Source organism: Ptychodera flava, unplaced genomic scaffold (genome assembly GCF_041260155.1).
Source record: "Ptychodera flava strain L36383 unplaced genomic scaffold, AS_Pfla_20210202 Scaffold_55__1_contigs__length_887147_pilon, whole genome shotgun sequence".
NCBI lineage: Eukaryota > Metazoa > Hemichordata > Enteropneusta > Ptychoderidae > Ptychodera > Ptychodera flava.
Window position 1 is genome coordinate 133,843 of NW_027248377.1, and position 72,089 is coordinate 205,931.

General features: G+C 36.1%; 1 long non-coding RNA gene across 1 annotated transcript; it reads left to right on the forward strand.

Moving 5' to 3' along the window:
- Positions 1-28,696: 28,696 nt before the first annotated feature.
- LOC139128492 (uncharacterized) lies at positions 28,697-43,091 on the forward strand. The gene is made up of 4 exons (XR_011551316.1): positions 28,697-28,756; positions 30,081-30,101; positions 41,770-41,799; positions 42,931-43,091. It is a non-coding gene; the product is annotated as an uncharacterized lncRNA (long non-coding RNA).
- The last annotated feature ends 28,998 nt before the right edge of the window (positions 43,092-72,089 follow it).

Consider the following 72,089-nt stretch of genomic DNA (forward strand, 5'->3'; position numbering starts at 1 on the left):
CGCTGTCAGCGACGCGGAGCTTATCAAATAGGTTGATTTTCCGTCGTCGTCCGTCGTCCGTCAACAATTGCCTTCTCCTCTGAAACCGCAAGTCCGATTGCTTTGAAATTTTATATGCAGTTCACTTGGGGTGACCTCACGTTTGTTCAAATCGTGGTGAAATTTGCATATTTGTATTTTTGGGGCATTTTTGGTGTTTTTGGTAAAAAAATCTTCTTCTCTCAAACCGCTTGTCCGATTGCTTTGAAATTTGATATGCAGTTTACTTAGGATGACTTCAGTCAGATTTGTTCAAATCATGGTGAAATTTGCATATTTGTATTTTTAAGGCAATTTTTGTCATTTTTGGTAAAAAAATCTTTAAAAATCTTCTTCTTCAAAAGTACCGGTCAGATAGCTTTGATATTTGGTACATATGTCCCTAGGGATGATCTATTTCAGATTTGTTCAAATTGTGCAGAAATATGCAAATTTCCATTTTTAAGGCAATTTTTGCCATTTTTGGTCAAAAAATGTTTTTTTCAAAAAGTACTACTCTGATAGTTTTGAAATTTGGTATACAGGTTGCTATAGATGAACTTAGTAATATATATTGAATTTCTGATGAAATCTGTAATTTTGTATTTTTGGGGCAATTTTTGCCATTTTTGGTCAAAAAATGTGTATTTCCAAAACTACTCATCTGATAGCTTTGAAATTTGGTATACAGATTCCTACAGATGAACTAAATGATATTTATTGAAATTATGATGAAATCTGCAATTTTGTAATTTTGGGGCAATTTTTGCCATTTTTGGTCAAAAAATGTGTATTTCCAAAACTACTCATCTGATAGCTTTGCAATTTGGTATACAGGTTGCTACAGATCACCTTACGGATATTTATTGAAATTATGATGATATCTGCAATTTTGTAATTTTGGGGCAATTTTTGCCAATTTTGGTCAAAAAATGTGTTTCTCAAAAAGTATTGGTCTGATAGCTTTGAAATTTGATATACAGGTTTTTACAGATGAGCTTAGTAATATATATTGAATTTCTGATGAAATCTGTAATTTTGTATTTTTGGGGCTATTTTTGCCATTTTTGGTCAAAAAATGTGTATTTCCAAAAGTACTCATCTGATAGCTTTGAAATTTGGTATACAGGTTTCTATAGATGAACGTAATGATATTTATTGAAATAATGATGAAATCTGCAATTTTGAATTTTTGGGGCAATTTTTCCCATTTTTGGTCAAAAAATGTGTTTGTCAAAAAGTACTGGTCTAACAGCTTTGAAATTTGGTATACAGGCTTCTATAGATGAACTAAATTTGATTGTTTGAAATTATGATGAAATCTTCAATTTTTATTTTTGGGGGCAATGTTGCCATTTGTGGTCAGAAAATTTCATTCTCAAACAACTACTCATCGGATAGCTTTTGTTTAAATGTTCTTAGGGATGATCCAATGTGATATAGTCAAAGTATGATGAAATTGTGTATTTTTGCAGCTTATTTAGCCACTTTTTTCTGGCCATTGCATTGAGCTATCAAAGATTTCCACCTTCTTTATCAACATGTGTCAAAAATAGTTATTCTCTACATAAACACAGCGGAGCTATATCGGCCGCTAGGTAGTTTTTTTTGTCATGTGTTTGTTGTAGGACTTAACATTTGAAGTAAGTGGTAATTAATACTGTCACAAGAATTCTGTTGTGGGACAAGAAGTTGAAATAATTAGTGTAAAAAGAATATCTTGCTTAGTAGTAGTAGTATATATATTTTTCTTGCGCATTTATCACTGTTTCATTCTATTCATAGAACATATTATCTCATTCCAGTTGTTATAACCCTGTAGATACTAAAATAAGTGACACTGATGAGTTTGTAATGTATGTGTGTGACCTTCATGTGTCCAATCAGATCATTGACTTGTTTGATGTGTTAGAATTGTTGTGACTTGCAATGTCCATGTTGAGAAATGCTTTGGTGGTTGTACTTTTGAAAATATTTTTGTCTCTATGACTAGAAATTCATACGTTCTTTGAAGCAACAAGTAGTATTAAATCACAGTTATAAAACCATATACCGGTACATTCAGGACACTTGAGTGGCACATGAAAATTCAGAGGTGGAACTTAGCTAAATCAATAATCTTAGTCAGAAGGATATGATCTTCAGAAATGTAATTTGATGATTACATTAACAAAATTAATGTATTTGTCTGATCATTCACAAGACAACTAAAATAAATTTAGGATATGCATTTAATGCAATGTTGACCAAAATGCTTTCTGTCATTTTAATCTATTTTGGAAATTGCAGTGAGTGAAATCAAGCTGGCATTACTGCCCAGAGCCTTGCCTGTACAAATGTATGGCATGCTGGTGTCTTCATTTTCAACCTTTCCATATAATATTGAAATATACAAATCATTAATATTAAAATAATCTACACTGATACTGTAAAGAGAAATATCATCTACGGTTTATTATCTGTGTTGGTAAATGTATCAACTGCTTGTCCTGGATGAGCCTTCCAGCTTGGGTGGCATGTCGTTTAAATTATTCTCAGTTATATTGTTGTGAAAGTTATTGTTTACACGACGTACCGGGTATATTATAAAGATACCCTCAATGTTTGTTAAAGTGTTCGGTCAATAACCAAAAGGTGCAAACTGTAGCTGTCATTTGTCTACTCATGCCAGTCATAGTCAATGGGTTGAACAGAATTCAAATGGATCAACGGTAGAAACAAAACCATTCTATCTTTTTATATCTGATTTGAGTTCAAATCATTCTGTATCTATTCAGCAAGCAATGAATCTGTAATCAAAACCTCTGGTGACCTCAGCTGAAGTTCAATGAAGCACAGATACCTACTGGTACATACACTCTGGTATAAATTGCAAACAAATTTAGCCAAAGCTATATCAACGCTATTGATAGGTAGACTTTCAGACATGGAAATATATTTGTTCATGTCATTTTTACTGCAGGCCTGTAAAATAGGAGCCATTTTTTTGAAAACTTGATTTCTTGGTTACGATTTAACCATACTTGTATTTCAAAATGCAAATCCATTCATTCAGGCATCATCCTCTATACCCACATTGTGATACTTGTATATCTTTTATGAGTATACGTCTTGAGTGTTCACATAAAAAAATCTTGACAATTCATTCTTATGGAAATATTATTAAATGCTTGATTCCTTTATAATGTGACATCAGGTTTTCAGTAAATCTGTTTGAGCATTCAGTAGCACAATAAATTGTCCCTTGAAAGTGTATTTTATTTTAGTGCCATCATGTGTTGAGGAAGACATTTTGTTTCAGAGCATGAGTTGTAAAGATTGAGGAGATGGTGTATGGAAAAAGAAAAGTCCAAAGTACTTTAGGTAGTTGAGGGCGCTAGATATAGATGATTCAAACTCTAATGTCAACCATGTTGTTTGAAAGTACAGTGTAAGTTGTTCACTTTATTGGTTACTGCAAATGTCAAGTGATCAAAACACCAACATCAATAGTTGTTACAAGATAATGCTTCTCACCAAGTTAGAGTTTCAAACCTTTTCATCATCTCTTGATTGTAATTTGATGAAATATTTTAAAGCTGTTGTACTGGTTATAATGTGATTGTGAATGGTTGATGACTTTAAATTTCAAAAAACCACTCCACTTTCACATGTTTTTCTGCATCAGCAGGATTTTCATGCATGTTGCTTTCAAATGTATGAATGTGAGAAAGCTAATATGGTATGTGGATGTCAGCTTACAAGGCATCTATGAGAACCCTTGGGACTATTTGTTGTGACAATACTTGATCAGTGGATAAAAAGTTGGAAATAAAGATTTAAGAAAAATGTTATACTTCTTTTTATCTCAAGAAATAAATGTAACTGTACACATACTGGACTGCCATGATCCTGCTGAATTGACAATTAAAATGATGTAAAGTACTCTCAGTATTTACAATGTGTCACTTTGTAACATTCTTAAAAATCTCCTCCATCTATTAATTTATGGTTACATTGCTGATGTGTATTTACATTTAATTACACCTATTAAGAACGTTAGGAATATATTGGACTTGTAAAAAAAGTGATTGACATGCTGACCAAGCATATGATTTACACTTATAATCATACTTTATAAATTCAAAAGCTATCAAAACCAGGTTTCAGCAAGTGTGGATGATTGCTGATCTATTGTCAAAAAGGGTGCAGTCTGAGGTCTGAATAAAGCTGTAGGCTTTTATCAAATTAGTTCCTCATCTACTTTCCTTCATAGTCATTAACCAGAGATCTTAAAAGTGTCCTGCCACTAGAGTCACTTAGTTAATTTTCTTATTCATCCAGTGTGGACAAAATTATTTGATATGCAAGTCAACTCTCTGGCCAAAATATTCATGACAGGCTTCACAAAGATTTGAAATCTTCCAAAAGTGCAATAATGCATTTACTCAGCAGATAATTTGACATGATTACTCATCATAGGAGTCTTGCAATGAACAATAACCAAGTACTGTGTCAATAGCTATTGAAGCAGTTTGTCAGATTTATTCAAATGTCGGATGATACCAGTACTGAGAACTTCTTCTGAGTTGTTACTCTACCAATATATGGCAGTTGTAAATATTCTCTATTACCCAAGGGTTGACCTTTTGTTGATGGATATGAGTTTATGGTCTTAATACAGTGTATATAGAATTAAGTCCTAGAAATCTTCATTTATCAAGATTCTATGGCAATAATCATTTGAGGTCGTGTATTTTTACAGTGGTTTTGATTTCACAGAGAGAAAGTTAATAAATGATCATTATATTTATCTACTCTACAATCGTCTTGCCTTGAGAGACTGTCATATTTCTTTTCTGTCAGCAATCTTGCTGTTATGATGATGTGCAAAGTCACCCTGCTAAATAGTTTATATATTTTTCTGGGAAGTAAAGAAACTGTATCTATTTTATATGATGCACTTGATATATCACAACAACACTTTTATTACAGATGGTATGATTGAAATAGGTACCGGGTATACAAGGCTCTTTTTCTGTTGCATTGGTTATCAACACAGACATCTGTTATATATACAGTAAAATTATGATCATGCTTATGCTGAAGCGTTGCTACATAGGCATATTCCAATAGTATGATATCTTACTTGTCTTTCTGTTAGATTTCAAAATTTATGCTGTGCCATAATTATTTGTAATAAATGTAAGCATTGGCATCAAGGAATGTGGTGTGATGTTAATTCATCAATAAAACAATTTTACAGAATCAGAGAGAGTGAAGGAAATTACTGTAATCATGAAAGATAATGGGAATATTTTGTACACAGTTAAAGTTTTTACTACTTTATTCTTTTGGTTAATTATTCAGTTATTCACCAATTAATATATTAAAAAGAATAATCAGTGAGTTTTGATATTATTTTCACAAGTTTTTCTTACAAGACCATGTACATATATTTTCTTGCCTGAAGGATGTTACAATACAAATAATCACACCGTCACCAATTACAGTACATTTTGTACATTGTGTGTCATTGGAGACAACTGTATCTAGTCAGCCTCTAATGCACTTTTCAACAGTATACTAAACATAACATGCAGGCTGCATTGACAAGTTGATCACAAGACATGTCAACATGATTTGTTTTTGAGAAGAAGAAACTGCATTAAAAATACACTGGTAAAATTCTGGGAGAAAAACAGCCAAAGTTAGAGCATGTGCAGCTTTAATGTACACAAATTCAGTCTGACAATTTTAGAAACAAAAGTGAGGATTCATTTAAAGTCAAGAATTGCTGCATGATCTTGATATCAAGAACAGTACAAATTGAAGTGTAATACCATTGCAGCCACTGTACCTAAGGGATGCTAGGATCTTCATTTTTCTTTTGTCATCAAGGGATGAAAAAGTGAGTTCAGTGGTCTGTTGATGCCATTCACTGTATATTTTGTCTCATTGGTTAACTCAACAATTCTTTTAACAATTTATCATTTCATTTGTCTTTCAGAGGCGAACAAGGCGATTGACGGTAAGCCAAAGCTGTTCCAAATACTATGTACATTTTCATCATGTTTATTCCAATCCTGCACTTGTCACATACCGGTAGTGGTGTGGATATAAAGTCAGTCTGACACTATGAAATCAAACCGATCAATGATTATTTTATATAATTATAGTATGAATAGTCATACGATAAATTTGGAAGAAATCACCATTGATTGCTGTGTAAAATAGTGAGGATGTGTAAATTATGACTGAGGAAGTGCGACCTCATCCATGGATGTCTGTTTTTTACGTCCATGCCTCATCCCACGAGTGGTTTGTTTTTCTGTATGTTTTGTTGTAAACAGGGATATTAAAAGCAGTAGTGAAAACGGTCTGTTTTTTTTGTTATTTACTGTTCATTCCGTTCCATTAGTTGACTACACAATGGGACTTCTGTATTGTGAGTGGCAGTGAGTGATAAAACACTGGAAATAGCTTGCCATGGGCTTATCTTAAATTAAACATGGACTAGGAACTTCATTGGTAACAGTTACGTGCCATTGTCATAGTTTGTATCAGAAGAGGCATCGTTGTTGGTATTATAAACTTACCTTTGAATATACAAAAATAATTCTGCAAATGGGCATCTACGCAGTATTCAAATAAAGTATTTTTTAAAATGAAGAATGCCTATATGTAGCAAAGCAATAATATAAAGAAATCTGTTAGATTCCAAACATTCATTGTATTAATTGATGGAACAAAGATGTGTAATTGAACCCATTCAGATCACCACATGCAGACTTGAGGTGAGAATGGAGGGTTATTATATCCTGTAAAGCTCCTATACCAACATGGGAAAACCTGCAATCAACTTTGTTGAGTCAGTGCTTTGGTAAAAAAATAATATCGCAAAGCTAGGTATTTGTTGCGTCGGGATTTTCTCATGGGGAAAGCAGTCTGGGAAAAGTTCTAACGAGTGTGGGATATTTGCAAAATGGAATGTTACCGTAATACACATTTAGTACAGAATTTTTTCCATCAGGTGCAAGGAACAAAATCTACTGTCAACACTTGGCATGGGATGCACACTACAATAATTAGAGGTTATTACCCAATATCGCCTGTTCCTGTGTTGTATCAGCATGAGTGTCATTTGTGCTGAGTCAGACACTCGACTTTGTCTGGCTGATGCAGCACAAATGACACTCATGCTGATACGACACAGGAACAGGTGATATTGGGTAATAACCAATTTACCATATACCCATGCTCATAATTTTACCAATAGCACGAAAAAACCATAAGTTTTGAGGCTTTACTTTATTACGCCTTGCGCATATCAGAACATTTACGTGACAGGCTTCATTCATAAAGTGTAAGCTTAAGCTTACGACGAAGTCAACATCATGCACAACATCTCAATGAACACCAAGAAAAAGACACTGGAATACAAAAATCATCATACAGGAGGAAACTTTAAGGTGCTATATGCTATTACAATAATTGTAATCAATCAAAAACTGTCCTCTGCTTTACATCTATCCTGATTTCGATCACGCTTGATCATTGAACGGCACGGAGCTCGTGCGGAGAGGGTCCGCCATTTTGTTGTTTACCCTGAGACTTGCCATGTCAACAGTCATGCCATGGGCTCACTACCTGTTGGGATGTAGACCATGCACAGTGCCAGCACAGTGCAAATGGCAGAATGTTTGCTAGAGCTCGACCAAAAAATATGAGAACTTTGACAGGAAACAGGTGTGTTTACCAACAAACTGCAGAGTAGTTCAGAAAACTCCAAATCCGATGATGTTTATCGTGCATATTTCGACGTTACAGTGAAATATCACGGCTGATATTTTACGGTGAATGTCACTAGGATGAAGCAATATGGGCATGGGTATATGATTTACTATGCAAAAGTTTTGGTAATAATAATTATTGTAAAATTACTAAACTTTTTTATAAAAACTTAATATAATGTGATTATTGGGATCTAACTATTGTATATTTCAGAAAATTTGAAAGATTATTGACCCACTGAGCTCAATAATTGTAACATTTGATCTATAAGCATTGTATAGAGAGCAAATAATGACTTGAACTTGAAAATTTGTGATTATATAGAGGGAGGACTTGAAATTTTTTGAGGGAATTGAGGGGAGGGATCTAAAAAAAAACAAGATTTCATTCCCGATTCCTCCAGCACCCCCCTTATTTGTGAATGCAGCTTAATTATGTATTAGCAAAGGAACATGTAGAATTTTCTATGACAAAATTGAATGAGGTGTGTTAAAACATATATTCCAGCAATATTCAGGTACAGCATACCTTTGTTTCCTTTGGGCCATAGAGTTGCCCCAAGACAGTCAGTCTGCTTCCCTTGGCTTACGGCCTCCTGAAACAGACTGTTTTTGGATGACTCTCAGGTCCTTGGGCAAAACACGAATGCTGTAGCCCTCCTTGCCAGCCAATATTTTTTACAATATTCTCAGCCATCAGTCGGGTACTCAACTCACTTGTAATGCCAAAACCAGTTAATATATAGTAGTATACACAAACCCAGCTTGGAAATTGTATGAATGTTTGTAGCATACACAGCCAGCTATGAAACATGTGAGATTTAAGCAGTTCCATACATTTTCAACAAGTATTATAAAGTTAAGACCATCTATTTCCAAATACAGTTAATTTCACTGCTTTGTTTAAATATACCATGATAGTAGGCTATCGATTGAGAAAGTGAATTTGCAAAATTCTTTACAGTGAAGTTTTCTTACTTTACAGTTGTATAAAGTGATGACAGCTGCACATGATGAGAGAGTGCAAGAATTCTACACTGGTTGTATTTGCATATAAAGTGTTTTCTTCTGTGTTGTAGCAGCATTCCTTTCATCAAAGGAATGAGGCAGATGGCAGTAATTTTTCTGCAGCAAATTTTAGCGTAACCGTAGTTTTACAACACCTGCACTATACAACCAGATGTCTTTTAGCTTGTGTTCCCTTATTATTACTTTATGTTTAGTATTAATTTCGGAAAGACTTCTTTAAATTCTAAAGCAGAGTAAATTACTAAGAATGAAGATACAGTCCTGGTACAAAATTGTCACTTCAAAGGCCATAATGAATATGACATTACTTCTTTCCCATTGACCTGCTAAGCCACACCTTATTTCTGATTTGTTCCTATTTACTCTCTGGAATATTGGTATTTTAGAATGCGATATGATGGCTATATAAATTGTCCACTGAAAATTTTTTGCATATTTCAGTCTCTGATTTTCTGTTGGGAGTTAAATATATTTGATTTTTTTGTGAACGAAAAATTAGAATGCATTAGATTACTGCTTCAATGAAAAATTGTTGTGGTCAAAAAATGTGGTTAAATCTTTTAAGTGACATTTTTGAAGAATTTTGATCAAAATGTATACAATCCAGAAAGCTGACAACAGGTATTTCAACAACCATTCCAGTAATATTAATAATTTGTTTGATTTTCCTCCCACCTTCTGGTTCCACTATCAGTTCATGTATTTTATTAGATTTTGACTCAAAAATCCTACACATTTCAACAACACGAAAAATACTCTGGCAAGGAGCATGTGGTGCATGTTCAAGGGCGATACATGTCTGAAAGTTCAATGACAGCTAGTTTGCTATTTCAAAAGTCAATTTAGTTGTTTTGATATTCTGGGTTTTTTTTGGGTTTCATGAGGCTTGTGACATTGAAGAGGTTCACACCTTATTCTGTAAATATGTACTTCAGTAAGCAATGCAGCATGTAATTCTGCTGTACTTGGTGAACTCGGTAGGCATCCTTTACGTATTTATAGATTTCATCGGATTATCAAATATTGGCTTAAACTCTTAAATAGTAGTGACCATACATTTGTCAAACAGTGTTATAACTATCAGTTTGAAATGGCAGAAAAGGGGTATGACTGCTGGGCATTGAGAATTAAAAATCTTTCGTACAGCTATGGTTTTGGTGTTGTTTGGGGAACTCAGAATGTAGGAGATGAAAATCAGTTCTTGTCAATTTTAAGCAAAGGACACTCGATATCGGATGTCAGCAGTGGTCAGCTAGTCTTACTGAATTTTCTAAGCTATATACTTACAGTTTGTACAAAAATAGTTTAATGCTTGAGAAATATTTGACAGTTATTGATATACAAAAATTTAGAAGAGCTCTATGTATGTTTAGAATATCTAGCCATAAGCTGTGTGTTGAATATGGTAGACGTGAAAAGCTATGTAGAGAGAGAAGAATATGCCGAATGTGTAACATGGAACAAGTTGAATATGAATTTCATTTCAGTAGTGTATGTCAGGTACATAACGATTTAAGAAAGAAGTTTCTTCCATCTTACTGTCATGAATTCCCCTCAATGATAAAATTTTCATCGCTTTTAAAGTCTCAAAACTCATGTACTTTGTCTAATCTTTCAAAATTTATCTTTTATGGTTTCAAACTAAGAGATCAATTGTTAAAAACGGGTAATTTTCTGTTTTTTTTTCTTATTTGTATTACAAGAATTGCCTGCTATTTGTACAACCCTACCCCCCCCCCCCCCCCATTACTTTATGTTTCTGTTATGTAGCTTTAAATGTATCAGAGGCTGGAGGCCTTGCATACTGAATAAACAATGTTGTTGAAAAACGCATTTATTGATTCGCCATATTCTGGTTTTCTGCCCACTTCTTTGTATTTTGAAAGTAATATTTTTATGCTTCTTAAGCTAAAAAGTTATTTAGGAAACTATTTGAAAGGAATTATGAAACTGGGGAGGGAGTCCAATATGGTATCAGTAAAATTTCTAATGTCTGCTGGTGGCAAGCATTGGTTTGGCACCTTGAATTTTACTCTTTTAACAAATAAAAAACAAAATCAACTGAAACAAGTTCTAGATATTTATCATGTTTTTCTTGGATTAAATTGTATGTGAAATGGTTTATGATTGCTTACATACTTGTGAACAAGAACAGTGGCTTTGTCATATTCTGAATATATGTTCTGATAATTTTTAAATACCCTACTTAAAAATAGGAGCAAATGCTTTTTTTCATGGATTTTTGTGTTTTACTGCCCTGCTTAGGATGCTATCAAGCCCCAAGAATCAAAACTATTGGAAAACACAGAAGACTGACGATTAGCAAAAAATAATCCTAGTGTTAACACTGACAGGAATTGTTAAAAGAACTAATGCTATTTCAATGCAGCAGATAATGAAGTGGAACATTGACAGCCTGCATGTGTCAAACAACCTCCAACATTTTAGAATTGACTCCTGAATTTTATTTCCAGTGGCAGCATTTTGCCACAGGAACTAAAAGATGATTTGTAGCCCTGACACATGTACAATGTTTGAAAATGTTTTTCACATTTTCCTGTAAAAATTTCAGTCTTCTTTGAAGTTGCTTGTCTAGGATGTTTGTAAATTTGTATGAAACAATTTACATATACAGTACTTTTGACTTCACAGGATAAGAGAGGTCTCAATTTTTCACATTACATTGTTTCCGTGAGTGTTCAAACCATGTTCTGGATCATCACTATTACTGTCATTTTAGCCAATTAATGATCTATTTTGGACTGACGCAGAAAGAAAGCTGCAGAAGTCAAATTTGTCCAAAAGAATGCCTTATAGAGTTATTGATCTGTGCCATTTTGTGTGAAATCTTTTCTGTCATCTCAGTATGTGTGATCCCAAGTTAGCTTTTATGGAAACATGCCATGCCACTCATTGAAGAGTTGTATGTCTCTCACTGAAGAAAATTGTAGATATTAAATGTAACAGTATAAGGCTGTATATTCAACGAAATTTAAATAAATTTAGTAACTGTTTCAAACAATTCAGAAGGTGTAAAGTTAGAGGTATAATTTTTTAGCTGATGATAAGATATTCTTTACGTTTAAAATGCTGCTTCAAAATTCTAATATTCAACAGATTGATCTGCCATAATATTTTTGTAAAATAAGTAAGCAGAAGCTGAGGAAATATCAACAACAAGAGTTGAAATATACTGTTACAGGATTACTGTTTTGACACAAGAAATTGAAGTAATTTGTATATGAAATTTATTGCCCTCACTCTGTAGCATAGCAGAATGTAAATTTTCCTATTTCCTGTGCATTCATTACTATTACTCTATTTTTAGGGACAATTAATATATCATGACAGTTTTGTTACCCTTTGGAAGTGTAACATCATAAGTGACACTGATGATTTATCATGTAAGCATTTAATCTATCAAACTGGATGGAGTTGACTGTTGTAGACTCCCAAGAATAAGTATGAGTAGCAGCTTTCACAGTGACTCACACCTACTAGATGGGGTGTACCTTTGAAATTATTACAGTCACTGAGACTTAAAGAATCTGCATAGGACAATCAAATGTCACATCACACATGTGGATGAATTTAGTTAAGTCAAGAATTTTGGTCAGAAAAGAAGGGCACTGCAGGCTGCTATGATAGAAATGATGGAAAATTACAACATCCTTATACATTTAATGGATATGTAAATTCTGCTTTGTAAAATGAATAAGACATGATCCACAGAAATTTAATTTGATGATTACATTAAAGGAAAAATTGTATCTCTATGAATATTTGAAAGATCACCAAGAGAGATTAAGAATGTAATGCAATGATGACCAAAATGTACTGAGTGGCAAAATCTAGGACATTGTAATGAGCTAAAGTGAGCTAGCGCTGGTGACTACCCAAAGTCTAGTGTTTGATAAGCAGAACATGCTGGTGTCTTTTTTGAATCTGTATATTCTGACAATTTCCATCGACAATTTCCTTTGACCATATCAGTGTATGAATTAGGTTATTGATATCTGTTACTGATAAACTGTTGCAATATATGCAACACCTTGAATATAATTATTAAGGCCTTACAATATCAACACCGATCCTATCAAGAGTAATACACATTTATCATTGGTGTCACAGCTTGAGATACATGCAGTTCAAATTATTCTTAGCTGTGTTGTTATAGAAGTCACTGTTCTCATGGAGTTATATCATCATCAAGTGTAAAAGTGTAAGGTCAAGTTCACCATCAGGTGCTAGCTGTAGCCGTCCTGGTCACAGTCACCTTGTCAAAGAGATTTCATACCTTGAATGTATTTGTAAATGTACATTGCTGGTAATCATTGGGAAAATATCTTTCAAATAAATTAATCTCAAAGTGTCAAGAAAATGTTTGTTACATTGAAAAAACATGTAAAACTTTAAGGATTTCAAACTTGGTGGCCACAAAGCCCATACCTGATTACATAATTCTATCTTTTTATGTCTGATTTGAGTTCAAATCATTCTGTATCTATTCAGCAAGCAATGAATCTGTAATCAAAACCTCTGGTGACCTCAGCTGAAGTTCAATGAAGCACAGATACCCGTACCTACTGGTACACACACTCTGGTACAAATTGCAAACAAAGTTAGCCAATAAGCTATATCAATGCTATTGATAGGTAGACTTTCAGACATGGAATTATATTTGTTCATGTCATTTTTACTGCAGGCCTGTAAAATAGGAGCCATTTTTTGAAAACTTGATTTCTTGGTTAAGATTCAACCATATATACTTTTATTACACAAAATGCAAATCCATTCATTCAGGCTTCATCCTTTGTACCCACATTGTGGTACTTGTATATCTTTTATGCCTACATCTTGAGTGTTCACATAAAAATATCTTGACAATTCATTCTTATGGAAATATTATTAAAGGCTTGATTCCTTTATAATGTGACATCAGGTTTTCAGTAAATCTGTTTGAGCATTCAGTAGCACAATAAATTGTCCCTTGAAAGTGTATTTTATTTTAGTGCCGCCATGTGTTGAGGAAGACATTTTGTTTCAGATCATGAGTTGTAAAGATTGAGGAGATGGTGTATGGAAAAAGAAAAGTCCAAAGTTCTTTAGGTAGTTGAGGGCGCTAGATATAGATGATTCAAACTCTAATGTCAACCATGTTGTTTGAAAGTACAGTGTAAGTTGTTCACTTTATTGGTTACTGCAAATGTCAAAGTGATCAAAACACCAACATCAATAGTTGTTACAAGATAATGCTTCTCACCAAATTAGAGTTTCAAACCTTTTCATCATCTCTTGATTGTAATTTGATGAAATATTTTAAAGCTGTTGTACTGGTTATAATGTGATTGAGAATAATTGATGACTTTAAATTTCAAAAAAACCCACTCCACTTTCACATGTTTTTCTGGATCAGCAGGATTTTCATGCATGTTGCTTTCAAATGTATGAATGTGAGAAAGCTAATATGGTATATGTGGATGTCAGCTTACAAGGCATGAATGAGAACCCTTGGGACTATTTGTTGTGACATATACTTGATCAGTGGATAGAAAGTTTGAAATAAAGATTTAAGAAAAAATGGTATACTTCTTTTTATCTCAAGAAATAAATATAAATGTACACATACTGGTCTGCCATGACCCGCTGAATTGACAATTAAAATGATGTAAAGTACTCTCAGTATTTACAATGTGTCACTTTGTAACATTCTTGAAAATCTCCTCCATATATTAATTCATGGTTACATTCCTGATGTGTGTTTACATTGAACTACACCTATTAAAAACATTAGGAATATATTGGACTTAAGAAAAAAGTGATTGACATGCTGACCAATCATATGATTTACACTTATAATCATACTTGTATAAATTCAAAAGCTATCAAAACCAGTTTCAGCAAGTGTGAATGATTGCTGATCTATTGTCAAAAGGGTGCAGTCTGAGGTCTGAAGAAAGCTGTAGACTTTTATCAAAGCTCCTCAACTACTTTCTTCATAGTCATTAACCAGAGATTTTAAAGTGTCCTGCCACTGAGTCACTTAATGTTAATTTTCTTAGTATTCATCCAGTGTGGACAGAATCATTTGATATGCAAGTCAACTCTCTGGCCAAAATATAATGACAGGCTTTACAAAGATTTGAAATTTTCCAAAAGTGCAATAATGCATTTACTCAGCAGATAACTTGACATGATTACTCATCATAGGAGCCTTGCATTTAACAACAAGTCATCGTTGATGACACAGTCCCCACTTGTTAATGGGTAGTACTTTGATTACAGGTCCTCAGAGAGGATAGAGTCCTCTTCATTAGGTCTGTGATAAAAATACTTTAGAATAAATTCGCTTGATACATGTCTGAGCTGTAGTTCAGGACATGAAAAAATCGTAATAAAATGGCCACATGGCGGCCTTATTGGATCGTATCACAGAACAAATCTATGTGCATATGTATGACAGACATCCAGCTCTATGGGTTTGCTCAGAATTAGATATACGCATAATTAATGAGGTACAGTATGAAGCATCATAAGGTCTCCCATCATACCATATATGAAGGGTGTACCACTTGTGGTTACTGAGTTATGGACAAACATGTATATTTGAGGTCAAAGGTCATCGAGGTCATGTGACATTTTGTCAAAATAATTGTATTGCTAAGTTATCCCTATATACCAAAAATCAGACCTCTAGCTCTATTGACTCGCTCAAAATTAGATATGCACATAATTAATGAGGTACAATATGTGGCGTCATAAGGTGTCCCATCATACCATATATGAAGGGTGTAGCACTTGTGGTTACTGAGTTATGGACAAATATGTATATTTGAGGTCAAAGGTCACCAAGGTCACATGACATTTTGTCAAAAAAATTGTATTGCTAAGTTATCCCTATATACCAAAAATCAGACCTCTAGCTCTATTGGCTCGCTCAAAATTAGATATGCACATAATTAATGAGGTACAATATGTAGCGTCATAGAGTGTCCCATCATACCATACATGAAGGATGTAGCACTTGTGTTTACTGAGTTATGGACAAATATGTATATTTGAGGTCAAAGGTCACCGAGGTCACATGACATTTTGTCAAAAAAATTGTCGTGCTAAGTTATCCCTATATACCAAAAATCAGACCTCTAGCTCTATTGGCTTGCTCAAAATTAGATATGCACATAATTAATGAGGTACAATATATGGCATCATAAAGTGTCCCATCATACCATACGTGAAGGTAGTAGCACTTGTGGTTACTGAGTTGTGGACAAATATGTATATTTGAGGTCAAAGGTCACCGAGGTCACGTGACATTTTGTCAAAAAAATTGTATTGCTAAGTTATCCCTATATACCAAAAATCAGACCTCTAGCTCTATTGGCTTGCTCAAAATTAGATATGTGCATAATTAATGAGGTACAATATGTGGCATCAAAAGCTGTGCCATCATACCATATATGAAGGGTGTAGCACTTGTGGTTACTGAGTTATGGACAATTATATATATTTGAGGTCAAAGGTCACCAAGGTCACGTGACATTTTTGAAAAAAAAAAGTATTGCTAAGTTATCCCTATATACCAAAAATCAGACCTCTAGCTCTATTGGCTCGCTCAAAATTAGATATGTGCATAATTAATGAGGTACAATATGTGGCGTCATTAGCTGTCCCATCATACCATATATGAAGGGTGTAGCACTTGTGGTTACTGAGTTATGGACAATTATATATATTTGAGGTCAAAGGTCACCAAGGTCACGTGACATTTTGTCAAAATATCTGAGATATCTGCATGAACGGATGGACTCACAGATGGACTCACGGACGGACATGACCCAATCTATAAGCCCCCTGGACTTCATCTGTGGGGACTAAAAACACTGTCACTGCACCCTTTTTGCAATATGAATACGATGAGAAACTAAATTTTTATTTTTCTTGGCCTTATACATGGGAGTCTATGGACTGCCTTATACATGGGAGTCTATGGAGACTGCCTTATACATGGGAGTCTATGGAGACTGCCTTATACATGGGAGTCTATGGACTGCCTTATACATGGGAGTCTATGGACTGCCTTATACATGGGAGTCTATGGAGACTGCCTTATACATGGGAGTCTATGGAGGTGAAAACTAAAAAGTCCTCTAACACGGCCAAAATTGATCGCATTGTGAAACAAATCGACGTGCATCTGTATGGGGTAGGGAACTATCCTTGTGCAAAGTTTGAAAGAAATTGACCTGGGCATGTCTGAGATATCTGCGTGAACGGACGGACGCACGCACGGACATGACCAAACCTATAAGTCCCCCCGGACGGTGTCCGTGGGGACTAATAACCAAGTACTGTGTCAATAGCGATCGAAGCAGTTTGTCAGATTCATTCAGATGTTGAATGATACCAGTACTGAGAACTTCAGAGTTTACTCTACAATATACCGGTATGGCAGTGGTCATATTCTCTATAACCCCAGGGTAGACCTTTTGTTGATGAATATGATTTATGGTCTTAATACAGTGTAAAAATAAGGTGTAGAAATCTTCATTTATCAAGATTCTATAGCGATGATCATTTGAGGTTGTGTATTTTTACAGTGGTTTTGATTTCACAGAGAGAAAGTTAATAAATGATCATTATATTTATCTACTCTACTCTAGCTCTTCTTGCCTTGAAAGACTGTCATATTTCTTTTCTGTCAGCAATCTTGCAGTTATGATGATGTGAAAATTAAGTCACCCTGCTAAATAGTTTCATATTTTTCTGGGAATAAATAAGTTGTATTTATTGTATACGTTGCACTAGGTATATCACAACAACACTTTTATTGCAGATGGTATGATTGAAATAGGTACTGGGTATACAAGGCTCTTTTTCTGTTGAATTGGTTATCAACACAGACATCTGTTATATATACAGTAAAATTATGATCAATTAGACGGTTCTTGCTGAAGCGTTGCTACATAGGCATATTGCAATAGTATGAGATCATACTTATCATTCTGTTAGATTTCAAAATTTATGCTGTGTCATAATTATTTGTAGTAAATATAACCATTGACATTTAGGAATGTGGTGTGATATTAGTCCATCAATAAAACAATCTGACAGAATCAGAGAGAGTGAAGGAAATTACTGTTATCATGAAAGATAATGGGAATATTTTGTACACAGTTAAAGTTTTTACTACTTTATTCTTTTGGTCAATTATTCAGTTATTCACCAATTAATATATTAAAAAGAATAATCAGTGAGTTTTGATATTATTTTCACAAGTTTTTCTTACAAGACCATGTACATATATTTTCTTGCCTGAAGGATGTTACAATACAAATAATCACACCGTCACCAATTACAGTACATTTTGTACATTGTGTGTCATTGGAGACAACTGTATCTAGTCATCCTCTAATGCAGTTTTCAACAATATACTGGACATAACATTTATGCAGGCTGCATTGACAAGTTGACCACAAGACATGTCAACATGATTTGTTTTTGAGAAAAAGAAACTGCATTAAAAATACACTGGTAAAATTCTGGGAGAAAAACAGCCAAAGTTAGAGCATGTGCAGCTTTAATGTACACAAATTCAGTCTGACAATTTTAGAAACAAAAGTGAGGATTCATTTAAAGTCAAGAATTGCTGCATGATCTTGATATCAAGAACAGTACAAATTGAAGTGTAATACCATTGCAGCCACTGTACCTAAGGGATGCTAGGATCTTCATTTTTCTTTTGTCATCAAAGGAGGATGGAAAAGTGAGTTCAGTGGTCTGTTGATGCCATTCACTGTATGTTTTGTCTCATTGGTTAACTCAATAATTAACAATAATTCTGTTAACAATTTATCATTTCATTTTGTCTTTCAGAGGATTTAAAGGCATTTGAAGGTAAGCCTAAGCTGTTCCTAATACTGTGTACATTTTCATCATGTTTATTTCATTCCTGCACTTGTCACATTGTGGTGTTGATATAAAGTCAGTCTGACATGCTGAAATCAAACCAATCAATGATTATTGTAATAATTATAGTATGAATAGTGAAAAATACGATAAATTTGGAAGAAATCAACATGGATTGCTGTGTAGAATAGTTAGGATGTATAAATTATGACTGAAGAAGTGTGACCTCATCCATGGATGTCTTTATTCTTTATGTCTATGCCTCATCCCATGAGTTGGTCATATCTCTATTTGTTATGTTGTCAACAAGGATTTTAAAAGCTGTAGTTAAAATGGTCTGTTTATGTTTTTCACTGTCATTCTGTCCCATTTAATAGTGGACTTCACAGTCTGACTTCTACATTATGAGTGGCAGTGAGTGATATAACACTGGAAATAGCTTGCAATGGGCTTATCTTAAATTATACATGGATTAGGAACTTCATTGGTAACAGTGTGGATGCAATGTCATAGTTTGTATCAGAAGAGGCATCATTGTTGGAATTATAAACTTAACTTTGAAAATACGAATGGAGAGTCTTTCTGAAAGTCTTTCAAAGCACTTTCAAATTCAGTTTTTTTTTCAAGGATATGGGAATGTAATCATTAAGTTGATGAAATGGCAATGCATTAACTCTGCAAGTGTGTTAATTGTGTCAGTATGGATATATTGTAATTTCTTAGAAGTGTGGACATTGGTCTGAATGACATGTATTCACATGGACGTCTACACTGTACTGTATTCAAATGAGTGTTTGTAAATCAAGAATTCTTGTATCTTGTAAGCAATAATACAAAGAAATCTGTTAGATTCCAAGCATTCACATTCAGCATTCACATTATGAATTGATGAAACTCAAATGGGTAATTGAACTCATTCAGATCACCACATACAGACTTGAGGTGAGAATGGAGGGCTACTATATCCTGTAAAGCTCTTATACCAACATGAGAAAACCTGCAATCAACTTTGTTGAGTCTATGCTTGGGTAAAACTAATATCACAAAGCTAGGTATTTGTTGTGTTGGGATTTTCTCATGGGCAAAATGGTTAGGGAAAGTTCTAGTGTGGGATATTTGCAAACTGGCATACTAATAGACATTTCATTACAGAATTTTTTTCATCAGGTGCAAGGAACAAAATCTACTGTCCACACTTGGCATGGGATGCATAGTACAATAATATGGTTTACAATGCAAAGGTTGTGGAATGTGTAATGATTGTGAAATTACTAAACTTTGTTATAAAAACTTAATGTAATTTGACTAGTGGGGATCTAACTACTGTATATTTCGGAAAAATTGAAAGCCCACTGACCCACTGAGCTCAATATTTGTAACATTAGATCTATAAACATTGTATAGAGAGCAAATAATGTTGGTCTATGTCACAGTATGCCAACAGCATTGGTGCAGTTAGTTATTAGTAATCAATAGGGGAACTTACCTAAAGTTTTCTTATTGTTTTGTGATAATTTCGTAAACATGAAAAAAAATTATAGAATTTCAAAATTACCAGTCAAAATACTTATAGCTACACATATATATTGTTGACATTATGAAATTACATTGCACTGTACTTTCTGATGTGAATTGTTTATGTCTTCTATATTTTCCTAACTGCCGGTTGCATGATTTTCTTTTGCCATTCAAGGAAACTTGTTTTGAAAACTCAATATTCCTGTTGCAATTACACTGTATTCAAAGTGCACAGTGTAACTTTTGAAAAGTGGATTAATTCTGGCATGATCAATTGAATAAAATACTGATTACATCCTACAGACAGTGTTTAAACACCTAACAACTCATGTACCAGCAAGTTGCTGTGTGATACCAGGTTGATGCATTACAACAAATGTGTGTTGATGTACTCAGTAGCAGAGAGAAAATGACTTTGCTCTAAAGCCTAAGTGTCTCAATGTGTTGTCAGAAGGATAAATTTCAGATCAAAAGTTTTTGCTTGCTCACCTTGAACAAATTTAAGAAAAACAGAAGTTGGAAGCAGTTTTATGAGTTGAGGGTGCTACAGATTAGGCTGGAAGAAAATCAGTGACAAGCAAATAGAGTTATTTCAATTGTGACTTTATAGACTGTACAATCAAGACTGAAAAACATACTTTGTTATTATGTTGTGACAAGACTATGGTTTTCTATTTACTAACTAGGTCTCTTATACTTATAAATACTTTCATCATTTTCTCAGAATCAGTACTTGTCAAAATACTCAAAAGAACAAGGGTATCTTCATTGAAATTGTTGTTCAGATACTCATCTGTAACCTAAAACCAGATGTCACCTGGGCCAAAATTTTTCACTATAGCATGAAAGCTGTCCAGCTTAAAGGGTTTCACAGATGTTTCATTACGCTAGGATAATTATCATGTACAGGTTTTATCATTTGACGATAAGTCTCCCATGTCAAACATGTTTTAAATGGTAAATGTTTTCATTGAGTAATCAAGGATGAAAAACAGGTGTTGCTAAAGGTACTCACTTAGTTTAACTGACAGGCACACCTTGATCTATATTGATACTTAAAGAAATATAAAAGTGCAAAACTTTATTGTTGACAGTTGTTCAGTAAAGATTTAGGTGAAATTAAATATCTATAGTAGTTTCATTATGACATATGACAATTGTTGTAGTTTCATTTCTTCATGTTGATGATATGATGTGGAATATTGTATGTATCAGACACAGCAACTCAGTTGGTCTAGCAAAAGAACATTTACAAATTTAGAATCCAGCAGGAGGTGTGCATTTAAAAGTAGGACAGAAATATAGAAAGCAAAATAAATTTATCGGAGGATCCATCCATTTAGCCTAGAGCATGGTGAAATTCCAGAGATTGACAATTTCACGTGTGACACTCTTTGAAAATAAGCGTGTACCTATGTACACTGCAAGGTGCTATAAAAGTATCATGATTGATCCCTGAATTTAAATGCAAGTATCAAAAGTTTGGCACAAGAAATAAATCATTTCTATCCCTGACATACACAAAATTGTCGAAAATCATTTTTTAGCTACTATAGACTATAGTCTGTAGAAGCTATTCGGATGGATATCCGTAAGGTGTCAGTCTGTATGTATGTATGTATGTATGTATGTATATATGTATGTATGTATATGTATGAGGATGTCCATCCACTATATCTTGATAACCGCAGTACTTACAGAGTTGATATTTGTAGTATGGATGCAAAATATGATTATGAGAAACTTTCTTTTTTATTTTTTGATAATGTTGAAAGTATGCAAATTAGTGCAAAAAAAAGTATTTTTTGGTAAAAAAATCTTCTTCACAACCCCTGATCAGACAGCTTTCATATTTGGTATATAGGTCCCTAGGGATAACACAACTTAGATTTGTTCAAATTGTGATCAAATATGCAAATTTGTATTTGTAAGGAATTTTTTTGTCATTTTTGGTCAAAAATTTATTTCATCAAGACCGCTTGTCTGACAGCTTTGATATTTGGTATACAGGTTCATACCAATGATCAAAATATGATATATTGAAATTGTGATGAAATCTTCAATTTTTGTATTTTGGGGGCATTTTTTGCCATTTTTGGTCAAAAAAAAATTATTTCTCAAAAAGTACCTGTCTGATAGTTTTGATATTTGGTATGCAGGTTCCTACAGATGAACTAGATATGATGTATTGAAATTGTGATGAAATCTTCAATTTTTGTATTTTTGGGTCAATTTTTTGCCATTTTTTTTGTCAAAATCTTTGTTTCTTGAAAGTTACTCATCTGATAGCTTTGATATTTGGTATACAGGTTCCTAGGGTTTATCTAAATGTAATATATTGAAATTATGATGAAATCTGTAATTTTGTATTTATTCAACTAATTTTGCCATTTTCGGTCAAACTCTCCTGAAATGAGCTATCAATGATATCCACCTTCGTCATCAACACATGTGTCACAAAAAGTTATACTCTACATAACACAGCAGAGCTCTGTCGACTGTTAGGTTGCTTGGTTTTTCAAAACCGCTGGTCAGACAGCTTTAATATTTTGTATACAGGTCCCTAGGATGACTTTAGTGAGATAATTTCATACATTCAGGAAATACTTAATTTTGTATCCATGTCTATAGCTTCAGGGACATTGGCCCTATGTTTGTTTTCCTTGCAAACCTTCAGAGTCTCCTCTGCAGTTGTATGCCAAGGATGTCTTTAAAATTGTTATGATACACTTGTATATAAATCTGTTTTGTATGCCTATGAGTTATGGATGATCTATCACCGTCAATTTAACCATGGACAGAAGTCTTTTCCTCTACTGTCTATGCTTTAATCAAATCATGTACTTTGAATTGTCAGAGAATAATAATAATAATAATAATAATAATAATGATAATTTATTTTTCAAGAGCAATTTGTTAAAATAAAAAAAGATAAAAATACAATGATTAGTATAAAAGTATTATAGTAAAAATGTTCTGATAAAAAGACACACTTGACAATACCTCATGTTAACAAATTAAAATATGAATATACAAGAACAACAAACTGGCAACTTATTCACAGTGCTTTCTGAAGAGGTATGTTTTAAGAGGTATTTTGATAGAAACAACAGATCCTGACAACCTAATTTCTTTTGGTAAGACATTCCATAGAGTTGGAGCTGCATTCAAGAAAGAATGATAGCCAAAGTATTTCGGTTTCCAGTTCACTGGTTCAAAAATGGATGTGAACGCTGAGCATGTCAACTGTTTAGGGACACAAACTGTCATCCAAGTCAGAAAGATAAGCAGGCGCCCAAATGTGCAAGATTTTATAAACAGGAAGAAGAATTTTGAAGTCAATTCTAGCATGGATAGGGAGCGAGTGTAGCTCCTACCTTACAGGTGTGATGTGTTCATGCAATTTTGTATATGTGAAAGAACCTTAGGAAGTTGTCTCTGTGATGCATCTTATAGGTTATCGTGTTGTTTTGTCATGAGCTGTTTGTTTTGTCTCACCTGTATGTTTCATCCCACATTAAGCTGGTCATTGCACCCGCAATGCAAATTTGACATGCTGTTGACTCAAGAGAGTCCTCTTTGACTCAAGACAATTTTACATGCTATGTGTACATGTATTAGTACTGGCTGCACTAGTACTCAAGAAAAGTTCTAGAAATTCCGGTGTGGCACAAAGAGTTTAGAAATTTAGAAAATTATACTGGCTTCACTAGTATTCAAGAAAAGTTCTAGAAATTCCAACTTGACACAAACAGTTTAGAAATTTAGAAAATTATTGGGAAAACTGAAACTGATACTGGTGTGTTGATCATGTCAGTATGATCATGTTAGTAAGTGACAATGATAAGCTCACCAGGCAGCATGTAACATAAATGATATATAACATAAAATCTGTTCAAAACATCATAAAAGTGTTTAGTCTTTGTATAAATTCAGAGGAAAACAGCGAAAATTCCTTTCTTTAAGGTAGCTTTCCGCCTTTGTTTTTTGGTATTTTGAGTCAAAACACGATTTTTCTTTTATCCCTTAAAAGTATTCCTATAATATTGATCTTCCTTGTGTGTAGAATATCTTGGTTGTGAAGTTCCTGTTTTTGGGTGAAATTTTGGAATAAAAATGTACGAGAGGCACAGGTGTACATTTTGGCGTTTGAGACTACCGTTAAGTCTTGATTGACAAGGGATTACGCTAAGCAAGCAGCGTCACAGTATTCACATGCACTTAGACAAAACCACTGTGAAAATCCCATTAACACCTACCGTTCACTGTGTGGGTCAAGACCATAGTGTGTACCTGGCAATTAGGCGTCGAAAGGTGGGTCTTACCATTTTTCTCATAGGGGTGGCCGCTCCCAAAAGATCACAATTTATCGACACAATCGGACAAGGTCAGATTTATGACATTGTTGACGGTACAATTTCAGATTACACAAATGGCCCACACACTAAATGTTATATCTGGGACATTTTTGTGCTTTTGTAAAAGCACCGAGTGGTGGATAAGTTTCGTAATGTTAAACATCTTTGAAGAGGCTGTCCCGTATACATAAATGGTACGTTCCACTGGCGGCCTTAGTGACAGCGGGAACACTTGAATACCGCAACAGACACCCTTCACATCTTCAACATTCAAGCACATTCGGCCTCTTTCGGCCGAAGTTTCGGCTTCTTTTGGCCCCAAGACATTTCGACACCCCGTTACGATTTATTTTTTTCCCTTCAAACTTATTAGTAACTGTCAGACCAGTCATATTCATAAGCGTGACCTTTGCGTTCTGACCAGTGTGACTTTTACAGTGCCGTTTAGGCGCCGCTTTTCAAACTTTGACAGTGTCGGCGGCTATTGCTATTGAAAATGATATGAAACTCTCACGGTTTTTCACCATGTTCTCACAAACTTTAAAGCATGTGAATGCTGACACTATACTTCTCAGTGTTTTGATTTGTAACATTTGGCACGAGTTCCCCCAACCAGGTAGTGCCGAAACGTCTTTGGTCGCGTTGCCTAAACGTCTTGGGCTCGGAAATTGTGCGGCCGAAACGACTTTGCGCCAAAAGGTCTAGAAACCCGACATTGTCCGTTCGATGAGAATACTAAGTGAGTTGAACAATTTATGAATAAAAATGAAATATCAGAAGCACTGGAACTACTTGTGATTAGAAAATACAAGGTGGAAACAAATTGCATGGGCTTCAAGAGAGCGACAGCAAATTTTCCCAAGGCAAAATACGTAGCGATGCAGAAATCACACGCCACAAAACAATAGCTGCAGTGAACTGATCGAAGTCGTTTCAATCCCGCGGTCCCGTTTTTCCTTGTCCCATTTTGTTTCCGGACCGCGCAATTACCCAATAATCGTACAATGCAACCACCCTACCACTAAATGAGAAACCGACCTTGACAAGGTAAAAACATACGTCGACTAAAAAATGTTCATCGTACACCGGACGAATGTGAATCAAATGATTTTATGGGAATGGACACGACAGCATTGTTATCAGTTATCATGGCAGTAGCCAAAATGCTGCAAGACCGAAGACAAATTTCAATATAATTTGAGCGTCACAACGTAATAACGTAATCGCCCTGAGTTTTCATCAACATGTCATCATTGGAAAACCATTGAATGAGACGCTTACGGGCTAACTACTTGAATACAGTGTAAAACACCATCCTAATCCTGAGATTTACATGTAATGAAGACGGGTCTGATATCATATTCGCCTGGAATCGATGGTACTCATGTTGGATACGAACAACAGCAGAGAGTTATCTATCTGTGACCATGGAGGTAGGAAGACTACTACCTCCATGCTGTGACGTATGACGCTTGACGAGCGGTCTATCGCATGCAACTTGCGCTCGATGAAATGACGTACTTTTCTCTATGTTCATGTTTTCTCAACTTCTTTCCTTTGACTTTTATGCTGCCGACAGGCGATTGGTTCATTTAAGCATAAATGACTCCAGAAACGGTCTTCACCCACAGAAATGCTGTACAGAGTGAGGACGAACTATTGTCTCAGAAATGCTCGTAGTTTGATTAGTGTATATCGGTTTTCAAGGCGCGTGAAGATCTAAAAATTGGCTGTTCACTGAATCCTCGGTTACTCTAACTGTAATGAATCACAGCATGGAGCTGTTCTTTTTTATCTCCATGATCACAGACACCGCAAATGTACATTCACATACAAACGCAGATATTTTTGTTGTCAGCCAATATTGTTTTCCCTATATCACTCATCGGGCTCGCTCTCATTCCGCAGCCGTGAGTCGTTTTTGAGGTCGAATCGAATGCTGCCATACAGTAACACTGTAGTGTACGCTTGTCATGGAGGTAATTAGTCCAAGCGCTCGTGTAGACGGCATCGAGATGCCGTAGCAGTTCCGACAGTTAGGTCGAACAGTTAATACTCTATTTAAACCTTACAACTAATCAGTCAACAGATTATGCATAATCCCTTCCCTGGCACTCCCCAAGTTTATTTACTCATCAGCTACTGTGTAGATTGCGCTCTAAAAGAGTACAACGCTCCCAAAATTCACCCTTTTTAGCCTCATTTCGACCGTTGACACTGATTTCAATGAGTGAATATACTGTTGAAGTTGAACACTTTGATTTCACTATCTGGTTTTAGTGTTTTGTCGGTTGAGTACATTGTTTATTTGCCATTCAAAAGGAAAAAACCGAACCAATTTACTAAATCGCCTTTTTCTCAGTTCAGCATTTTGTCACATTGCAGCACGTTCAAAATAGTTTAACTCGAGAACGCGTGAACGGAAGTTCACCAGATTTTCACAGACGTTTGTCAAGTAGGTTGTCTCCAAAACCGTGTCTCAGTTTCTTTATGAAGATTTTTAAAGTCGAGCTATTGCTGCTTAATTAGGCGGCGTTGTAAGACTAATCGGTGGATAAACTTTGACTCAGCGATGTGAAAAAACTAAGGCCTTTTTCAGAAATCTGAGACACGGTTTTGTAGCCAGTATTCTGAAGACCAATTGCCCATTAACACCTAAACAATAGCCCCTCTCCGCTCAGACTAAAACTTTTTTACGTGAGATCATCCATGTTCTTTACACTTTCACTAAGATCTTCAAAAAAATCATCGCACACTAATTTTCTTGATAACACAAAAAATTCATAGAAATAGCTTTCAGGTGATATATAATACTTGGGTAAAAGTACACATCTGATGGCAAAATTCACGTTTGAAAATAGGTCGTCGCAAAGGTGGAAAGCTACCTTAACTTTTGATTGTGTTCTCTGCTGATCTTGCTATCATGTGATATGGGGATAACTTTTAGATCATCAGAAAAGATATGTCAATTTAAATTTAATTTAAAACAGCCACATTTGATTAACACCCACTTAGCTCAGATGGATGTATTCATAGTGAGCTGCATATTATGGTTGTCACATCATATGAATGTATCATCCTCTGGATAAGTGTTATAAGCAAGTGTATGATGAGTATGTATGACACAAGTATAACTATGTACAAGGTGTCAGTGAATGTTCAGTGAAAGACTGCTCATCTGTAAATTTTCTAAGAGTGTACGCTGGACGTGGTTTGTGAGCAGTCTGAAATGCAGTTTTTGGTCTGAAAATAAACTTGAATTACTAACATAGGCACAGTACCATCATTGCTTTACTCAATTGCAGGCAGGACAGATCTCTAAAAATATCATGGAATCTGTAACCTCTCATAGATTAATTCCTGTAGCACAAGTAATCATCCAGTGGACAGATTCTTATAACAGCCTAGTTAGTCTTCGCCTAAAATAAATCATTACAGACACAGAAAAGAATTGAATCTCTCTGAGATGGCATTAGGGCCATCATTTTGCAAGCACAATTAATTACTTATGTTCTGTATAGTCATAGTGGAAAAGTGTCAGGACCTTGCATCTATTATATTCTACTTCTCCTTTTAGTGTCAGGTCCTTGTGCTATGATATAGTGTTTAGTTCACTCTCTCTCAGGCCTGCTTGTTCTGATTTTGAAAACGTTGTCTAGGTTGCATTAATAATCTGTTGCATTCACTCTACCAAGTTTATTGAGGTTATATAAAAAAAGATATTTGAGAGTCAAAGACTTAACTAGTCGTGATGCTCATTGAGGATTCCTGTCACAGAGAATCATTAAAATTTGATGGAATTTTCTAGTACTGACCACTTGCAATGGTTCTTCAGGAGTCCATGGACATATTGGAGTGGTATGAGGTCATTGTCTGAGTCTTTTAAACTGTTGTAGAATCAACGCTGTGTACATTTTGTGAATAAAACAATCAGAGTAAAGGAAATAATTACTTGATAAACTGTCTTGCCAATTACAAATATGATGGAAACACCATTTGTTATACCAGTATGCAGCTAAGTTTGGTTTATTTCATTCAATATTTGTTACCATTGTTTTTAACAAATAATCATTTCATTCAATATTTGCTACCATTGTTTTTAACAAATTATCATTTCATTTTGTCTTTCAGAGTGGAGAAAGGCATCTCAAGGTAAGGCAGAACTGTCTCAGCCTATCATTTACTAGCATGCTCATTCCATCCACACACTTCTCACACTGATCAACCCAGCTTCTCGGAAGCTGTTATCCAATTGGGTGGCTGAATCTGACTGTTATAATTAAATAATACAAATAGGCTCCCTAAGTTGCTGTGAATAGTGACAATCGACCAATCAGATAGAATCTTCTGAGGACGGTGCACATCAGCAGCACTGCAGTGTTGATACAAATTCAGTCTGACACTTTCAAGATATATAGCAGGATCATTGTAATCTGAATATTGATATATACCATTGACAGAAATGTCATAGGGAAATGGATTTGCTGTGTGGTTTATATTTGATATAAATGAGATATCTTTGAATGACAACAATCTGAACTTTAAAAACAAATTACATGAAAACTTACATTTATATATTATGTTTCATAATTAAATGTTTCCACAGTGCTGGCAGTTTTGTTTGTTGTGATATCAAAGAGGTTAAATTGCTCTTGAAACAGTGGTATATTACTAAGTGTAGCTTAATTGATTTATACAACTCATATGCTTCCATGGATATCTACACACCATTAAAAAACACAATGTATATTAAGTTTTACAACTGTAGCTTCATTTATATGAGTTTATAATGCTTCCATACATGTATATATCTGCTCACCATATTGGAGTGAATGTGTTTTCTCAAATAGGAAATTTGCATGTCCAGCATAGCAATGAATGAAAGAAATCTTGGACATTGAAGTGTTCTCATGATGCATTGTTGACACTCAAATGATTTCATTAGTGAATGCAATAGAGAATCACAGTCCTTTGGTTTGAAAGGTATCCACTGAAGTCCTGTTAATAATGACGCAAAGCTATATAATATGAATATGCCATCTGTATACCATATATTTCTTCTGTAAAAGTAGTGTGTTTGTGTCATTGAAGAACTCATTGAAATGTGGTAGAATTTTCTTCTACTTTGTATATACTAATACTTGCAGTGGTTCTGCAGTGTCCATAGGCATATTAGAGTGATGGCATTTCTCTGTCTTGGTATCTGAGAGTATTTTAGAACTATTGCTGTGTCAAAATGAATAATTGTTGGTGAATGTCAGCATTGGCGTCAAAGAATACATTTTGTTATTGATTAACAAATGAAATTATGTGTAAAAAGAGTAAAGGAAATTTCTTGTAGTCTTGCTCATTACTAAAATGAAATGATTGCTGTGCAAGTGTGTGGCTTAAGTTGTTTGATTTGAAGTTTTTCCATCAATTTATTTAACATTTGTCACAATTTTTTAAACAAAATATCATTTCATTTTGCCTTCAGAGGTACAGAAGTCTGGAAAAGGTAAGCGAAAACTGTCCCAAATACTGTTTTACTCATTTTGTCCCTACACCTGGAAAGTGTATAGAAGTGCTATTTCAATACGGATAGTTTTCAATCGGATTCGAACCCACAACATACGGCATCAGTCGCCTAGCTGAGAGGCCTGAGACAGAACCAGTCGGCTATATCTCCACTCCCAAAAAAGAGTGGTTCAATAGCCGGCTAAGTTGTTACATTTTTCTGACTGACCTTTCAACACGTTGTAGAGTTCGTGAAGCACTCACGCACGCATGCTCACTATCATACATCGCACATATACACTTTATCGAAGCGAAGAAACGAATTTCATCGCTTTAACTGGGCGAACGATAACCTCGGGGACAATAGTATTGATACAGAGCTTTAAAATCAACAAGAACACCATTTAAAAATCTGATCATCAACAGCAACAAATATTTTGTATGAAACTTGAGAAAGTTGCTATTTTACAATTTACTGATATGTTTACTTTTCCGTTTGTAAGAACTTTGGGGTAGAGTACATGCAGATTCTGTAAAAGAGAATCCCATTGCAGCCACTCTACCACAAGGGATGCTGGGATTTCTGTGTTTCTTTGCAGTCAGACAATGAAAAAGTGATAACAGTGGTCTGTATGCACTATTCGCTGTACATTTTGTCTTATCAGTCAACTTTACTCTGAGACTTCAACTTCACAATTTGTTGGGTATGATGGATTTCCTGTATGTATTTTTTCATCTGTAATAAAAGTACATGAAAACTGAAATAAATTTTTATGAAGTTGTTCACAAAGCAGTTTGGTTTGTTGTGATATCAAAGAGATGAAGTTGTACAGTATGAATTACGAAAACTTTGAATAATTGTAAATGGACTTAATATGACTTTTAAAGGCCTATTAATTCATTGTCAAGGAAATAATGTCTCTATGAAAATCTTGAAGATGTGGTTGTAATCCAAATGATGACCATTAAACCTTTAACTTTAATTTCTCAATCAATACAAGTGTAATAAGCTGATTAAAACTAAAAAAAGTGTTGCTGACCAAAGCCAGTCTGTCAACAGGGTTAAATATTCTGGAATATGATTTTCAAATTTTCAACAGAGTCTATTTGATTTGATTTTCATCACTAAAATTTTTAATTTCTCTTATTAATAGTCGCGCCAGTGGCTTACTGACTACGCATGCGCATATTCATAATATACTATGCAAGTAACTGGAAGTGTGTCGTTCTTTCATGGGCGCCGCCATGTTTTTCTTGAGTGCTCGTAAATAAACAAATGTGAAACGTGCTTGCTATTATTTATAACATGCCATTAATATAAGCGAGTAATTTTATGAGCGAGTAATTATTATTATTCACCCTGTCGCTGATACAAAATATCGTTACTATCACGCCTAAAAAATAGAAGAAGTGAGAAAACTGTTGTGCATATGAACGAGAACATTCGCAAAGAATGCTGGGATTGAATCTTAGAAAAGCGCCCTCTGTGTCAATAACTATGTGCAAAATTTGCCCATTTTTTGAAGTAACGCTGGTTTTCAGCTTACAGTATCCTTTATGATATATAACTAATCATGAATCGATACAAATAACATTTTTAATCTCAACGCCTGGCATGACACCAAGGGCTGATATGATAAATGGCACACAAATGACACTCATGCTGATACGACACAGGAACAGGCGATATTGTGACGACCTCTAATTATAAGCCAGTAAGTGTTATTATCCACCCTGTCGCTGATACAAAATATCGTTAATATCATGCATAAAACGGAAAAAGGGAGAAAACTGTCGTGCATATGAAGGGGGGGGGGGGCAAAGGTAAAGAATGCTGGGATTGAATTTTTAGAAAAGCGCCTCCTGTGTCAATATCTAGATTTGAAAATTGCCAGTTTTTTGGGGGAATGCTATAGTTTTCAGCTTGAAAGAGGAAGGTGGGCAGTGCGGTTACCATTGCAATGATAATGATGGCATAATATCGTAGAATGTTAGTAGGCTGTTATCATGGTAAAAATTGCAAATTTTTGTCCAACATTTTTACACAAATCTATACCTGCACTGCTGCAGGGTTTGACGTCTTGTACGTACGTGAACTGCTTTCATCGGACGGAAACTGGGCATAGTTGTCATACAAACGCATATGAAGTAACAATTACACTTCAGTACACGAAATTTAATAAAGCAGAACATGCACAAATATTTCACAATATATATTTGATACATGTAGTGACTTACAGGAGTTGACAGTTTGCAGTCCGATATAATAATCTCTGTATTCAAAAGGAACCAGGGGTAGGCCCTATGTAATTCTATTTTATCACATCAATACAAATAACATTGCCAATCTTAACCTCTGGCGCGACACCAAGGCTGAGCCCTATATTAGACTGAGTATGCTTTACACACATTCACATGTGAAAAAAGCTTATGCACTGGAGAACAATATTAGATTAGAGAAAAAATAATTTTGAACATCCCAGCAATCATTCTGTTTTCCTCTTGCCATTGTAATTTTAGTTGCACATATGATGACATATATTGGGAGATAAATATTCCCACTAAATGCTGATATGTCTTCCAGATTTTATGGAAGTACACAGTGTGATCTGACAGGTGTATGTGTCATCTTTTGTGACTCAAATTTTATGAAGATATTCTAATTACTGAAAAGTTTCTGAAAGTCTAAACATCTGTGTATTGACTCTATACATATGATGACTGGCCATGCAGTCCCATATTTTACTGTTTAAGGTAAATATACTGGATGATAGCCAAAAAAATGGAGTTCAGACTTTGTACCATCCATGTGTCATCTTTGTTGTACTAAATTTCAGTTCCAATTCAAAAATTGTTTTTGATGACCTGACCAACCAAAGATTACATTCCCAAAACTCTTTAATCCATTTTGCTATGCTGATGATCTACGTGATTGATTCATTGTTGCTTCAAGGGTACTCTAAGACAAATCATGTGATATTAAACAAAAACTTAAAAATCATGAAATGATGCCATATGCAATGACACCATTATGGCTACTTCTACAAGGTGATGTACTGCATTCGTATTCCTGGGAACATGTGAATCGTTATCATGCATGTAATAAAAATCTGCCAGTTATCAAAACATTCAAGCATACACTGTGGGGGATGTATTGAAGAGGTAAATTGCAGGTAGTTTTGGCTTTGAGGAATATCAAGCAGTACGTGATACATAGTGCTGTACGTAACATTATAACGACTCAATATTTTGATGTATACCGGTATAAACTTTATTTCCTTGGGAAAGTGAAGTCAACAAGCTTTGGTGTGAAATCAATTTGTGTTAAAAAATACATGTAAACAGAACCAGCATGTTTAAACATTGTCAGATATATCATGCATTGATAAGGTTATGGATGCATTTAGAGTACTGTGGCGGTGAATTTACCCAAAGAAAACATCTGTGTGAGCTTGCACTGACACAACTATTCATTTCTTCCAATGTCTAGTAAAAGCAACGTTCTACCAACCCATCTCAATGCATCTGTGATAATAGTTGTTGACATTATCTATTTGTCTTAATATAAAAATGTGACACAACAGCAAACTAACACATAAGAACTTCTCTCATGCTAACTTGCTTTGTATACCCTAAATAAATACTTAATGTTTTGAGTTTCACTCACAATTTTAGAAGTATGTCCGTCATTTAACCTCTAGAGGGACAGGGATTTTTTCAGGCATGCAAACAGTTCAATAATTGTCAGATCATCAGATGCTTGATCAGGGTTCACTTTCCATATCCGCAATGTGCAGGCATATGTTCACACATAGAGTACATTGCATATCACATGATCTAACTTGTTGTTTCTTAATATACAATCACAGACTAAAATTATTGTATTATTTTTGTACAAGACCTTAGAATAAAAATTCAGATCTGATGAATGAATGTCGAGTAATGAGTCATTCAATTCATAATTGTCTACATTTCTGAGTACAGCATTGATGTACAGACTGGTCATAGGGAGACAGAGCCATGGCAAGATTATAATGTAGATAGCTAATTTTCTTCCTCCAAATTGTTAACGTTGTGTTATGTAGGTCATTTCCCCCACACTCATCATGACCTGAGTTCAATTAGTCTAGAACATTCTCAAGGTCACTGCCCTTGATGACCTAACAACCTTGAATTCAATTAGTCATGTTTGGAATGTTCTGGAAAGTTGATTAGTTGTGTAAGGGAGATAATTTTAGAACAGTAATTAGCATGTCAATAAAAGTTCTAGATTGTTCTTATATGCCTTTATAAAAGGGACGTGCTCGGCTTCCAGTCAGACTTTTGGGATCGTGTCTCTTGTGTGTTACTAAACTCCAGCAGTAGTCATTCTCAAGACTTTTCAAGACCCTTCACTGCCAACGCTGGATTTATACTGTGGACTTTGTGCAACTTCAAGCCTGCAAGCCAAAGACCGTTCATTCATCAGACTGACTGTTACAACTCTGAGACTGGAGCTTTGCCGTCCCAGCTGAGATAAGTAGTCTGTACACTTTTAAAGCTTGTACTCTATCCCTGACTTAGCAATTAGTTTTATTTTCGTAATAAATTTTGTTTAAACGTTAACTGCTGAGTTCACCCTTTTGTTCGTATCCTCTACACGTAACAAATTGGGGGCTCGTCCGGGAGACGAATATTTGAGCCGTTTGACACATTTTGCCTGCCTTTTCAAAACTACTGTATACTGTGAACTCAGCCAAATTCAATCATGGCGGAATTCAAGCCAGACGAATTTATGGATGACCTTGATCAGGACACATTTAATTCCCTAAGAAAAGACAACCTCATAGCACTGGCAAATTTCCTTAAAGTAGATGTCAAAAGATCTATGCGCAAGCGAGAAATACAGTTCAAGATTGCAAAACATTTAGTTAATTCTGGCCATTTTGAGGAGTCTGCCTTAAAAGATTATGAGCCTGAGCCCTCCTTCGAACTCAAAAATTAGAATTAAAATGCAGACAAATTTGGAGATCAAGAAACTAGAATTACAAATGGAAAAAGAGAGACAGGCATTAGAAAAAGAAAAAATACAAATGCAATTAGAATGGAAGAAAGAAAGACAGAGAGAGAAAGATAGGCAGGAAAGATTAGAAATGAACGTTTAGAGCTTGGACAGTCAGGAAAATTCTTCCCTTCACACGGTTTTGACATCACTAAGCATTTCAGGTTAGTTCCCCCTTTCCAAGAAAGGATGTTGATAAATATTTCCTTCATTTTGAGAAAATTGCTCAGAGTCTGGATTGGCCTAAGGAGTCCTGGTCTATGCTTTTGCAGAGTGCTTTGGTGGGTAAAGCCAGAGAAATTTACATTCAATTGTCAGTAGAGCAGGCTTCAAATTATGATTCTGTGAAGGAATTAATTCTCAAGGGCTATGAATTGGTGCCTGAAGCTTACCGTCAGAAATTTAGGGATTGTGAGAAGGTGAAAGATCAAACTTATGTTGAATTTGCTCGAACAAAAGAACAACTGTTTGACCGTTGGTGCTCTTCTGAAAAGGTCAGTCAGAATTATGACAAATTACAACAGCTTGTTTTGATTGAGGAATTTAAAAGGTGCATCCGGAGTGACATCAAGACGTTTATCAATGAACAAAAGGCAGATACATTGGAGGTTGCTGCACGTTTGGCCGATGATTATTCATTGACCCAAATCTTTATTTCTCAGCAAACCATCCCAGTCCTTTTTAGTCCCCACGGACACCGTCCGGGGGGACTTATAGGTTTGGTCATGTCCGTGCGTGCGTGTGTCCGTGCGTGCGTGCGTCCGTCCGTCCGTCCGTCCGTTCACGCAGATATCTCAGAGACGCCTGGAGCGATTTCATTCAAACTTAGTAAATGGATTACTTCATATGTCATACAGATGCACGTCGATTTGTTTTGTGATACGATCCAATATGGCTGCCAGGCGGCCATTTTATTATGATTTTTTCATGTACAGAGCCATTACTCTAGCATGTTTCAACCTATTTTATTCAAAGTTGGTACAAGGACATTGACCTATGTCATACATATGCACCTCAATTTGTTTTGTGATACGATCAAATATGGCTGTCATGCGGCCATTTTGTTACGATTTTTTCATATACAGAGCCATAACTCAGGTATATCTGAACCGATTTTATTCAAACTTGATACAAGGACATTGACCTTTGTCATACATATGCATGTCAATTTTTTTTGTGATACAATCCAATATGGCCACCAGGCGGCCATTTTATTACAATTTTTTCATGTACAGAGCCATTACTCAGGCATGTTTCAACCGATTTTATTCAAAGTTGGTACAAGGATATTGACCAATGTTATAGCTATGCACATCAATTTGTTTTGTGATATGATCCAATATGGCCTCCATGCAGCCATTTTGTTACGATTTTTTCATGTACAGAGCCATAACTCAGGCATATCTCAACCGATTTTATTCAAAGTTGGTACAAGGACTTTGACCTATGTCACACACATGCACATTGAATTGTTTTGTGATAAGATCCAATATGGCCACCGTGTGGCCATTTTATTACGATTTTTTCATGTCCTGAACACAACTCAGACATGTATCAAGCGAATTTATTAAAAAGTATTTTGATCACAGACCTAATGAAGAGGACTCTATCCTCTCTGAGGACCTGTAATCAAAGTACCCATTAACAAGTGGGGACTGTGTCATCAACGATGACTTGTTTTATCATAAACAATGCAGGTAAATTTAACTCCTCCTTTTCATCCAAGAATTTCTCAAAGGAGAGTAGGAAATCAAATGACAACAGTTCACACAGTTCAAGTAACACTCCCACATCATCAGATCCCAAGTCTCAATCTCCTTCTGACAAACAGTTCGGTACACTTTCTTGTAATTATTGTAAGAAAGACGGCCATTTAATGTCAGATTGTTTCAAATTGAAAAGAAAACGTGAAGGTCAAAGTAGTCAAAGTGGATCTAAGCCCACCGGCTTTATTTCTTCATCAACTCGATTAGAGTCTAATAATGTGTGCAACACATTTTCTGAGGTTAAACCCTCTCATCCCCAATTAATGAGCTCAAGGTCAATTCTTCTCAAGATAGCATTATGGGTATTTCGAACCATTTATTCATGATGGTTTTATATCACTTTCTAGTAATTTCTCTTCTGCTACCCCTGTCAAATTTTAAGAGATACCGGGGCTTCCCAGTCTCTTTTGTTGGCAAATATCCTGCCGTTTTCTGAAAAGTCATTTTCAGGTTCTAAAGTTCTTATTAAGGGGGTAGATTGCAATGACTTCATTCCTGTTCCTCTCCATAATGTCTATTTGTCTTCGGACTTTGTTTCTGGACCTGTGACTTTAGGTATTAGGCCTTTTTTGCCTTTTGAAGGGATTCACCTTCTTCTTGGAAACGACCTTGCTGGGGACAAGGTCATTACTAATCCACTTGTGACTGATAATCCTACTTTAGATCAGGATCCAGAGCCAATTGAACAAGAAATACCCGATTTATTTCCATCATGTGCCATTACTCGAGCCATGTCAAAGAAAACTTCTGAGAATCAAAATACTCTCAAAAATAATGTCACAGATGTTGCCTTGAATGACACCTTTCTCAGTCAGGTGTTTGACACGGAGCATTCCGTTATCCCTCGTGGATTTGAAACTTCCAGTAAAACTTCTGCTGACCAAAGTCAGACATTTTCTAGATCAAATCTCATTGCAGAACAACACAAAGACCTAGATATTTTGTCTTTGTTTGACAGGGTAGATGATGAAGATAAAACTTCAGATAGCTCTGTTTCCTATTATACAAAATCTGGTATTCTCATGCGTAAATGGAGACCTTCAGATGTCTTGGTTGATGACGATTGGGCTATAAAACATCAAATGTGGTTCCAAAGCCCTACCGTGCTGAAATATTGCGCCTGGCCCATGAAACCCCTGGGCTGGTCACTTAGGAGTCAGGAAAACTTATCATAAAATTCTCAGTCACTTTTATTGGCCTAATCTCAGGCAGGATGTAGCACATTTCTGTAAAACTTGTCACACATGTCAAATGGTAGGAAAGCCAAATCAGACCATTCCAAAGGCCCCTTTACAGCCAATTCCTGCATTTCAAGAACCATTTAGTAGGATACTAATAGACTGTGTTGGGCCCCTACCAAAAACAAGATCAGGAAATGAGTACATGCTGACAATAATGTGTACATCAACTCGGTTCCCAGAAGCCATACCACTGAGAAATATAAAGACATAGACTATAGTGAAAGCTTCAGTCAAATTTTTCACTTTATTTGGCCTCCCTAAATGTGTCCAGTACGATCAAGGCTCCAACTTTATGTCTGGAAGTTTTCAACAAGTAATGGATCAGCTAGGCATTAAACATTATAGGTCATCCGCCTATCATCCAGAAAGTCAGGGTGCTCTTGAGCGATTTCATCAAACTTTGAAAAACATGATTAGGACGTACTGTTTTGACACAGAGAAGCAGTGGGATAAGAGAACAGTGGGATGAAGGAATTCATTTTTTGCTCTTTGCTGTTAGAGAGTCATTCAGGAGTCTCTTGGTTTTAGCCATTTGAGCTTGTATTTGGACATACAGTCCGTGGCCCACTTAAGCTCGTTAAAGAGAAATTCCTATCAGACGATGATGATTGTCTGAATATTTTGCAATATGTGTCAGATTTCCGTACGAAACTCTCTAAAGCATGTGAATTAGCCAGAGAAAATTATTGAGTCATCTCAGCAGTCAATGAAAATCAAATATGATAAAAGCACCTCAAAACGGAAGTTTGAACCAGGTCAAAAAGTTCTTGTTCTACTTCCAATTCCTGGCAAACCACTCCATGCTCGTTACTTTGGGCCATACCTAATTGATAAGAAATTGAGTGATTTAAATTACATCATAATAACACCTGACAGGCGAAAACAAAAACAGCTATGTCACATAAATATGCTTAAGCCATATTTGGATAGGGATAATCCTACTATAACTCAGCCTGTCAGTACAGTCAGTTCTGGCCATTATGAAGATAGTGATACTGAAACTGACTTGAGTGAAAATACTCTAAATTCAAAGCTGGGCTCGGTCAAGCTTCAGAACTCAGAAATCCTGGAGAAGCTGGGGTCTACAAAGTTGGCACACCTCCAGCCAGAACAACAACAACAGCTGAAAGAACCAATCTATGAACATTTGTTCCAAGATATTCCAACGAGGACAAACATCATCTATCACAACGAAGATGTCTGCGACAGTAATCCAGTGGAACAACATCCAGACAGACTGAATCCTGCGAAAGCGGAATATCTCCAAGAGGAAGCCAAGTATTTGCCGAACAATAACTTTATCGAACTCAATAAAAATAACTGGACTTTGCCATGCATACTTTATGCCAAATTCAGTGCCATTTCAAGTTTTCCAATACCAAATTGCAAGAGGATAGTCATGGGACAGATCATCCTGTTTGCTACCTTTCACGCAAATTTAAGAAATCCCAGAGAAACTACTCTACAATTGAAAAAGAGTGTTTATCTTTGATATTAGCTTTACAGCATTTTGAAGTTTATGTTACTTCTTCAAATCAGCCAATAGTGGTTTATATTGATCACAACCCTCTTGTTTTTCTGCAGAAATTTAAAGGCAAAAATCAGAGATTGCTAAGATGGAGTTTAATGTTGCAGGAGTTTAATCTTGATATTAGACATATCAAAGGCAGGGACAATTTAATTGCAGACTCTCTCTCTCGTATTTAGAGTTTATTGTTGTTCACTTTCAAGAAATTTTACTTTAGAGTAAAACAAAATTTGAGTACTTAAATCCTTTTCAAGATTACATTTGTAAAAGAAAGATTTTTCTTTGAAAAATTTTCTTTTTTTGAAGAGGGGGTGTGTTATGTAGGTCATTTCCCCCACACTCATCATGACCTGAGTTCAATTAGTCTAGAACATTCTCAGGTCACTGCCCTTGATGACCTAACAACCTTGAATTCAATTAGTCATGTTTGGAATGTTCTGGAAAGTGATTAGTTGTGTAAGGGAGATAATTTTAGAACAGTAATTAGCATGTCAATAAAAGTTCTAGATTGTTCTTATATGCCTTTATAAAAGGGACGTGCCGGCTTCCAGTCAGACTTTTGGGATCGTGTCTCTTGTGTGGTTACTAAACTCCAGCAGTAGTCATTCTCAAGACTTTTCAAGACCTTCACTGCCAACGCTGGATTTATACTGTGGACTTTGTGCAACTTCAAGCCTGCAAGCCAAAGGACTGTTCATTCATCAGACTGACTGTTACAACTCTGAGACTGGAGCTTTGCCGTCCCAGCTGAGATAAGTAGTCTGTACACTTTTAAAGCTTGTACTCTATCCCTGACTTAGCAATTAGTTTTATTTTCGTAATAAATTTTGTTTAAACGTTAACTGCTGAGTTCACCCTTTTGTTCGTATCCTCTACACGTAACAGTTGACAAATGCAATGGTCAAGAAATAAGCACATACTAGGAAATAAAGCCTTAATATAATCACAGTAAATCGCATTGCTTCGCTGACAAAGTCCACCACTTAGCTTTCCATTGCCGTCTGGTTATTATACTTGCACATAATTATGACCTCTGTAAATATGTAAAGGATGGATGTGAGTTGTAACACAAAGATTAATGTTTAGTAATTTCAAAATTCATTTTCTCAAATTTATTTGTATGTGTAATTTTCTTTTTCAAAGGTCACTTGTATCAAACAGTGACTTCTTGTAGACAATGGGTTGCCCACTTACTGTGTAGTATAATATAATAACTCATGACTCATAAAGCATTTAGATCCTAAGAAAATTTTCTCAGTATTACTGTACAAATGAAACTGTAACTTGTAAACAAGTAAAGACAATGAAAAATGTAGATCATTGTCACGAAACACGTTTCAAACAAGGTTCAAATTTGTATCTGCCAAAAATGCGTACGAGAACTGGTCAGTTTGCAATAGGCCAAACCCGGAATTCGAATCGACCACGGTACAAACAAAGCCATGTGCGCAAACGCGCACAGACGTACGTGTATTTCCATACGCGTTCAGTACACATGTGGGTTTGTTTGTACCGGCATCACGTGATTATTTAGGCGTACTGAGTATGTAGAACGGCGTACGCATCGCGTCCTTTTTATTCCGGAGTAGAACCATTTCATACACAGGCGCCAAACTCTGGAATAATTTACCACGTAATGTAAAAGCAAGTACTTCAAGAAATGCATTTACACATTCCCTAACAGAGCATCTTTTGAATGTACAATATCACGTAGATATCTGTCTATTTCTTGTATTAACATGTTGTATCTTTACCAGTAACTGTCTCATATAAGCCCTCGTATTATATAATGCAATGTAATGAGAGATGGGGCCAGACTCGATTAGCTGTAAGCTATTACTTCTGGCTTCCAATATTGCCAGTGTTATTTATTTACAAATGCATAATCGGATTTATTACATGTTTTGTAAACAATTTAAATTGGCAATAAAGTAAAGACAATGAAAAATACAGATTGAAATCTCTCAAAACAAATGGATTTCTTTGTACCTATAAATCTAACATATTGGATCATTGACAGATAAAGTTTGGTGATGTGATGACTTCCATTCATATGATACCATAATTAATGTACATTGTATATTTCCTTTCAGAAAGACATGGCTTGGAAGCTGCAGAGGAAGGTTAGATTCAAATCTTATAAATTGTTCATAGCTTTAATTTCCCTACATACGTATATCATGGGGAGCTTGGTTTAAATGAGTGAACATCTGTCTGACTCTCTGTTTAACTGTCTACATGTATCTCTGTGTATGTACCATATATAATATGTATCCATACTTACTTTTCCAGTTTTAAAGTTTGGTGTCAATTTTGTTTAAATTGTTTGTTTCAAAAAAAATGTCTTTGAAGCCACTTGACTGGAGATTTCTAATTTGTTTTTAGATGCCTTCAGATTTGTTTCAAAAATTGCAAAATTTGTTTAACTTTTTGGTCTAATTTTCTAATTTTTAAGCAAAAAGTCTCTGATTAAATCAACCTGCTGAAAACTCTCAAATTTGGTTTTGATTAGGCATGATGTCATTCACATCTGATAAAATGGTTAAATTCATATAGTGTCAATATTGCGACAAAGAATTTCAATTTTGGCAAAAACATTTAGGAAAATACGTCTGATAGTTTTCAAATTTGATTTACTAGTTACATTTTTGGCTCTGATCAATTCAAATGGAAGTACAGTACAGGGTTGTTGATGTATTCTTAGTAAAATCTTGCAAGTAACATACTACATTAAAATTATATCCCATATGTTAGTTATTAAGTCCATGGTATACATACACACTGAAGTAAAGTGTGATCTATGTAAAATACATTGTGCTCTTTTCTGTTAATTAAAACGATGAATGTTGAGTATACGGATGATGTATTGTAGTCTCATCATGAGAAAAATACAGCTTTTACATGATCAATTAAATACAAAGGTAAAATTTGAGATAATATGACCAGTGAATCTCATGACAGAGAATATTGGTAAATGCCAGTATACTTTTTAAAGAAATATGCAAGAACAAAGTGTATGGATATTCATCATTTTCAAGGTGTGCAGGATTTAAAGCTAATTAATATTTCATGAATGCATTGATGACATTAGTTGTGTATATGTACATGTTATATTTCTTTCAGAAAAGCAGTCCAAATTTATGGTTGTTTTGCCTAATATTCATGATTTAACCTCAGTATATGAGTTTGATTTAACCTCAGTATATGAGTTTGAACATAAAATTAATTCTGATCCTCCACTTTGCTTTTTACAGAGAAGAAGAAAGCTGAGCAAAGTAAGATGTTATATTTTATAAAATTATCCCATAGCATACAATTCCGAGTAATAATTTTGTGATATGAACCATTACGTAGTTATCATTGTTGTGTACATTTTTAGTGTTTTCACCAAAACTTTCATACAATCAATGTTTTGGGAGCTTAGTACCACTTCTGTTTTCCATTATAGGATTGAATTCTTATATGATGGATACCCTTTAACATTACCTTGGAAACTAGTGGGAAACTTTACTGGGGTGCAGACCTCAACAAAAACTCTAACTAATATTCTCTGAAATGCAAAGGGTCATCAGAAAAATAATGATCTGTGCATTTTCATTATATCCCGAATACATAGATCAATATTTTTGGTTAGAGTATAATGAAAATTGATATGTAACTATACTAAAATAAAATTTGAAGAATAATCTATTTTCCTGTTAATATACAAATGTACAGTTCAAAATTGTAAAAGGGATAGAAAGGACCATATCAGCCAGCATTTGATCAGAAGTTTAACACATGGTGCAGTACATGCTTGAGGAAATTACCATTATTCAAGTCACTTAATAACTCGTCCAGGATGAGAGGATTATCAAACAATCCAATTATAGTGGTTCATTGACAAGCTTGCTATTTGCAGGTGAAAATCTGATTTTAAACAATGATATACATTCTTAGATCAATGGACTGTTACCTTTCAGATATGGCAGATGTTACGTAGTATTTTTGAAGTTTTTAAATTCTAACAAATAGAGCCTTTGAAGGAAAGATGCAGTAAAATGTTATACATACACATAAACTACATACAAATGTAAATGCAACTTGAGATCAAACGTTTTTCACTATTTGGGATTTGTATGATTATCACAAGTTACTGTCCAATCCAAAACCATGTTGAAATGTTCACTATTAGCTTGTAAACTTGCCGGGTGTCCGTTTGTGTAAAATGAACTGTTATTGTTTACATTTGATTTCTAGTTTGAAACAGCATTCACAATCTGATATTGTTGTAAAAGATGTAAAGCTATAGGCAGCCAACTCAAAGTCCATAGGGAATTAGGAAGACTGTGTGTATAAACAAAATGTGTCTGTGTTCACAAGAACCCAGAGCCCGTTGAAATAACAGGGCATATCTTTTCCTTGTAAAATTGTGCAAACAGATGATAGACTCTTTTTAAAAGCAGACTGGGTACAATTTTATATTTCTAATATTATAAATGTTTTTACATCAGTTTGGTACAATTATTAGAGCTATATCTTATTGATTTCTATATGGTAGCCCTAATTATTGTACCCAACTGATATTCAGAAAGTTGTGATTGTATCACACCTTCAGTATATGTGAACATGAAATACATGTAATTAATAAATGTACACATACAGTACCAGAATCACATAACTTGTAACCGCATTTGCGGTACGCGGCAAACATGCGGTAACTGTGCGGTAGCATTGTTCTCTCCCGCAAGGTCTGCGGTATCTATTGTTTCATGCCCACTTCTCATTGTTTTATTGCCGCAAACACTGCGGCAACGCGTTTGCGGGAACTCACTGATGCCTCAAAACATGCTGCAACAGCAGTGCGGCAACACACTGGCAACTCAATGCTGCGGTAACACCTAGTTGCGATTGCATTCTATTGTTCTAAATGTTGAAACTTGTGCGGCAACTGAATGATTGACAGCTTCAAAACCACAGCTGAAGAAATTGCGACTCTGTAGGCCTACTACAAACCAAATATAAATGCAAATTTGAACTTCACGGAGTGGTCAGCTGTAGGCCTACACAGCAAGACAGGAAAGGTGGCAACTTAGCATGCTATTCACAGTAATTGAGCACCAAATCGCCAAAATTGTAAAGGGAAATATAAATCATGTCTTTCTCTTTGGTACACAACACAATAAATAGCCTATCACTGTAAAATATTTCTCTGGCTGGGTGGGCCGGGTGCGGTATGTTGCGAGTTTGAATCCGATCGATAATTTAATAAATTTCTTCAATAAAGATGACATCGCTGATCTGAGAGAGACATGATGTCGAAGAGAAATTTATTCGATGATTGTGACCATCAGGTGAGTCACGGTCCGGTGGTAAGTTGATGCCACAACACATCGCAGAAGACATGTTTTCTATTTTTCAATGCAAGAAGTGAATGCCGGTGAACTCGGAACTGATCACTGATCTGTACGAGTCATTTCAACTTTAGTGGTTGGTATATGCTCAAATACAGTTTTAAAATTTCCACAAGTACGATCCACGACTAAAAATGCAGAATTTTTGTTGAAATAAAGCTTTCTCTTTCCTCAATTTTCACTCATAAATTATCGTCAACCGATCATGACACCCGTTCCATAGCTTCATGTTTGTATCATGCGAGGAGGTGAAAAATGACCATGTACTCCCTTGTGACCGCGTCAAAGTTTGTGGAGATAATGTAGGATTAGTGCTATAAAGCCTTCAATGACAGTAAATTGCAAACAATAATTCTACAGACGCATTTATTTCTCTTCTGACGGGTGAAACCTCAGGCACCCATGCGCTGCGTAATCTGCTTGATCGATCGTGAAACCATGGAGGTAGAAGCTTCCTAGTGGTGAAACTAACAGGAGTCTGTAAATACAACTGGTCATCAGTGTAGTGCTCATGACTTTCCTATTTTACATCGTTTGTCCTAACTTTTGTCACTGTCATTCAACAATCTGTGGAGAGACTGTGCTCTAATACTATAGAAATATACCGCCATGGTAATATTTAGAACTGCCGTATCTCCTTATGTTTCCCGGTCGGACAAAGACGCCTCTATGACAGTACGGTCAGATAAGTCCCCGCAACCTAGTATAGAAAGAATTGTAGTCTATACACAACGATGTGCGCTGTGGCATGGGCAGTTTGGGGCGACGTCAAAAGTTCAATGTAGGATAAAAACTTAATTCCCTTAGTTTCTCCCCAAACCCCCCCACCCCCCTAGAAACTTAATTGACTTATATTGAACCTGTTGTCAGGCTCTTTCTATGTAAAGCAAAGCTAAGGATCAGTCAATTTAGGGGTGAAATAAAGTAATGCATCGTTAAAGCCCCACTAGCTGTAACTCTTGAAATTTGTTGACCTCAAATTATCTACCTATTCTCTCCTTTCTGAAATCTACCCTCTGAAGAGATATGAACTTTTACTGCATTAGGAAACCATTCCTTTCAGAAACATTTCACATGTAAATTAAAATTTTAACGGTCATTTTGATTTCCTGGCATTTTCAAAAATTGGTAATATTAAAAAGGAATCAGAACATACAATATCACAGTTGAAAACATTCACCCCTATGCATTACAATTTGGACTACTCTGTGCAGTTTATATGAAGATTTCAGTGCAGATATACATAGTATCAAGGTTTAGCTTTTCTGCATGGGGCTGTGATTTAATGTTTGGGCGAACATTTAATCGCAGTGTAATCTTCATCTTGTTCAAAATTGCATATATAGCCCCGGCAGGTAGTTATAAGTGTGTACACTGGCAGACCTAAATGACTACATTGTCACAAACTTATTTTAGTTTGAAAGTAAAATCATAAAAATAATGCTAAAAGATAAAGCTAGTGGGGCTTAAGATTGGGAACACACTTTGTGTTTCATCAAATGTAAATACAACATACTAACAACAAACTCGAAGTTTATCAATGAATGAACAAGAACAAGAACAATAAAGTCCAGGTTTCTCCTTCCAGAGGTATAAAAACTATCTCAACTGTCCTGGTGGTTGTAACAACTTAGTTCACACTACTCCATTCAGGCGGACTACACGTGCACCAGAAATGTAGCAAAATACAATTATAAATTCCGAGTGCAACCATATAGACAGTAGAGAAACTACCATCTATGGTGCAACAGAGGCCAACAGCCTGCATTGTTTACACTAACTAGGCCAGGTGCAGCTCTGCACCGTGTTAAAACAACTCCCTCCGCTGGCTTCAACACGAAAGTGTGCATTTCTGCTCTATTTTTTCAAAATATTCATTCCCCTGGCAATTTTTACCTTAAATCGATTTGTAGGATAGAAACTTTTTTAGGTCAAAACCCCCCCACCCCCAAACTAAAAGAATTAAGTTTTTTATCCTTCATTGAACTTTTGACGTCGCCCTTACCCATGTTTGCGCTTTGAAATGCCCGATCGGACAGGTTTCGCAGTTTACGGTATCAAGACCATCTTTGTTCATAGACCTTAAAAACGGATCCGTTTTTAAAGTCTATGCTTTGTTACTATTGGAAATAGATATTTTGGCAATTTTACTGTGAATAAGTGGCGACTTTTACCTGTATGCAATAGACCTTGGTGTTCCGTTAACGGCAATCGAGAGCTGGGTACATACTGAGCCAAAAAAAAAAGCATCTTGGATTTTAAAATCGCTTTTGTTTTCGCACAACGAGCCTTCAAAGCGTCAACTTGACGAGTTTTGCATAAATTATCAGCCCTTGTTCACGCTTGTCAAGCTGCAAGCTGTATCTTCACTTCCAGGCTTTTTACCGGAAGTTAAACTGGCTCCCAGTCCCCTGGCTTTTCTCGGAAGCTAAGTTCCAAAAAGTCATGGTAACTGCATAGCTGGCCAAGCCAGGCGATCATCCCGCGATCAATCCCAACTGCCCTACAACTTAGCCCGACGGTCTACTGATATTTAGTCCTTCAATTTACTATATGTTTTGATATGCCCACAGACTTGGAGCCGGTCTAACTGGAAGTTTGAGAAACGGTCTTTCAGACTAAATATATTCATTACAGGTGAAAAATCTGGCGCCAGAATTGAAAAAGTTAGTGTTACTTTCGCCGAATAACAGTGTACACGACCCTTATCTCCTTGTAATAACCCCACATCAGTTGAATTTTTTGGATTGTTAGTCTTTTTTCGAGATTAAATTCAAACTGTAATTTCTTAGAACTACGTTTTCTTCACCCCAGAATTGCATACGTTCTTTGAATTCGGGCTTGTAACCCTGAAGATCTCTGCGTCGAATATTTAAGCTAATGCTAAGCAGACTTAGAAATAATAGTTTAATGGCCGGTCTGTACGCTTCTTTACAACGATTATCGTGAACTCACCAAATATTGCAAAGTCAGCCGTGATTCCAGTCTCATCTGTCCCGTGTGAATGGGGGTTCAGTACCCAAAACACGATTAAAAAACATCGAAACGTAATTATCTGAGTGAAGATGCCGTAAATGATCTGATAGTTATAACCATGGAAGGCCCAAAACTTTACGCATTTGACTTCAGAGCAGCGACGATAGAGTTCAGGCAGCAAAGAGATCGTCGGAAGTTGTAATCTAAATGTAATTAGTCAGAAACGAATACCGGCGCAGAGAATATACATAGAAGAGTATTAAAGATTGTAAACTCGTCCAAAAAAATTTTCACTGCTGATGTTTATTGAACACTTTATTCATTGACTTTTGAACTAGTTTTCGATATGGCGTATACAGCTGTTTTATAAGTGCTTACATGTACGCATTTTTTATACATTTTACGCGAATAATAAAAACATTTGCGTACAGCCTTACGCAGGTTTGAATATCCTAACGGAAGCTCTGTAGAAACCATTATTATCCTCGTAGAATTAATAGGAAATAACACAGCAAAAATAATTTACTAAATTACTGATCGATTTTATGGAAGACAATTCACGCGAGACAGTTTGCTGCTTGGAGACTGCTTCAAAGCACAGGTAGATTGTGAAATTTTCTAGGGTCCCGATATCGTCAAAAGTTCACTCCTAAGCTGTTCAATGCTGTATATCACTAATACATGTAAAATACTCAAACAAGTCAGACTTTACTCATGTGAAAATCACTGTCAAAGTGGCCGGGATTACATGCGATAAGTGACATGTCCACATCGCGACCAGCCGCTCGATAAAACGCGCCTGGGAAGTTGACTTGCATGTTTCCTAAAAAGTAGTCTTTGCACACATAGGGAACCGGCTGGGGATATTCATCGTCGTAATAAATGTGCCTCTTTACGACAGTAGCTCAGCGCCACCCGTTTTGGCGTAGGTCAGCGGAGCAGAAATTATGCTGTGGCTCACGTGAATGGGGATATGGCGATTTGACGAAGTAGCTACAGGCCCAGTCTGACATGTTTATGGAAACATCGTGTGGGCATGGCACTTAGAAATCTACGTGGGACATTCATGCCACGCTGCTTATTACAGTGAACAAGGAAAGACAAGATTTTACAGTCATAGTCTTTTCGAAATTGTTTCAGAGCGGTCGGGTCGCCGATTACACATCGCTATGTACATGTTACATAAGTGAACAACTCACGTACCAGACTTGTTGCCTGACTATCTTTCAGGAGGGGACGTTCACTTTATCTCATAATAATAATTAAAGAATGAAAAAATATGGACAAGGTCTGGTCTTTTCAAGTTTTAGTTTAGAACTGATCAAAATCCTATGAATTGCATTTTCACTGCGATTTGCGGTTGAATTTCTTTGTGACTTGGCAACGACATTTTTGCATACTCCTGCTTTTTACCACTTCGTGAAAATGGTATCACCCATGTACGTATATCGATCATTATACAAAGAGAACGCATAACAAAAACGACGCTCGCGGTCATGGGTTCAAGGACATTCACAAGGAGACATCCTCTTCGAGTCTGTCACGGATATTTTACTAGTTTGAAAACTTACAAAAGCCAGTGTTCGAAATTCGTGGGCATTGCAACCACCCACCAGGGCAGGTAACTTGAAAGAGTTGTCTTCCCGGGTAAAACTAACTCGTTCTGAGATGATTAATATGCCGTTCATACACAGGCCATTGAAACGTCTCTGAAACGGTTCTTGGCCAATACTGACACAGAAAGTTATGTGTGGACACTCCGAAATGGTTCTGAAGCGTTTCAGATTTGAGACGGTTTAGTCGGCCCGACCAGAGCCGTTGTAGGGATTAACTCTATCCGCAAATCGCTGTGTGGACAGACTGAGCCGCTTCAGAAGCGTTTCAAACGCCCTCACGCGACAGGTATTTGTAACATAAAACAAACAACAACCAATATACAATATTCACTTTCGCCATGGCTGCCGAACACAGTACTACATCTCGCGGTATACTGGTCCGACGAAGAGATAAGCTTGCTACCAAAAACCCTATCAATTCGACCAGAAAAAATTCATTACGATTTGAAAAACGTCGAATTAATAGGAAATTAAAACTGCCGAAATAATTTAGTGGTCGAATTTAATTTGGAACGACGAGGATGAAATTTAAGCGAGACATTTTTGCCATGTTGAGACTGCTTCAAAGCATGGACTGTGAAATTTTGTGAGGTCGACAAATTTCGTAACAAAAAAACCTCAAACGCACGTTGGTGTCACATCAAAATCAAAGTGGCCGCGATTACAAACGGAACAATCTGTGAGACTGCCACCGGCCGCTCGACGGACGACACGTAAGTTGACATCGTGTGCCAGCCCTTGGAAATATATTGTAACTCCTTGACAGGCAGATGAGATAGTCTTATAGCGTTTGATGCATTGAAAGTTTGTAAAAATAATAAAAAATGACATCACCGATCATAAGAAACGTGGTGTTGAAGATAATAGTTTTTAAAAGAAGACTATGACGACCATATTTCTGTAAGTATTATCTAACTTTAGAAAACCAACATCTGAAGATTTACTTCCACCAACACTTTTGGATTTGTTCCACTCTTTATTATAAGATTAGTCGAATTTCTGGAAAGTAGGTGTCATTTTCGATGTCTGTGTATCGTCTACACCGAAGTCATATCCGAAAGAGTATAATCAGTTCGCGACCGCGTAAACCTCTCTCTCCCTCTCTCTCTCCGGCATTTCAATGTTTTATATTGTCGACATTTATATATCAGTCTGAAGTTTCAGGTCACTGCTCATTGCAAGTAGTTGATGTCAATTTTTCCGTATCGGGCATGGTCTCTATCGTCACTAATTGTTAGTGTTTTCCTGTTATATTCCATATCAAACTCAAAACACAACGTGAACAACGCTGATAATATATTGCATATTTCGTATCGAAAACCGGTAAAGTTCGTAACTGGTGACATGTCACGCCCTGGAGAAAGTTCATCACCATCGATCGAATGTCCGTGGCGCTTTTGCTTCCAAATAGACATATTGAAATGCACAGGGAACTTCGCGGTATGGCAATTATATGAACTTTACCTTGAAGAAAGTCTGTGACTTTAAACTGGCCGTACAACCAACAATAAACATGGCGAAGCAATGATACCGATTTCAGAGACTTCGATTTTTTTTCATTGCGACCTCGACCGCTGGTGAGAGCGAGTCGTCTATTTTTTTCCACTGGCTATTTGGCTTTGAATTTTCAATTGCCATCTTGCGCTAAGTTAAAGCTAAAAACAAGACGGGCGTTCTCTGTAAATCAATAAGCCTTTTGAATATGAAAAAATCGGACATCTGAACCTCAACACGCAGCTTGAAAGTTGTTCTCCGAATCAGGACAGGGACATCGGCCCGGGACATCGGTGAGGCCGGATTTCACGTAGTAGCTATGGAAACCGACGGCTCTGTCTATGGTTCGTTGTAAGAAACCATGCGATGTACGCTCCCTTGGGCCGTGGAATTTCGCCGTATCGCCTCTACAGACTACACCGTCTATTACCTAACCATGCTATTAAACAATCACACGATAGTTCAGTAACATATATCTTCATTAATCTACCGATCATCCACCGTCGAACACTTCGAAAACAATGGTCGCGGTCACGGATTCAAGGACGTTCACAAGAAGAAATTATCAATAAGTGGCGCGCAGAATTATTTTTACTGGTTTGAGAACTTCTAAATAACTTGTAATCTGTATATCTTCACACATCGAACCGATATTGTATACCTATCACCGTCGAGAACCGATATTGTATACCTATCACCGTCGAAGTTTATGTCTTTCACTGTAGAGTTCTTTTTATCCAAAACACATATTCAGAAGAGTCCCACAGAGCAGTCAAATGAAAGGATAATTGCTTCAAGCGAATGAAATTGCACGAAAGACTGAAAATCAACAGCACACCATGGACGTGATTTAAAACAATAGAGCTTGTGAATAGGACTATTTGAGTAAAAAGTGCCGTTTTTCTCGCAATTTTAGCAACTGTAACGACCCTTTATTCTTTAATACCTTTCCATAATTGAATTAAACTAGGTTTAGGGCTTATACACACAGTGTACACTGATGTACAGAACTTTAAAAAGTATTCTGCTGGTAACGAACAGGGGTTTACACTCTAATGGGCGCAGTAAAACAATGGTCACGTCCATAGATTCAGGGACGTTCACGGGGAGACACGATGGCAAATAGTACAGTGTCGTAAAATTGCTTAGACTAGTTTTAAGAACAGTACAATATCTGGTCATCGGTGTACCGCTACCTGTGAATCGAAACGACAAGTGTAGACCTATAGCTTCGAAATTTTATGGGAGAGACACCACGACTGAGACCGACAGTAGCATAACAAACTATTCCAATTGTGCGTCGTGTTTAATACAGACATCTCTGTAGGTGATTCTGGTTTCTCTTGAATCAAAAGTCCGACATTGACAAAATTGACATAAAATAAGTCCGAAAAGTTATGTTTTATTCAACTAACTGATTCATCTCCTTTGATATCCCCTATTAGCTACATGTAAACAGTCCGGAAAGACTGACATCGATGTCTCCCGGGCCCCCATTTCTTCACCGTTTTGCAAAACATCTCATCAGCCGGACGCATGGGCAATATCTTTGTACGTTGGTCAAAACTAATGACAGTATAGGTCAGGATGTAACATCGGTCAAAGTAATATTGAATATGGAAGACGAAAATGCTTTCATTGATTGACAAAAATGAGAGGGAACGAGTCAGTAAATATCGAACCATAAAGGGGAGATCGAGACTGCCATCCCCCATGATTAATCAACTGGGAACAAAATATATATTTCGATCAGCAGACTTACACAACCAGAGACAGCATTTTATTCAGCTGTAAAATAAGTCACCGCCTTTCCTATAATAACACCCCGTTTGCGTTTCGATCTACTCTGCTCTGTCTCCAATCGGTATGGCCGTCCGGGTTTCGCCTGCCGTACTGACTGATACATGGTTATTTCTTCACATATTTTTTCATCGTTTGGCATAAAATACAGCATCTCTTTGGTGCACAAGGCAAATCAACGTTTAGAAGGAAAGTCACAGGAGGTTAGGATATTATATACCGTAGGTGAAATTAGAATGGAATGTTGAAGATGAAAAGACTTTTATCAGTCGACAAAAATTGCCATAAACCGAGAATTGAGATTGTCTATATGATTTATTAATTGGGAACAAAAATATTCGATTGAGTCATTAAGTTTGTGTTTGATTCGTTTTAAAATGTGTTCCTACATTCTTATCCGATTGCTTGTGTTAATAAAAATGTTTGTTTCGCCTCTGATATTTGTAGGGAAGTTTGGATTAGTGTGGACGGTAATGTTTTGTTTGTGTGAGGAAAGCTTATGGCGAGGCGAAACAAACATTTTTATTAACACAAACAATCGGATAAGAATGTAGGAACACAATTTAGAAACGAATGAAAACACAAACTCGACACAAAAACATTTTGGATAGTTCGGTGGGGAGCCTCTTTCACATTCTTTACAGCCAGTACGACGTCGTTCGTTTCAGCCATCTTGTTATGCAGTATGCTTGGCCATACACACCTTTTGAACTCGAGAGGGCGCATTAAGACGTCTTAAATATCAAAACAATGGCTTAATTTTGTGAGTATGGACACGAGCGGACCCAAACTATTAATCCCCTGTGTTTACAAATCACAAATAAAGTCGCTGAAACGTTTCAATTTTTGCCTGTATGAACGAAGTATATAGCTCGCAGATCAAATGTAGTAAAATTTAAAATACAAAACAAATAAAACTACCAGCAACAGACTCTGTGCTCTCCATTGGGTTTATGTTCTGTTAGAAAAATTACGAATTTGGGTAAAAAAATAAACAGTGAGCACCAAATAAATCCAAGAGAATGGTGCCCCGTCAATTTATTACATTTTAACCACGTGTCCTTTCTACTCAGGTCTTGAACGGGAGCGCTAGCGACAAGGAAATGAGAATCAACTTACATCTCAATAAAATTTGTTTGAAAACCTAGAACTTGCATGTTTTCCTTTACTTTTTCACGTACGACTTTGCTCCTATGTCAACGTGATGGTACGCTAGTTTATATCTTATATCACGGGTGGAGGGACTGTGGTTTATATGAGTCCGTACCAGCTAAGTCAACGGTAACAATGTTGTAGAAAATTGCAAGTGATTTCATCGGCGAACTGATTTTGCTTATAATTCAGTTTATTTGTCTGTGAAAAGATCTGACTTGATGTTTCCGAGGTAGCCGAATTGGCGTACTATCTTACCGAGGCGCGAAGGCCAAGCTTGTCTGTCCAGTGTCCGTTTTTAGCTACTATAGACTATAGTCTATAGAAGCTATTGGGATGGGTATCCGTCCGGCGTCCGTCGTCAGTCTGTATGTTATGTATGTATGTATGTATGTATGTATGTATGTATGTCCGTTTGTGAGGCGTCCGTCCACTCAAATATCTTGAGAACCGCAGTACTTACTGATTTGATATTTGTTGTGTAGATGAAAAATAAGATTTTGAGAAACTATTTTTTTTAATTTTTTGATATTGTTGAAAATAGGCAAATTAATGCCAAAAAAGGTGTTTTTGGTAAAAAATCTTCTTCTTCATATCCGCTGGTCAGACAGCTTTGTTATTTGGTATACAGGTCCCTAGGGATAACCCAACTTAGATTTGTTCAAATGTGATGAAATATGCAAATGTGTATTTTTAGGAATTTTTTTGTCATTTTTGGTCAAAGTTTGACTTATATTGTATGTAATTCTTGTACTGTATAAACCCTATCAATTCACCCAGAAAAAAAATAATTATATGATTTCAAATAATTGAATTAATTAGGAAATCATCAAAGCCAAAATAATTTTAGTGTGGAATTATCAGAACGTTCAACTTTTTTTGACAGTTCATAGTGAAATGCTTACCATCTTGGAGGATAAAAACATGTAAAGGCAACTTTCCTGAATCCCAACTTTGATATATTCTGAACAACCATTTATGTTATCTAAAAGAAATTGCTCATAATAGTTTGTCATGATAGGGTGGTCAAATAAATAGAGATAGAGAAAGTTCTAATTTCCATTTATGGTTGACTTGGTAAGGATAAGATTACTTTTGAGGAAAAAAATAGAGTTGTCAATTAAAATAGTGGTCAAAGTGATAGTGTTTTTATGGTAAAGCTGGGCTGTAAGTGTTAGATTCCTCATGTGCTATTTATAGCAATTATGCAATCTGTGTAAACAGTGCAATGAAAGTGTAACATGATTCCTTATAATGCTTTGATGACCTTGAACTTCTTAAGTTTCAAACATTTGTCTCTTCAGTGTGCTTTCTCTGAGTACGAACAGTCTCAACTTATTCAACAGAACTTACTTACAATGTTAATTTGAAAGTTAAAATGTGCTTGGTTAATAGGATGAAAATACTGATATTGAAAGGTAACCAGCTCAAGATTCTTTATAACCTGACAGATATGCTGTTTTTATGACGTAAATCTTGATTTAAGCAAGTCTTGTTTACTTTAATTAGAATGTAATTAACTCTCGTTTATTTGCTATTATAGACTAATATAGTCTGATGAAATATGCAAGTCTGTATTTTTACGGAATTTTTTTCCATTTTTGGTCAGGCCATCCTGAAATGAGCTATCAAAGATATCCACCTTCTTCATCAATACATGTGTCACAAAAGGTTATTCTCTACATACATGTAACACAGCAGAGCTCTGTCAACTGTTGAGTCGCTTGTTTTTCATAACCGCTGGCTTAAATTTTCCTTTTTCGCTAAAAGCTCAACCCCGATGAAATACTAACTCGGTTATATGATATTTGGTTTACATGTCCCTCGGATGACCTTAGTGAGATAATTTATACAGTCAGGAAATACTTAATTTTGTATCCATGTCTATAGTAGCCTCAGGGACTTTGGCCCTATGTTTAAAATTATCTGAGCGCTCACGCATGCACTGTGTTCAGAGAAGTATTACACAGTGGGACTAAACTGGTCACTAAAACGCTGGATATTCATTCTCTGTGTGGAACAAAAAACTAATTAAATTTAACAACCGACATGTCATTATGTTGAAAAATCCAGTTCCGAAAATGAGCAATATCGCGGAAGTATTGATACCGTCATCAACTACGCAACCTGTCAGATCGAGCATTTATAGAAGCAAACATGGCTGCTACGCTCAGAAGTAAGCTTATTAGCTTGTGTCTACCGGTATTTCGTTGCCGCTACGCAAGACGCAGCAGTGTAAAATACAATTATGGGCTTCGGCAAACGGAGGCAGGTGTATGATCGTGCTGCCGTAAGGTGACTCTATCCGACCGGGGAAAGATCACGAGATACGACAGTTTTAATATTACAATCGAGGTACACCTCTATTATATTACGAAGCACCGTTGCGTCTCTCTCCATGTGTTCGTGAAGGGACGGTATGTCAATATTAGTTCAAAGTAAAGAAATTCTGGTGTGAGAAAGTCATATCGATGCGATGTGCAGTGATGTTTTAAAGACCTATACTGAGCAAGCTCCAGAAATAAATCTAAGATTAATTGCGCCCCTGAAGTATGTACGATTGCGTCGTTGTGTGCATTGTTACGTTGTACATGATTTTTGTGTATTCGTTTCGGGAATTATCAAAGTCGGGAATGGAATATGCATGGTCATGAATGTCGGAGGCAGCTCATGAATGTGCACTTATAAAAGTACATGAACATTTGTTCTCCCAATCACATGAAGGCGCGACTTTGCACAATTTTTAAATATCGGATATTTACAATCTAGTACCAAAGTTTGACATATCGACGTTTTCAGGACTGCGGTGAGATTTCACCATCTCACAGTTCTGGCCAAACCCGACTTCCAAAGACTGACTCTAGCTTCGATACTAGACGATACTAGATTCTGTCAAATCCCGGGTCAAATCGCAAGTAAATATCCGATATATATCGGAGATTTAAGCCCTTTATAGATCTAGCTAAGCCAATCTAACTTCGATATTGTATAGTCTAGTAGCCGTAAATATAGGATATCATATAAAAGTGCAATGTCGCGGTCACGATGTCCTCCCCAATCAATCTATGTATGTACAATACTGCATTACCAGTAGAATTACGACATTGTCTTCGCTGTAACGTTTGCAGACAGTGACAAGGATAAGTTATCTCCGTCCGAGTGTAAGAGCACTATGTCATTGTCACGTACTGTAAAGTGACAATGACATGATACATGTCAAGCAACTGACAAGGCAACCTTTTCAGAATACATTCCTCTACAAAATTCAGAGTATGTTGCGTCACCACTGAAAGCGTTGTTGACAGCCAACACGAGATTACATATCCATCGAAATTGCCTTGGTTAAAATCGAACAGCAAAGTGGCGTAAAACCTACCTATGGTTGATTCCGCCAAAGGTAAATTTCGTTAACGTTCACATTACAATGAAATGCTTCTGTCATGATCTCAAACAAGGGAAAAGGAAGAAGATTTAAACCTCTTTTGGTGATGTCTTTTAGCGGATTCATTTTAGAAGAAATATTTATCACTGCAGTTATTTTCGAAATTACTTTAATCACGGTCCTCCACAAGTTGTGGAGGGACCGTGCTTTAATCGACAATATTGCCACTTTTATGACAACGTTATGTGATCAAGGTCATGCAGAGTCCAAAGGTCATGGGGGCCATGCTTTTGCAATGACGATGCGATCTACACTTTCTCGATAATTTCGCGGGTTATTTATCTTACTTCTCGCCAATGTTTTCGACCTAACACGGTCCCTCCACGTGGAGGGACCGTGGACCTAACCATATGACATGCATTGCATTTACAACTATCGCATTATTTTACTCGAATGAGAATGAAATCGTTGGGTTTTTAACAATACCGTAGCCGCTACGTGCTACCTCTCTCCATATGGTGCGGATTAAATGTGACTGTGAGACCGTATTTAGTATCAGTATCGGCCCCTTGACAATCATCTGCTCGACAATTAAGCCGCAAACGAGTAACAACTTACAACTGCGTAGATATGGGGTTTTTTTTCGTAAAACGAACTCATCAACTAATCACTCCGTTTTATTGTGTGGTGTTTATCTGAGGCATAACGCAACTTCGGAATGATTATAAAGAAAGGAAAGACGAAAAATACAAGATCTGGGTTTTCGTAATTGATTTTATTCCCATGATAGCTGTTATTTCTTGGTCTTTTCATTATATGCCTGTGTAAAAAGGACGAAAGTGGTTAAAACAATAATACAGTGATCGAATAATAATGTATTTAATAAAAGTTTGTTGCCAGAATTCGAACTCGCATTTGTGATTTCATTCAGAATTAACAGCGCAACTCTGAAACTGCCGAGCCATTCCCTCTATGTTTGGAAGTTCCCTTTAAACATTTCGTTGGTATTGCAATCAATGATAAAGAAGACGTAAAATGTCGTTTGCGGACATGACATGCTCATCGAAATTGCAGGAAAGCTGGGTAAAGCCTGCCTATGGTTGATTTCCGCCAGAGCAGAGGTAAATTTCGATTGGATTCAAACATGAATTCCATTTATACCTGTCCGGTTATTGTACTCAAATGGGAATTAAATCGTTACGTTTTCACACCCGTGGCCACTTTAGTGTTGATCAATCCTGTCTGGTACAAGCAGAATTTCTGTCTGCAGAAGGGTGATAAAACGGTTACTTTACCCTGTATCAGTGGTGATAATGATCCTACTATCGGTACCCCGTGGACATGCCGATTAGCCTGAAATTAGGGAGTGATTTTAAAATACACTGTATACAAATGATGTTGACCACAGCATTTGCCCTATCAGTACACAGTATCTGCTAAAATTCATGTGTTTCAAATGTAGAACATCACACATTTTGTGTTGATTTCAATATTGCAGTGAATGAATACCAACGATACTACAGAGTGCATCACAAGTGTCGTGTTCAGACTTTGTTCAGACGCGGGAATTGAGAAAATGCCACTTTGAAAATGTGAGCAATTAAATTACAGACATCGCCCGTCTTGACTGCAAAACTTTCGAAATAAACATTCACTTGCACTAAGCCATGTTTCTTTCCTAAAACCCGTGAATAAAACTCCAATTTCACTTGGTACAAGAGAAAAGGTAAGAGTAAAGTACAGTCGGGGTAGCGTTTTACATGTACATGTATTCACATGTGTGTAACCATGAACGACACTTTTCTCATCCCGGTTGAAGGGAACCTGTCCTGATACATGTACATCTCTTCCAAACTTTTCTGGCTCCCTCCACGCTTATCTTAAAACGGTTGCTTGTTTAATTTGTAAGCTCCTCGTGGTACCTCGCCAGATGCTGGATTGCCACCACAATCTCTTATATTTTGAACAATCAAGCTTGCTACGTCCTCACTGAAGGATTTGCCCCTCTGATATTCGCGACCGTTGTTATTGATGTTCATTGTCGGAGTGCAGACTTACAGCGTGTCTACAGTGCAGTGTTGTGATCGATTTGAATTGGGCAGGCGAGACATTTTAGTAGAACGTTATCTCAATCCTAACAGTGGGGTGCCGATAGTGAACCTTACATTTATTACATCGACCACCACTTTGCTTCGTTTATACAAACAGAATTTCTGCTTGCACCAGACAGGCTTATCAACACTAAAGTGGCCACGGGTGTAACAATAGCTGATACACGTAACCTCTCCGAACGGTGCGGGATAAACGTGAGACCGTATTTAGTATCGAGTCGGCCCCTTTACCATCATCTGCTTGACATCTATGCCACGAACGAGAAAACACTTACAACTGCGTAGACATGAGTTTTTCGTAACAACGTACTCATCAACTAATCACTCTGTTTTATTGTGTAGCGTTCATCTAACGCATGACGCAACCTCAGAACATCATGAAAAAAGGAAAAGACGAAAAATAAAAGATCTGGGTTTTCGTAGTAAATTTTATTTCCTATGCGAGCTGTCGTTTCTTGGTGTTTTTTTAATCCTATGCCTATGTAAAAAGGACGCAAGGGTGAAACAGTAATACAGTAATCGGGCAATAATACATATGCATACACTGTAATAAAACAGATTGTTGTCAAACTGAAAGCTCGCAGATACATGAATGAACAGTGTTTCTGTTCATTTTGTCAACAATACCACAACTGTACATGCTACTTCCGGTATTAGCAATTACTTCGTGGCATCGGGCCAGACCATTCGATAATGATTTTCTCGTGGACATGCACAGTGAACAACGCATGGTCAACTCGATATCGATAATGCAATGAGTTTAGCTGGGCAGTTTTGGAGCAACAACATATAATCAATCGCTCTTTTCTCTAAATGTTTGCACTATTAAACATTGACTGGGCAAAAAGTTGCTACATTTTATGATAGTAGACGAAAGGAATTGGAGCGTCAAGAACGTGACAAAAACGCGAGGTAATAGGAGTATTGTATGTACATTACGAATGGCACTTTTGACAATCTTTCCATTGTGAGATGAGCTGCAAGGGTCGTGTTTTCGACGCGTTTCGGACGCGTCTCGGATGCGTCTTGAACGCGTCTAAATGCTATCAAAAACCAGCCGAGTCTGAATGCAAGTTTTGCTGTATACTGTACATTACCGTACACTTACAAAGAGTACAAAGGAAAAAAATGCAAGAAATGCTTTCAGGTACCCAACTTTGCCGAGATCGCTATGGTGAAAACTTGTGATCGTGATCGTAAACTCAGAGGGCGGGGCAAAAGCAAACCTTCACAAAAGGTCTGTGCGGCAACCAACTTGGGGTCATTAACACCTCGTCAATTGCCGCAATACCGCACGTTCTTTTGTTGTACTTGTCGCAACTGCTGCGGGAACTATTGTTCACTTACCGCATTTACGGCAATCGAGGACAAAGAAATCAACAGCTAACAAAAGAGGTGTTACCGCGAAGTTACCGCACCAGCAGGTAGGCCAACAGCGCGGCAAAAGCTACAAGTTATGTGATTCTGGTACTGTACCTTTCTATAAATTGAACATGTCTATATTCTTAATGGATGAATAATCAATCAAACACAAGTATTATTCCAAACTCAAATTTCTGTCCACTCAACAGGCACATTGAAGTCTGCAGAAACGCAGGATTTTACAACTATATTAGAAATGACATATCTTGAAGAAATTAGCCTGAAATTTGTTGAGAACAGCAATCCTACTACAACATTTAGGTGTTATAAACGGCAAGCGAGGGTATTTGGTTACAGACATAAGACCTCTGGGGTGAAAATAAGCATATTTGGCGGGAAATAATCACGGAGCCAAGCGAGGTGAGTACTTCACCCAAATATGCTAATTTTCACCCCAGAATTCTTATATCCGCAACCAAATACCCGAGCGCACCGTTTATAACCTCATTATAATATGCTAAAGTTAAAACAAGTGGACAATGTCGTTATTTAGGGCCGAAGTTGGAACGAGAGTTCAGGAGCGCCCAGCCTCATACAAACTCTAAAATAGAACATTTCAGAACGCGCGCGCGTGCACAGTTGAATTCATAAAATACGGTTACGCAACGCATCGATATCGCGATTAGACATCGAACTTGAAGAATTTTACTTCAAAAAAACAGTCAAAAACTTTAATAATTATGTTGTTGTCACATAGCCTCCGCTGCTTACAGAAACTCTTCATTTGTTGGTTCGTCAAGCTGCACTAGACTAAAATTTAACAATCAAAATCAATCTGAAGCCGTAGACTTGTTCGACATTATGGCGCGGTGAGCTCTCAAGTTGACGTTCGAAATTTGCGCGAGCTCAAAAATGTTACGCGGCGCGCAGGTCTTCTTGTTGAGAATATAAACCCTGGCTCGAGCCAATCAGATTGCCGGATTCCAGCTAAGCATATTATAATTACAAGAAATATTCATGTAAATATGACATGACTAGTGACTGTACAAAACTATGCCATGGTAAATCATTTCATTGAACATGATATGTTTGACAGTATATTAATATCAAACTTAAATTTGCATCATTATCATTCAATGCTTTATTTCAGGGTGGAGAGAAGCATGGGAAGGTAAGAGAATCCCATCACTCTGAGGAGTGTCACATCAGAGATTATCATCAACATCTGTAAATCTGAATTGTTATTCTCATTCACTAACCATAAAACCTGTGATATGTTTCATATGTCCTTGTAATGGCATCTAAGGTAACAATTTAATATTTGTGACAGTGTGTACCTGCATTTAAAGTAAGTGCTCATTAATTTACACGATACATTTAGGGATTGCAAGTAAATATGCAACAATTTTGTCAAATCAGGATATACTGGAACACTAAAATTCTTCATGCAAAGGTACACATTGATCTTGTTCACTATTTGACAATTTTTTTTCCAATCATACGTATACTTTGCAGTTTCAATTATCTTTCATTCTTAAACTCATTCTTCCGTTATCAAATATTCGTATCATCTATTTTTCTGCTATAAGATTTTTCACAAGATGATAAAAAGTAACTGGCATGAAAACATATTGATGCAGAGAAAATTCATAATCAACTGTTGCAAAGCCATTAAAAAAGTTATTAAAAAGTTGTTATTATTAATGAGTACTGTTATGACAAATATTTGTAAGTCATCAAGTTTGGAACAATAATTTAGCTTGGCATGCCAAGGTGGAAGATGTCAGTTTGTTTCTCATGTTTAGGACAATAATTAGAGCTACCATATTGATTTGATAAGGTAGCTCTAATTATTGTACCAAACTGATATTCAGAAAGTTTTGATTGTATCACACTCTCACTGTATATGAACATGAAATACATGACATAGTATAGTGTACTTGATGTACACATATTTCTATAAATTTGAACATGTCTGTAATATTCTTAATGGACGAATAATCAATCAAATACAAGTATTATTCCAAACTCAAATTTCTGTCCACTCAACAGGCACATTGAAGTCTGCAGAAACACAGGATGTTACAACTATATTAGAAATGACATTTCTTGAAGAAATTAGTCTGAAATTTGTTGAGAACATCCTACTACGACATTTACAACCAATATATATATAAACTTGACGTCATTTGTGACTGTACAAAACTATGCCATGATAAATCATTTCATTGAACATGATATTTGTTTGACAGTATATTAATATCAAACTTAAATTTGTATCATTGATCATTCAATGCTTTATTTCAGGGAAGAAAGAAGCATGTGAAGGTAAGAGAATCCCATCACTCTGAGGAGTGTCACATCAGAGAGTATCATCAACATCTGTAAATCTGAATTGTTATTCTCATTCACTAACCATGAAATCTGTGAAATGTGTCATACATGTCATTGTAAGTTGTGTTGCTTATGCATGGCATCTCAGTTACAATTTAATGTGTGTGTGTACCTGCTTTTAAAGTAGGTGTTCATTAATTTACACGATAGATGAAGCCTCCATACATTCCTTCAAATTTTAGGGATTGCAAGTAAGATACGCATTAATTTTGTGAAATCAGAATATAATGGAACACTGAAATTCGCTTCATGCAAAGGTACACAGTGTTCTTGGTCACTTTCTATTTCACAATTTTTTTTCAATCATACGTATACTTCGCAGTTTTAATTATTAGCTACTACAGACTATAGTCTATAGAAGCTATTGGGATGGGTATCCGTCCGGCGTCCGTCGTCAGTCTGTATGTATGTATGTATGTATGTATGTCCGTTTGTGAGGCGTTCGTCCACTCAAATATCTTGAGAACCGCAGTACTTACTGATTTGATATTTGTTGTGTAGATGAAAAATATGATTTTGAGAAACTAGTTTTTTTAATTTTTTGATATTGTTGAAAATAGGCAAATTAATGCCAAAAAAGGCGTTTTTGGTAAAAAATCTTCTTCTTCATAACCACTGGTCAGACAGCTTTGTTATTTGGTATACAGGTCCCTAGTGATAACCCAACTTAGATTTGTTCAAATTGTGATGAAATATGCAAATGTGTATTTTTAAGGAATTTTTTTGTCATTTTTGGTCAAAATTTGACTTACATTGTATGTAATTCTTGTACTGTATAAACCCTATCAATTCACCCAGAAAAAAATAATAAATAAGATTTTAAATAATTGAATTAATTAGGAAATCATCAAAGCCAAAATAATTTTAGTGTAGAATTACATTGTATGTAATTCTTGTACTGTATAAACCCTATCAATTCACCCAGAAAAAAATAAGTAATATGATTTTAAATAATTGAATAATTAGGAAATCATCGAAGCCAAAATAATTTTAGTGTAGAATTATCAGAAAGTTTAACTTTTTTTGACAGTTCATAGTGAAATACTTACCATCTTGGAGGATTAAACATGTAAAGGCAACTTTCCTGAATCCCAACTTTGACATATTCTGAACCGTCATTTATTGTGCCCAGTATGTTATCTAAAAGAAATTGCTCAAAATAGTTTGTCATGATAGGGTGGTCAAATAAATAGAGATAGAGAAAGTTCTAATTTCCGTTATTGGTTGAGTTGGTAAGGATAAAATAAAATTACTTTTTGAGGAAAAAAATAGAGTGGTCAAAGTGATAGGGTTTTTATGGTAAAGCTGGGCTGTAAGATTCCTCATGTGCTATTTATAGCAATTATGCAATCTGTGTAAACAGTGCAATGAAGTGTTACATGATGCTTGTGATGACCTTGAACTTCTTAAGTTTCAAACATTTGTCTCCTCAGTGTGCTTTCTCTGAGTACGTACAGTCTCAACTTATTCAACAGAACTTACTTACCATATTAATTTGAAAGTTAAAATGTGCTTGGTTAATAGGATGAAAATACTGAATAACCAGCTTAAGATTCTTTATAACCTGACAGATATGCTGTTTTTATGACGAAAATCTTGATTTAAGCAAGTCTTGTTTACTTTAATTAGAATGTTAATAACTCTCGTTTATTAGCTACTATAGACTAATATAGACACTCTTTTATAATTTTTGATAGTGTTGAAAATAAGCAAATTAGCACCAAAAAAGGCGTTTTTGGTAAAAAACTTCTTCATAACCACTGTTCAGACAGCTTTGTTATTTGGTATACAGGTCCCTAGGGATAACCCAACTTAGATTTGTTAAAATTGTGATGAAATATGCAAATCTGTATTTTTACGGATTTTTTTTTTTTCATTTTTGGTCAGGCCATCCTGAAATGAGCTATAGATCAAAGATATCCACCTTCTTCATCAATACATGTGTCACAAAAGGTTATTCTCTACATAACACAGCAGAGCTCTGTCAACTGTTGAGTCACTTGTTTTTTCAAAACCGCTGGTCAGACAGCTTTAATATTTGGTTTACAAGTCCCTAGGATGACCTTAGTGAGATAATTTCATACAGTCAGGAAATACTTAATTTTGTATCCATGTCTATAGTAGCTTCAGGGACTTTGGCCCTATGTTCTTCATTCTTAAACTCTTACATTATCAATTATTTGTACCATCTATTTTTCTGCCATAACATTTTTCACAAGACGATAAAAAGTATAATCCACAGTTGCCAAGCCATTAAAAAAGTTATTAAATAGTTGTAACTAATTAGTACTGTTATGACAAACATTTTTAAGTCAAGTTGGGAACAATAAGATCTATTTTGCATACTGAGATAGAATACCGGTATATGAGTTGCGTTTCTCACGATTCCAGAATCTTTGATTATTGATTGTTAATTCTGCTGAATACTTCGACACAGATCAAAATATTGTTTCAACCTAGAGGAAAGGTATTTTGGAATTATCTTACTGATGATTATTCTATCGGAAATTCCTGGATGTGCACTTGTTTATTTTTTTATATAGTTCAGTATAATTGCAATGAGTGCTTGGTGTATATGAAATGGAGGCCAGTTGTCAGTGATTATAGACTACTGACTATACAGTCATTGAGTGGCTGTTGAGTGACTGTCAATGAGCATTGACTATTGACTTGCTGTCGCGAGGGAGCAGACTTAGTAGACTTGCTGTTAGGGAATTCATTGTGTACTGATCGTCAATGAGTAATTACTTAATAATGTCTTAGTTGGAGTGGACTGTTTTCTCATTACCAGTTAGTGCACAAGTAGACTATTGGCAGGTTGATGAGTAGGTTATATTGACTGTCAGTGAACGAAATACCGGCTGACTGGCTGTCAATGAGTAGACTTGATGTGGGGGATTGTGAGCAATATATTTACTTATTATTTATGATAGTATATTAAACATTTTTATAAACAAACTGGAGGTGTTGCAGTGTGTGCTTATCATAAAGTAATCAGCTGCTGCTGACGATAATCTTCCATGTTAGTGATTCATGGAAATAACAAATGAAAGTGAGTACCAAGGACGGGTACCCGATGTGCATTAATTTCCTTTGAAATAGGACATAGAGATAGCAAGTGGTTGCTATACATGCTGATACTGTTCTAGCTTTTGTTTTGAAAATGTTTAACATATTATTATAGTTATCTATCATAATTAATAAATGAGTGTATTGCTCAAAATTTTCTGTGCTATTGAAAGACTATCAGTGAGTGAACTAGTGACTGACTGTCATTGTGTAGAATGTAACTGTTGATGAGTGGACTGCTCTATCTCCATAGACTGTCATTGAGTCATCTAGTGACGACTGTAACAATGTAGACTTGAGTTGACAGTTGACTTCATGTAGACTGTAAAACTGTCATTGAGTGGACTGTTGACTAAATGACAAAACTATTTAGTGACTATCTTTAATTGGACTGTTAGTGGCAGACTTATCATTAACTGATTGCTTGGCAAATTGAACATCTGTCATTATGAGTATAGACTGCAGTTGACTGTATTGTAGTCAGTGAATGGACTGTTGATAATAATGAAATATCGTTTTAACTTCCTTTCAAATGAAAGAGATCATTAATTATGACATTTAATTCACATTTTAATTTCTATGTCATCGATTTACAATGATCATTGTTCCAGCATTGAGGCACTTGTTCAAATTCTCAAGATCACTTCAAATCTGTGATTGTTTTCATTTCCTGTAGTTGATTATGTGAACACTAAAAATTTCATTCAAGATGATTTGAAATCAAATTATATAAATTGTATCACCATAGGTAATGGAATTAGACAATAGCAAATTTTGTGTCCTGAAAGATATTGTCAGAAGCAATTTTCATTAGAGTCAATATGGAACAATATTACAACCTTGGGTTAGGGTAGTTATTAATTGTTCTGTGAATAATACTGCAATATCAAACCATTCAATTCTAACACCTTCAATCTCATAAAGACTTTGGGTTCAGGTAATTATATATTATTGGTACCATGCATAATAAGGACATGTTAAACCATTTCTCTAGCATAGGCACATGTAACATTGACGTGAAAACTTATATGGTAGTCTTAAAATGTGCTTGTAATTCTCAATCATTTTGGAGTAATTGTTGCAAGTGAGACAATGACAGAGGCCATTTCCAACACTTTCTTATATATACCAACTTATATGTATTCTGTTCACTGGTAAAAATGTTGTGCAAATATGAAATTCAAAAGTGTCTATTAAGTTCAAGTTTTTGAAGTGCTCCTGATCCTCGGAACCTGCGGAGTACAATATTCCAACCTCAAACAGCTTAGCCATCAAAAGTTACGATCACTGATGATACCATGTTTAGTTGTTCATTTTGATGAAAACAATATTTATATAAATTTGAAATTTTAACTGAATTCTTAAGCTTTAGTAACATCTCAAATATCAATAGTGTTTTTTGAAATCACTATTCAAGAATCTTTCATTGTTAAGTGTTATAGTCAGGGTTCGTACACCTTGGGACAAATAAATTTCAGGGCTTTCCAGGGCTTTTTGACCAGTTTTCCAGGGCTATTTCAACTAAAATCAATAATTTTCCAGGGCTCTTGACCATGAAAACAAATTTATACTGGACTTCTATTGACACACCGTACCTATCTACTGCTTTAATTCCTGAACTTTTTCTTCCAACTGTGAAGCTACTGATTCTATTTTACCTTTTTTTTTCTTTTGCAGTCCTTCTAAGACTATTTGACTTTGTAACAAAAGATATTTTCCGGTAGATTCAGCTTTGTCGGAATACTTGTTTCGATTCACTGATTTCTGACTGAAAAAGCTTAGTATATCATGGCCACCGTCTTTTTTCAAACTTGGGTTATCGGACACCACAGGTGTACGGAACGTTTCGTAGATCGTCGTCGGATGGGAAGTGACTGACACTGTGAGGCCGAAGGCCGAACCTCGGTACTGTATAAGAATACAAGGTATGTCACGGAAAAATCGACCAGTGGCCCGAAACAAACGAAATAAAGCATCTACCTCAAAAAAAATTACATCGACCGGTCGGAAATACCTTCAAACTTTCAAATCTTTACTCTGGTTACAGAATTCTTTCAAATCTGCCAGTTATGGGCGATAATTGAGTGTCCGGCGAATACTCGCACTTGCATTGCCACTCTGCCATTTTGAATAGCTTTTTTACTCCCAAAAGCCTTAGCGAGTAAACGAGTGACCCGTGACCCCACAACTGCTAAATTCAACTGTTAACCGTTAGGTAAATTTCATACTGTCAGTGAATACAACTTCAGCTATCTGGCAACAAGGCAATCAACGCAAACCATTGCTTCGGCAGCGTGATGTTCAAATCCTGCCATCTGACATTTGTAAACAAACTCTTCACAGGGTCACTCGTCCACTCGCAAAGGCTTTTGGGAGTAAAAAAGCTATTAAAAATGGTGGAGTGGCAATGCAAGCGCGAGTATTCGCCGGACACTCAATTATCGCCCATAACTGGCAGATTTGAAAGAATTCTGTAACCAGAGTAAAGATTCGAAAGTTTGAAGGTATTTCCGACCGGTCGATGTAATTTTTTTGCTCACGTGTTCACACACGTGAGCATATGGTTTAGCCATGTCTGTGTGTCTGTGTGTCTGTGTGTGTGTGTGTCTGTGTGTCCGTGTGTCTGTATCCCCATTATCTCAAAAACGGCTGAACGTATTTCAGTCAAATTTGGTAGACATCTTCAGAATTCAAATGGCTAGAACTGAAAAGGTTTTGGTGGGCGTGGCTTGCATATTAATGAAGTTATCACAGTTTTAATTTTTCTGATACATGGTAGTCTATGGGAAGCATGATGACCATGGTTTCTGGACATCTCGACCCCTAACCAACTCGACCCCAGTCAACTCGACCCGCTACCAACCTAACCCTGGTTAGACCTTATAGCCTTGCTCCTTCATGCCAAATATCAAAGTCACAGGTCTTGCCGATTTTGAGAAAAAGATTTTTAAAGTATTATTTTTCTGATTTTCTATGACCTTTGACCTCCCCTATACCTATGCAGCTAAGCTATGGCAATGGCTTATTCTGGCCTATGTTAAAGTCCAAGACAGCCAGCGTCTATTGGACAATGGCCAGTAGGGGACCAAATTGCTCTCCACAATTTTGGGGATTCCACTTCACCTTTGACCTTGGCATCTTCCTGCAACTCATTTATTATGTGCATTTCTAATTCTGAGCCAGCCAATAGAGCTAGAGGTCTGATTTTTGGTATATAGGGATAACTTAGCAATACAAATTTTTTGACAAAATGTCATGTGATCTCGATGACCTTTGACCTTAAATATGAGTATATGTCCATAACTCAGTAACCACAAGTGCTACACCCTTCATATTTGGTATGATGGGAGACCTTATGACATCACATCCTGTACCTCATTAATTATGTGCATATCTAATTCTGAGCCAGCCAATAGAGCTAGAGGTCTGATTTTTGGTATATAGGGATAACTTAGCAATACAATTTTTTTGACAAAATGTCATGTGACCTCGATGACCTTTGACCTCAAATATACATATACGGCCATAACTAAGTAACCCCAAGTGCTACACCCTTCATATTTGGTATGATGGGAGACCTTATGACACCACATCCTGTACCTCATTAATTATGCACATATCTAATTCTGAGCCAGCCAATAGAGCTAGAGGTCTGATTTTTGGTATATAGGGATAACTTAGCAATACAATTTTTTTGACAAAATGTCATGTGACCTCGATGACCTTTGACCTCAAATATACATATATGGCCATAACTAAGTAACCGCAAGTGCTACACCCTTCATATTTGGTATGATGGGAGACCTTATGACATCACATCCTGTACCTTATTAATTATGCACATATCTAATTCTGAGCCAGCCAATAGAGCTGGAGGTCTGATTTTTGGTATATAGGGATAACTTAGCAATACAATTTTTTTGACAAAATGTCATGTGACCCCGATGACCTTTGACCTCAAATATACATATATGGCCATAACTGAGTAACTTTAAGTGCTACACCCTCCATATTTGGTATGATGGGAGACCTTATGACATCACATCCTGTGCCTAATTAATTATGCACATATCTAATTCTGAGCCAGCCAATAGAGCTAGAGGTCTGATTTTAATCAAGTTAGGTAAGGATTTGAAAGGATACATCAGCAGTGGGAACCATTAAGGGGTGACATGAAAGATATTTGCTAATTTGCATATTTAATGAACTTTCCTAATTAGGGATATATATCTAAATTAACTTGATTTAGTCATTGAAACTTGCTATATACATCAAAGATACTGTGATATAACATTATTGAAAGTCAAAAGACATTTTTACTTCAGCCAATTCCTAATTTGCATATTAAATGAATTTTCATACTTAGGGATATTCATCTGAATTGACTTGATCAAAATTGATGTAACTTGCTATGTACATTTCAGACACTGTAATACAATATATTGAAAGTCATTAAGCATTTTCTCTTCAGCCAATTCCTAATTGGCAGTTTAATGAACTTTCCTAATTAGAGATATATATCTGAATTGACTTGACCAAAGTTGACAAAACTTGCTACATATATTGCAGATACCATGATACAACATTATTGACAATCATTAAGCATTTTACTTAAGTCAATTCCTAATTTACATATTTAATGAACTTTGCTTATTAGGGATATATACTGGGATTTACTTGATCAAAGTTGGCAAAACATGACAACATTGATGATTATACCTGGTTAAAACAATATCGAAAGTCATTTCACATTTTCATGTCAGCTAATTTACAATTTGCATATCTAATGAGCTTTCACAGCTCGGCATATATGGCTTGAAAGACTTGGCCAACGGTAATTACACTTGCTATGTAAAATGGTGATACAATGACAGCAGTCAAAGAACTTTAATATTTTTATTTCAGCTAATTACATATCTGTATACTTCATGACCTTTGAGAATTAATCGGCGGTGATTATTGTTCATTATGTTGATCATAATACTTTCAATGAAGTTGCAAACATGTGGCAAAGGTTCAAATTTACACATAACTGTATGAAACACGTGAGCATTTTCAGTTCATATCTGGTTTGAGGTAGATTCTTTATTTCGTTGTTTTCGGGCCACCGGTCGATTTTTCGTGTCATACCTTCCTTTCTTATACAATACCGAGGTTCGGCCTTCAGCCTCACAGTATCAATCACTTCCCATCCGACGACGATCTACGAAACATTCCATACGCCTGTGTCGGACACAAGACCTCTGTGTTTATATCCCTTGCCTTGGCGTGACTTCTCAGTGCCGACTCACCCATGTTTGAAATGTCGATCTTCCTTTCACATATACTGCAACGCGCCGACTTGGCATCCTCTTCACATGCTCCAACCATCCAGCCTACTCGGGCTGCTTAAGCCAAAGGATGGAGAATGAACATTTCCCATGAGGCATACTTATTACGCACTATTGACCTTTGCTAACAATATCATTTGCATTAGGCAAAATGGCGCTTGTATTTATGCATGCATACCACATTGTCCAGAGTATACCCTTTTACGACACACACAGAACTCTATGTAGACCTTTCCCTTCCCACCACAGAGGGCCGGCGCAAACATTGTCGCAAAACACTATTCCGGTGCCATCACCAATCTTTTTTTTTCCAGGGATTTCCAGGTCTAAATAA